Source organism: Eucalyptus grandis, chromosome 9 (assembly GCF_016545825.1).
Source record: "Eucalyptus grandis isolate ANBG69807.140 chromosome 9, ASM1654582v1, whole genome shotgun sequence".
In the NCBI taxonomy this organism is placed as follows: domain Eukaryota; kingdom Viridiplantae; phylum Streptophyta; class Magnoliopsida; order Myrtales; family Myrtaceae; genus Eucalyptus; species Eucalyptus grandis.
In genome coordinates, this window is record NC_052620.1 from 4,304,260 (window position 1) to 4,372,565 (window position 68,306).

Below are 68,306 nucleotides of genomic sequence, written 5' to 3' on the forward strand. Positions count from 1 at the left end.
TGATTGCCTACGAACTATGTTCGTATGGCTCACAATGGCAAAAGATCCCTTTCATGTCGGACTCTTGCCCACTTCGTTGAAAAAAATGAGCTCCGGTTAATCAAATTTAGAGTTGAAGACATTTGTTAGGAAAGCTATATAAATTTAATGACTTGATTAGACAATTTAGAGGTCCAAGGGCTTTGCATGACCCTTATAGGCAAGGCACACCATTTCTATTATTTTTTTTTGGATGATCGAGGTGCTACTTGACAAAACATCGAATTACATTACCTCAATTCCACCCTTTTCACTTTTCAAAATTTCTAATGAATTTACTTCACACGCATCAGAACGGGCTGAAAAAGTACCATTAGAATGTGTAAAATACCATCGGTCGCTCTAGTTTTGCCTTAAAAACAAACATCCATCTACTTAAGAACCTTAAAAAAGTAAAGGGAAGATATTAATTTTTTAGTAAAAGCACCAATGGTGACATTTTTTTTTTTTTTTGCCCTATACGGGCCAGCTCCATCCTCAAGCCTCATAGGGCTCCATCCAAAACTAATGTGTAACCAATAAAGCCAAGCTTGACCGACCTGATATGAACCTATCTCAAATCCAAATCCGTTTCATAAAAATATCATCGATCTTGTTGGACAAGTGAAATATGTAATGTAAGCTAACTATCTTTACATATTCCTAATAAATTCAAGAGATCACGGATAATTGTGCAAAAGAAAATGTATTCCGTCGGAAAATAAAAGAAAAATAAATCAATTCCAATATGGGAAAAATAAGTGATCCAGTGCATTTCTGCCACGACTCGGCTACTCGAGTGGTGGTTTTGCTTTGAGGGCCAACTGTACCTCCGATTGGCCCAGCACCGTCCTCGCCTTCGTTATCCTCCCTCCATCATAGTCTCCGATCTGAAAAAATTGGTTCATTTTTGTCTTATTAAGCATTTTTTAATCAATAATTTTTAAAATACTGACAAACTAGTGATGCGTATTATGAAAAAAAAAAAGTCCCTCTCTTAGATATTACTGTATTTTCACATCCAATTACTTAATAACAGGCTAGTCCATTTAAAATTCAACGGCGAAAGTAAAAATGTCCAAAGTTAAAATATTGTTCTAACTTTAAAAAAATTTAGCAGATTATATATAAATCCACGTGTCAATAATCTGTATGTTGTGAAACTTCTATTGACATCAATGAATTGTACACCTTTGACTACAAATATAACCTCGCACATTGATGTGATTGACTGATCGTACATACGTCGTAGGTTAATTTAATAAAACATAAAATTAAAGACAGTTCTATCCAAAATATCATTTTAAGAACTTTGACTACAAATATAACTATCGTCTAGCTTTATCCATGACCGGGACTCTATAAGTAAGCTCTGTGTTCGATCATTTTGCTTAGATGATGCTTTTAGAGCAAGAAATAATCATTCTACGCGATGTTGTTGACTTTAATAGGGGAAATATATTCAATACTCTAATTTCACGCTAAAAGAAGATAATGCAGTAACAATCGTCTTTGTGTGAGAAGTTCTCACAAGTATTAATTTCACCGGAGCTGATTTGTCCATTGAAGTTGGCAAGAGTCCAACGTGGAAGGCTTAGGCTTAACGATTGTATTGAAATTTTTTGTTAAAAGATTTTTTTCATGTCGGATTCTTGCCCACTTCGTTGAACCCAGGAGCTCCAAATAACCAAATTTAGATTCAGAAAGATATAACTAGAAAGGGCATATAAATTAATGACTTGATTAGACAAATTGAAGGTCCAAGGGCTTTGCATGGCCCTTATAGGCAAGGCACACTATTTCTATTTTTTTTTTTTTTTGGGTCATCGAAGTGCAATACTTGACAATACATCAAATTACAAAATCTCAATTCCACTATTTTCACTTTTCAAATTGGGTAAATTTCTAATGGGTTCCAATAAAAAAAAAAAATCTAATGGATTTACTTTATACACACCAAAACGGGCTGAAAAATTGCCATCATAACATGTAAAATACGGTCAGCCTCTCTAGTTTTGCCCCCAAAAATAAAACCCTCCATCTACTTTTGAACCTTAAAAAAAGGCTGAGAGAAGATTTTTGATTTTCGAGTAAAAGTACCAACTGGTGACATTCTCCTTTTGTTTTTTTTCCCATGCGGTGCCGACTCCCCCTCAAACATCGGAGGTAGGGACCGAACTCCCTACATTTTATTTTTATTTTTGGGATCACCGAGGGACACCATTTGACAAATTTACTTTTACGCATTAAAACAGGCTAAAAAAGTGCTATTAAAACGTGTAAAATACTATCGGTCCCTCTAGAATGCGGGTGTGGACTATCAGTCCCTCTCCTCAGAATTTACGGGGAGAGTAGTATGGGATAATTGGTGGGGAAGAAACCCTTTAAGGGTTAGGGTCCCACCTCGGATCCCCGTGATTCCTGGTAAGCACGGTTCTGAAGAGCCCTGACCAGCGTGAGTGTATTGATGGGGAAGGGTGCTTTCACTTATAAAGCACATCTGTATTGCGAAGTGGTCAACACGAGTCTTCCGTAGAACGTCAAAGTCAAAGTCATCTGGAATGACATTAGTAGGATACAAAATTATTGTGGTGGGGTCACTTGGGTGTGGAAAATTCTTATTGCCATAAAAATTTCCATGGATTTCTTCGAACATATTATGTACACTACGTCTTATCACATGTACAACACCCTTTTATTATGGCACTCGCGACTATCTTTTATAATTGGCGAATATCACAATCGTACATTCTTTAATTGCATTTCTGTTGGTATTTGTAAATGAGATAAAAATATTATGCTTCGTCGATGCCTCACGACAAAATATTTACTTGATGACGATGCTCCATTTTGCAAGTCAAATCTCATTTGCCAGTAAAGAGACTTAGTGAGCTATCAACAATTAGGAATTTCTTATGAAAGCCAATAAGCTTTTTATAGGATTATTAGGAATCTTCATTACTGTTACAATATTTAAATATTAAATTATGTATTTGTCTAACAATTTAAGCTTTTATAATAATTGACAGTAATTTCATGAAACCAAACATAGTACTAGAGTATGAACTTCCGAGTTCAAATCTTTTCAAGCATTTACTTAATACTAGACAAAAAAAAAAATTGGATTAAGTGTGATGGGGAGTGTTAGAATATTTCAATATTCTCTCACCCACTTCATTGAACGGATGAGCTCCAATTAACCAAATTTAGAGTCGGAAAGATATAACTAGAAAAGCCAAATTAATTAATGACCTAATTAGTTTAATTAAAGGTTTGAGGGCTTTACGCGGTCCTTAAAGGCAAGGCACACTATTTCAATTTTTTTTTTTTTTTTGGGATCATTGAGATGCGTTATCTAATAATACATCGAATATGATCTTGATTCTACTGTTTTCACTTTTTCAAATTGTGTAAATTTCTGATGGGTTTACTTTACACGCATCAAAACGGGCTATAAAGTGCCACTAAAATGTGTTAAATACTGTCGGTCCCTCTAGTTTTGTCCGGAAAACAAAACCCTCCGTCTACTCTTGAGCCTAAAAAAAGTAGAGAGAAGATATCTATTTTTGAGTAAAAGCACCAATGGTGACATTCTCCTTTTATTTTTTCATTTTTTTGCCATGCGGACCGGCATCACCCTCAAACCTCAGAGGTAGGCACGGAACTCCTTACCTCCGTCCAAATTGAATGGCTAATCAATAAGGTCAAGCTTAATCAGCATGATATGAACTTATCTAATATTGAAATCCGTTTCATAAAAGCACCATTGATTCCATTGGACAAGTGAAATATATAAAGTAAGCTAACCATGTCCACATATTCCAAATTAATTTGCAAGATCAAGTACAATTGCGCAAAAGATTATGGATTTCATCTGAAAATAAAAGATAAATAAATCAGTTCTAATATGGGGAAGAGAAGGGATGCAGTGCATTTCGACTGTGATTTGTCGCCTCAATTGGTGGCTTTGCTTTGAGGGCCAGCTGTCCCTCGATTGGCCCACCCCCGCCCTCCCCCTCCTTATCGACTCTCCATCATTGTCTCCTATCTGAAAAAAATCGGTTCGTTTTCGTTTTATTAAGCATTTATAATCAATCATTATTTAATTACTAATAAACTGGAGCAAGGCATTGCGTTAGTGAGGAGGGCAGTGGGGCGAGGCGAAGCGAAGAGAGGAATGTAAAAGAAACAGCGGAAACATAGGAGGCGAACAATATGATGCCACCCCCATTCTGCTATTTTGCATGACAGTGGGTTCATTGGTGGTGGAGGCGAAGCCCTTCTTTATTGTGAGATGATCAACACACGTCTGGTGCTTCCACTCATAAAGCCCTTCTTTACTGTGAAGTGATCAACATGGGTCTTTTCTGGAAGGTCCAAGTCAAAGTCTTCTTAAAATGACATTATTGGGACACTGTGAAGTGATCAACACGGGTCTTCTTTAGAAGGTCCAAGTCAAAGTCTTCTTAAAATGACATTATTGGGACACTGTGAACTGATCAACACGGGTCTTCTTTAGAAGGTCCAAGTCAAAGTCTTCTTAAAATGACATTTTTGGGACACTGTGAAGTGAAGTGATCAACACGTGTCTTCTTTAGAAGGTCCAAGTCAAAGTCTTCTTAAAAGGACATTATTGGGACACTGTGAAGTGATCAACACGGGTCTTCTTTAGAAGGTCCAAGTCAAAGTCTTCTTAAAATGACATTTTTGGGACACTGTGAAGTGAAGTGATCAACACGGGTCTTCTTTAGAAGGTCCAAGTCAAAGTCTTCTTAAAATGACATTATTGGGACACATAATTTCCATGGTAGAGTCACTTGGATGTAGAAAATCTTTAAACCCGTTTGTTTTGTGGAAATTATTTCCTTGCAAATGATTTATTTATGTTGTTTACAATAATAAATGAAAGAAAAATAGTTACATTGTTTGCAAATTTTTTTGACATGAATTGTTGTTAATATTATGGACTGATTATTTCAAACTATATAGAGGATCATTTTTGGGAAAATTGTTAGTCTTTTAAGTGTAGCAATCTATTGCTTCACCTTTACTATTTCTTCCATCGAGTGCCACACAAATTTTAATGGAATAATCTTCTTGAAACGTCTTGCCGTGCTAACAACTCTATTTGACAATTGGCGAATTTATTGTCCTAAAAATTCTTTAATTGCATTTTCCATTAGTATTTGTAAATGAGCTAAAAAGAATACTCTTCGTCAATGCCTCGCACGAAGTACTTACGTGGTACTCCATTTTGCAGGTCAAATTTCATTTGTCAGTAAAGAGACTTAGTGAGCTATCAACAATTAGGAATTTCTTATGACAAAGCTAGTAAGCTTTTTATAGGATTACAAGGAATCTTCATTATGATAAAAATAATAACTTTTAAACTTATCAAAATCTTTTCACTTGTTTGCATGATTAGTTAGCTACATGAACTGATATGCTCGTTATGCTAAGTGCTTGGATCACTATAAATTATTTTTAACTTGACAAGATCTTAAGAGGTGTTGGGGCGTTAAATTGAACATTTATGTTTTGATCGTGTAAACACAAAATTCAGCATATTTTCCGTGCCTGTGATGGAAAAGGAAGCGAAACAATGGATCGACTCAAGGATAATTAAGCTAATGGGGGGTATTCCGCAGTTGGGGAATGTTTGTAAATTGGGCTATCTCGTTATCAAAGTACATCTTTTATTTGTTTTGTTTCATTTTTTCTAATGATAAAATGGGAAGAAGCTTGGATGTGAAAGCTCTCTTTGATAAAGATTTTGCAAGGGAAGTTGTTTGATGCCGATTTTGTAGTCAATCATGATTTAGGGATTTTACAATATTCTGTGGCCCTTTTTGAGTTGGTATTAGGCGTGATCGTGATTTGCACGTGAACTATGCTCGTCTAGCTTTATCCATGACGGGGACTCCATAATTAAGCTTTTAGACCAAGAAATCATCCTTCTACGTGATGCTGTTAACTTTAATAGGGGAAATACACTAAGTTCTCACAAGTACTAATTTCACCAGAGCTGATATGTCCATTGAAGCGGGGAAGAGTGATGTGGAAAACTTGGGCACAATGATCGTAGTGAAAAATTTCGTTGGTCATGGTCTACTTGTAGTCTTTGATCAATTAATGGTTCAACAGCAAAAGATCTTTTTTGTGTCTGGCCCTTGCCCACTCCGTTGAACACATGACCTCCGGTAAATTAAATTTGGAGCCGAAAAAATTTAATTAGGAAAGCTATATAAATTTAATGACACGATTAGACAAGTTAAAGGTCTAAGGACTTTGTGTAACATCCTTGATTCTGATCATGTAAGGATTGGCCATAAGGTCTTAAAAGGATCAATCATGTGCCATTGGCCATGGATCGATCGGCTCGATCCGTAAAGAATCACGGATCGGTCATGGACCAACCGACCGACCGACCGGTCACAAACAGGTCGAGGTGTCGGCCGTGAATTTCTACCAACCATACCAATGGGATTAGATTATCAGCTCATAAGATAATTTTTGGATCATGAGAACTGGCTACATGGGATGATTTTGTATCGGTGGATGGTCACAACCGGTCATAATGCCTGGCCGCGGGTGATTCTACCTAGCTATGCACCGATACACGGTGATCTAACTTGGTCAAATGCAATTTTCTTTTGATAAAAAATACATCATTCCCTATTTAATTTTTAGTGATTAGAAAGGAATATTGAATTGGTGATGTCCGATCGTGGATCGGTAATGCACCAACCACGAACCATACCAATGGATCGGGTTCCGACTAAAATGAGCTCAGGGATAGATCTGGCTATTCCGCCACTAATTTTAAGGTCCATTAGTACCTTGGCTTAGTGCTAGGCTATGGGTAGCCTTACGATTGGCCTTGAACCGACCGAAGGACCAAAGACAGAAAATAAAGGAAATCGGTCGCAACAAGTTCAACGAGAGGCCAGGGACTTGACCCGAGGGCTAGTCCTGGACCTAGACTGACGTAGCCGTGCCGAACAAGGGGCTAGCCAAGGTGCCGACCAATGCCAACCCCCTATGTTGACCGACCCTCCAAGGGGACGGTTTGGGTGAATATGGGGCGTGATGGCCGAACCTCAAGTGTACGTTATTCGGTTTTTTGATGTTTATTTAATGATCCTTTCTCGGCCCTAGAACCAACTTAGTCAACGGAATTCTCTAGATCACATTCTTGATGAAGAAAATAACAAAATAGAAGAAAACTCTAGAACACCTTCATTAATGAAGGGGGTGATGTGTCTTTTGACTTTTCAAAAGTAATGATGGAGTTGTAGACATTCTAGATGGGCAAGAAAATGGTGGCGTACACATGGACCAATCGGAGAACAAAACCCGTACCCCTCAATTAATGCCTTATAAATCTAGATGTCGAGTTGGCAACCTAGATGCCATAATCATTAATCTTCATTAAATGCTCATTAAATGCGGGATGTAGGTAGACCAATAAGAATAGAATTGGTGGAATATTCTAGAAGATCAAAACTTAGAAAGCAAGTTCTTGAATTTAGGCATATGCTAAATATCCAAACCCCATGATTAACTAAGTCTAGGCATTTAATGAGAATGGTGAGTCATCGGCTTTAGTGTCCGTGAAAGATATGATCATCATTACCATAAGATTTTCCTTAGATAAAAAGTAGGCCAAGTTATGATGGCATTGTATAAATGGTCCAATAAGAATGAAATATGTAAGCCTCCAATCATTACGTTAGGCCATTAGGTGTGCCACCTTTTAAAATAGGCATGACACCTTGCAAGTTAGGCTTGCCACCTAAGTATTCTAGGTGGGCCACTTGGAGAATTTGGAATGGATCGCTTGGCTCGATAATGATGACACCGAGTAGTATAAGTAGGAGGAGCCCTTCCTCATTTTCCTCACCTTGTCATCCATTTCCTCCTCCCCTTCTCTTTTCTCTTGGCCTCGTATCTTCAACCCATGAAGATATCTAGGTTGGTTCTTAAGTTTGCCGAGGTAAGTAAGGTTCCTTTTTCTCCCCTTGGAAGGTAGATTTTGTTGTTGAGGCTAGGTAAGTGTGGCGCCCCCCGACGGCCCCCAATCCATTAGGGTTGCCACACCTCTTTCCTTATTCTAGGTGTCCTTTATTTTGATAACAATGGATTTTGGCAAATCCGCAAGTTTCGAGGTCTATTACATTTTTCATTGGTCCATGTGCAATATCATCATCGGAAGCGAATCCATCTACTCCCTTCCTTAGACTTTGAAATGATGCACACTAGATATACATATCAACCAGGCACTTTTTATTTACATATATTTGATAGATGTCGCATGTTGGTACATCAAAAGCCAACGTTTTCTATATTGGCTATATAAAAAAAAAAACCGACTTTACATTAGTCATTTACAACGTCATCTGTCTTCAAGTGCCGGCATCCCAAAATTTTGCTGCTATCCTCTCATCCCCCTCTACTCTACTCCACTCGATCCTCCATCATCGTCCTCTAGCGGTGGCGGCAGCAGCCCCATGGTGTGTCCATCCCTCTTGACATATAGGACCACAAATTCCTGGTACACGGGACCCGAGGGAAGGCCAACATCGATCGTTAGAATCACCTGCACTCAAATGAAAGTCAGTCCTAGCATATCCGGATTGGGATGCTCCGATTATTCCCACCGCAGATCGACGGGAATGCCGTAGAAGGTACCGGGGATGGGGGCAGTAGCGGCATCTTTCTTACTCTGAAATATGTTAGCCCCTCGAGAGGTGAGTACGACTACTCAACAGTTAAAATTCTACTAAACTATATTTCGGAGCCTATTGCTACTCGATTCTACGCAATCCGAATCAGCACATATAGTAATGGTAATAAACATGCATCAATTTGGAAGGTTTCAATAATGGAACATCATATCAAAACAATGGGAATTCAGAAATTCATTTTATCTCGATCCACTAACACCATCTTCCGGAGGACCAGTGTTTGCATCCCTCTAGGCATATCGCACCCTACCTAGCATCACGAAGGCCTTTGGTTCCATATTTCAATCACCGGGCATCCGGAGCATGTTATGTTATATCTCCAGGCATCTCGCACCCCACCTGGTATCATGAGGAACCTTCGGAGCTCACCATGTTAATGATGTCCCCAGCCCTCCAGAATGTGTTTCGTCACACTTCTAGGCATCCCGACACCTGGGGAACCTCCAGGGCTCACCAATCCCTAGACTTCCAGAGGCATCGCCACTATGATCCTCCAAGCAACCTGACGCCTAGGGCATCATCGTCCCGAGGGTCCGACGACATCAATAACACATCAACCATGGTGTAGCAGCCTCAAGATTTAAGATCAATGTATTCTAACATCAATAATACATTAGCTGCTTTGATTTCTAAATCTCAAACTCGAAATTTAAGCTAAAAGCCTTTCATGTGGGTGACGCACAAGAAACACATTGCTTTCCAAAATTCTCGAATCATGAGGCAAACTTTAATGTAAACAAATCCTTGAAATATGTCCAGCTCACATCATTGAAAATAATTTATAAAATCAAGAGTTTTGTACCAAATCCATCAAGATTTAATTTTCATGGTTTAACCGCAGAGAAGTTGGGGTCTAGACCCAATTATTTTCATTGGGGACCCGTAGGTAGTTGGTTCGGTCAGTGCTTCCCCTTCGCCTTTGGCTTGTTTGGTAGCCGGCTGTCCATGCCGTGCTTCTCTTTTGACTTTGGGTTGTAGTATGTGCACTGCCGCGCTTAGCGGCTTTTACATCTCGTCACCCTTCCACTCCTTTTATTTCTTACATTTGGAGTGTAAGTTTTTGGTGACGTGATCTTTTGTACATTTGGCCCTTCCTCAATATATTTATTACATTTTACCAAAAAAAAAAAAAAAACTTAGTATATATATTCCCGTAAACAGCTCGTAAATATACATGTACATAAAACTTCAAGTAATTTCAGCAATATCAAGTCAGCAAATTTGCGGTTCATAATCCCAAAAATCTGGTCCAAAGGTTTTGAAATCGTTTATAAAATCACACCTTATAAATTTACCGCCACCCATGGCAATGCATGTGCGAGTCCCATAGACGTTCCTTGAAATAGTGAAATCGACACATTGGCAAACCAGCAAATTCCAGTACAATTCTCCGAAATTTAAAATATAGTTTACGAGAAAACTTTCAGGCTTTGCAACCATGAAAAGTCGACACATACCTAGGTGTCAAAATTGCCCTTAACTAAAACAATATTTCACACTCTCAACTACATAACCCAAAGTCCATTCACGATTCTGAATTCACCATTTGGCGAAATAATCCCGAGTAGTGCTAATCTACGGACGCATTTCATCAGGCAGCGACTGGATTACATGATATAGGTTAGTAGATATCAACTTGCCATTGATTTTGCGACGTCGACGACGAGAGAAACCTTGAGCTACGGGCTGCGGTACGGTCAAGATGAACCGGACGGTGACGAGAAGGCTGGTGGCGTCGGGGTTGGCTGTGGTCGGCTGTGGGTGACCCGACAACGATGAGGAAGGCTCGGGGCGCGGCGAGGAGGCCGATGATGTGGCAGTCGGCGGCAGCAAGGCACGCGCTCGAGGGGCAAAGCCGGCGGTGGTGGAGAGAAGGTTATTATTTCTCTCTCTCTCTCTACTTGCCCTTCTTCGTGAAGTCCGCCTCGGCTTCACGAAGGACTGGCTGCGAGAAGGAACCAGCTGGAAGAACGTGGCTTTCACCGGCTTCATTGGCTGCCACCTCTCCTACACGTCGATGCGTGGGGGGGCTTCGTTTGGTTGACCACTCAAGTCAACCAAACGAAGTCACGTCGGCAGCGACGGAAGGGCAACGCCGGGCGTGCGTGTCCTTATTTCTGCATGGGAGAAGGTCGCTTCGTGAGGGCTGCATGGGTTAATAATACCCCTTCCTTGGTCGATCGGCATGAAAGAGAAACAGAGGACGCGGGTACATGGCCATTCAATGAAGCTGCGGCAGTCGGCAATCCTTGGCTGAGGTGAGTTAAGAATCGACGCGAAGTGTTTAGGGGAGTCTCCGACATTTGTTGTCATCAATTTTCATGTACGCATGGGGTCGAAAATGTATTGTACGAAGGATTCGTTTAGTAGGGTACCATTTGCTAGTGGATGTTGGTCCCATTGGTGGCATTGCGTAAGGAAAGTTTCGATGAGACTTTAGGTTTCAAAGTGAGCGGATCATTATAAAATGCGATGTTTCGGTCTGGCAATGATCATAACGAAACAGCGGCCGCAAGTGGCGCCAACGACACAATCCGACAACAATTTCATCGATCCCTCATAGATTGTCACGTATTTGAAGTCCAGCGAAAATCCGGATATCACAATTCTTACTTCCTTAAAGAATTTCATCCTCAAAATTGTACATCACTTACGTCTCATTGAAAAGGTGGGGGTACCTTTGCCTCATTTCCTTTTCACTTTCCCATGTAGCTTCTTCCGTGTCGTGGTGTCGCCACAAAACTTTTACTAGTGGAATTTTCTTTGTTCGAAGGGTTTGCTCCTTCTGATCCAGTATCCGGATCGGCTTTTCTAGGTACCTCACTTTCTCATCCACTTTGATAGCTTCAAGATCGAGTATATGACCAAGATTAGGCTGATACTTCCTTACCATTGACACATGAAAAACATAATGTAAATTTGCTAGCTTGGGAGGCAATGCCAGCCTATAAGCTACATCCCCTATCCTCTCAAGGATCTTAAAGGGTCCAACAAATCTGGGGCTCAACTTTCCCTTCATCTCGAATCGTGATATTGCTTTCATCGAGGATACTTTTAGAAATACGTGATCTCCCACGTTAAACTCCAAGGGTCTTCTACGCTTATCCGCGTAGCTTTTCTTTCAACTCTAGGATGTTTTGAGCCTTTTCTTGAGAATCTCTATCGTGTCCATCGTAGTTTGTATCAATTTAGGTCCTGTCAGTTTTCTTTCTCCTACTTTATTCCGGCAGATAGGAGTCCTACATCTCCTCCCATATAGTGCTTCATAGGGAGCCATACCTATACTTTGTTGAAAGCTATTGTTATACACAAACTCCACTAGGTGTAATATTTCATCCCAGTTTCCTTTAAATTCAATCATGCAGGCTCTCAACATATCCTCCAATATCTGAATCACCCTTTCTGTTTGTTCGTTCATTTGTGGATGAAAGGCAGTACTGAACTGGAGCTTGATCCCTAAGGCGGTTTGAAGACTTTGCCAAAAATTTGAAGTAAACCTTGAATCTCGATCGGACATAATGGTTACAGGAACACCATGTAAGCGCACTACTTGGCTAACATATATTTCAGCATATTTATCTATCGGATAATCTACGCGAACTGCTAGGAAATGGGCAAATTAGTCAGGCAATCTACTATCACCCAAATAGAGTCGTGACCACTCGATGTCCTTGGTAATCCCTGCACGAAATCTATCGTCACATGCTCCCATTTCCACTCTGGTATGTCCAACGGTCTCAACAGTCCTGCGGGCTTGGGGTGTTCCGCTTTCACTTGTTGGCAAGTCAAACACTGAGAGACGTGCTTAGCTATATCCGCTTTCATGCCATTCCACCAATACTGTTGGCGTAAATTCCAATACATCTTTGTACTCCTAGGGTGAATACTATAGTTACTTCTATGTGCTTCCGACAAGATTTCCCTTCTTATTTCCTCATTGTCGGGAACACACAGTCATCCCTGATATCTTACGATTCCATCTTTAAAGACTTGGAACCCTGGTCTTTTTCCTAAAGACACTTCGTTTCGAAATTTCAAAATTTCCGGGTTGGATTCTTGCAAAGTTCAAATTTTCTGGATAATTTCTGGTTCAATTCTTAATGCGGTAAGCATACCGGTGAGATGGTCTATCTCCAATTTAAATTCTGAATTCACTATTGTCTCCATCAAATTCCATTTTGTTACTCTTACACAGGCCATGTCTATAGCCAACTTATGATTGAGAGCATCTGCCACCTTATTTGCCCCTCCTGGATGTTACCGTATTTCACAATCATAATCCTTTAATAGCTCCATCCATCTTCTCTATCTCATATTCAGTTCCTTTTGTGAAAATAAATATTTTAAACTCTTATGATCTGTATAGATTTCAAATTTCTCTCCATGCAGATAATGCCTCCATATTTTCAATGCAAAGATTATGGATGCCAATTCTAAATCATTAGTTGGGTAGTTCAATTAATAGGGTTTCAACTGTCTCGATGCTTAGGCTATGACCTTGCCATGTTGCATCAAAATGCATCCCGGTTCTTTGTGAGACGCATCACTATACACCATGAATCCACTAGATCCAAATGGAATAGTTAGGATTGGAGCCGTAGTCAGTCTCCTTTTGAGTTCCTGGAATCTCCTTTCACACTCTCCATTCCATGCGAATTTTACGTTCTTCTAAGTCAATTTCATCAATGGACCTGCAAGTCGTGAGAATCCTTCAATAAATCTTCTATAATAATCCGCTAGTCCTAAGAAACTCCGTATCTTAGTCAGCGTTGTTGGTCTCAGTCAATTTACTTCCATCTTGACTTTTGCTAGGTCTACCGAAATTCCTTTTCCTGACACCACGTGTCCTAGGAATATTATTCGGTCCAGCCAAAATTCACACTTACTGGATTTGGCATATAATTTATGGTTCTTAAGGGTTTACAACACTAAGATGTTGCGCATGTTCTTCGAGTCCTTTGGAGTATATTAGAATATCATCAATGGAGACAATCACAAATTGATCCAAGTAGGGCTTGAATATCCTATTCATTAGATCCATGAATGCAACTAGCGCATTAGTCAATCCAAATGGCATTACTAGGAACTCGTAGTGTCCATAGCAAGTCATAAAAGTAGTCTTAGGAATGTCTTACTTCTTAATCCTTAACTGATGATATCATGACCTCATGTCAATTTTATAAAAGACCGAACTTCCTTGCAGTTGGTCAAATAGGTCATCAATTCTAGGTAATTGGTACTTATTCTTAATGGTCACCTGATTCAGTTGTTTGTAGTCGATGCATAGGCGCATCAATTTGTCTTTCTTTTTTTCACAAATAGTACCGGTCCACCCTAAGGAGATGCACTTGGCCTAATAAATCCTTTATTGAGCAACTCTTGTAGTTGCACTTCAATTCTTTCAGCTCCATTAAGGCCATCCAATACGGGGCTTACGATATCGGTTTTGTTCCAGGCATTAGTTCGATCTTGAACTCGAATTCTCATTCCGTCGGTAACCCGGCAGTTCCTCAGGAAATACATCCTGGAATTCCCGAACCACTCGAATTTCATCAAGTTTATTCTCCTCCTTCGTATAATCTTTTACTACTGCTAGGTATCCTTGACATCCTTCGTCAAGAAGTGCATGGGCTTCCACTACTGAAATGAGAGCTATGGAGGGGCTTATCTGACCTCCGAAAAATTCAAAACTAGACCGGTTAGGTGAATTAAATTGAATCACCCTTCTATAACAATCCATCTTAGCCCCTTGCTCATGAAGCCAATCCATTCCTATGATGACGTCAAAGTCATACATAACCATTACACCTAGGTCTATTTCCATGTCTTGTCCTCCTATGGTAATTATTGATAAGCATCATTGCCCGTGCCATGAATTTCTAGCACATAACATAATCGGAAACTAAATAAGTTGTAATTGAATTTAAGGTGAGAAACCAAAATAGTTTTTCATCATTCCCAAATTTGGATGTGAGAGTCACTTGTCTCTACATTGCATTGAATATCAATAACTTCCATAAGAGTGTATAAAAAATATGATCGCGTTCTTCAAAATAGCAATAACTTTCAAGAGAGTTGACCATCATCATCTCCTTAGATATTGGATCGAAGTTTGTTCCATTATACGTAAATATCCACATGTTGAACTATCATAAAATAAATGCGGTGTCATTGCAATTTTTTGGATTTCTAGGGGTGATCTTGTAATATATACATAATTGGAGATTGTTAAACCTGTTCTTTATTTAATGAAGCAAACTCTCTGAAAGTCTGATCGGAATTACATGTTACAAAAAGAGGCTCTTTAAGTCATATCAATTCATCAAATTATTGGTGGGAGGATTAATGGTGTCCCTTGCAGGTAATACATGTTGTAAAATCGGATTCTCAACCACCAAACAACGATCTGCCCCTTGACATCCAGAGATTGAGGTGCCGTGCAATGTATAACGCACTTCGTTTCTCTCCCCCAATTGAGATCCTGGCAAAGGTGGGTATTGATGTATAACGCACTTCGTTTCGCTTTTTTGTTCTTTTGGAAGTTTTGATCTTCATGGATACCGATAAGTCTAATGTGCCGTAGAAAGTGATTAATAATTCGGGACGAAACTATATTAGAAAGCAGCATATGAGATCAACGAATAGTTATTTTGATCAGGTCAATAACGAGGCTGGATAAGCAGCCCCTAGATAAATATGAGCTGTAGATCCTGTTTTATTCTTAATGTTAGATTAATGCATTTAAGAGGTCTCCTACGGGGCTTCCTGTTAAAATAGGTACTGAGCATGCATGACGGTGAAACCACAGAAGCTGATAGAGCGGCTAAGGAGTCGTGAGGGACGATACATTGCTCTTCATCTTAGATATGAGAAAGACATGCTGTCTTTTACGGGTTGCACTTATGGCCTGACTGAAGCAGAATCAAAAGAGCTGACAATAATGAGGTGAGAGTTTCACAAGCTCGCAAATACATCTGTCTAGTACAGTTACATACATGTGAGATGTCAATAGGTTGAATGCCTGTGTAGCTAATGGCTTTCCATGTCATCCATTCAAATGAGTGAGTTGTTCCCAGCTTTGCATTTTAATATCTTTATGTTGTTCAATTTGTTTGTACAGGGAGAACACTAATCATTGGAAGGTAAAGAAGATTAATTCCACAGAACAGAGACTAGGAGGGAATTGCCCTTTGACCCCCAAGGAGGTGGGGATTTTCCTCCGAGCTCTTGGTTATCCTCCATCAACATTAATCTATATTGCTGCTGGAGAAATTTATGGTGGTAATGCTCGCTTGTCCACGCTCTCATCGCGCTTCCCTAATCTTGTTTTTAAGGTTTGTAATGATTATGCTACCTTTTCATATTCACAAATTAGTCACTAGTGAACTTCTATCTGATCAAAAAAAAAAAAAAAATAGTGAACTTATAACAATCTGTTTATCACATACAAAAGCGAGCTGGTTCTGTTTCTATGGCAGGAAACTCTTGCCACGAAGGAAGAATTGGAAGGGTTCACTAACCATGCATCTCAGAGTGCTGCTATTGACTACATTATCTCAGTGGAGAGTGATGTGTTTGTTTCTTCTTATTCTGGTAACATGGCCAGAGCTGTTGAAGGACATCGGAGGTTCTTAGGCCACCGCAGGACAATCACCGCAGATAGGTATAGGGTGCGTTTGGGAAGACTTTTGGGGAAAGTCTTTAGGAAAATGCAAAGACCTTTGAGTTAAAGGTATTTTCCAAAATGCAAACTGTGTTTGGTAAATTGTAATTTGAAAGCTCTTTGTGAAGTACCTTTGAGCAAAATGGTGTTTGGGGGACAAAGGGCTTTTATGATAAAAGAAAATTACCAAAAGAAAAATAAAAAAATTTGACTGTGTGGGTCATAAATACAGACATTATGTACTTAAAATTTTAGTTAAATTCACATCAAAATAGTTTATAACTTATAACCTAAAATAAAATCCAAGTTTAGACTCTTTTTTAATGAAATTCCAGTAAAAATCAAAGTCTTCTTTTGGTCATTTTCCCAAGTGCCGCACGATGCCCAGCTCCTTCTTCTGCGCAGCTCCTTCTTCAACCTAGACCCTCGCCGGTGATCCCCAACCTCACCGCCCCCATGCCGCCGGCGCCGCCGCCGGCCTCCGAGCTCCTGTGGCAAGCGGCCGCCGCCGCCTGCGTCAAGCTCCTCCTGGTCCCCTCCTACCGAAGCACCGACTTCGAGGTCCACCGCCACTTGGCTCGCCCTGACCCACTCCCTCCCCGTCGCCCGCTGGTACTCCGACGAGACCAGCCCCTGGACCCTCGACTACCCTCCCTTCTTCGCCTTCCTCGAGCTCCTCCTCTCCTTCCCCGCCCGCGCCGTCGACCCCGTCATCGTCCACCTCCACCACAGCCTCGGCTACGGCGCCGCCTCGACCTCCGACAGTCGCGCGACCCCGATCGGCCGTCGCCGAGGCTACGCAACCTCGCCTGAGGTCGCGCGACCTCGGCGAGGGTCGCGCGACCTCGGCGAGGGTCGCGCGACCCCGATCGGCCGTCGCCGACTCAGATCTGAGCCGTGAGGACCCAGATCTGGGCCGCTGCGACTCGCCGAGGCGGTCCCTCGCCATGGTCGTTGAGTCACCGCGACTCGCGGAGGTCGCCCAACTCTCCGACGACGATCGCCTAGGTTGTCGCGATCACGCCGGCGTCCCTCTAGCCGTCACCGGCCCCTCGCAGCAGTCAGGAAGAACAGGTGGTGAAGATGAACAGTATTCTCGAAAGGGCAAAAGACGGCAAAACAAAAAGTTCGTAAGGATAATTTCGGAAAAAAAAAAGTATGAACAGTACCCGCGTGGGCATGCCGAAAAAGCCGAAAGCCCAAGGCAGGGGACTCGCCTTGGGCTTTCAGCCTTCACAAGGCTGGCATTTGGAGAATGGAGGTGCAAAATTTTTTGCCAAACGCCCTCTACTTGGCCCAAGGGGCTTTGGACTCCCAAGGGGCTTTGGGAAGTGGTTCCCAAACGCACCCATAGTCCTGTCAAGAAGACAGCTAACTGGAAAGTTGTTATCTTACTTTTCTGTAAGATGATTTAGTTGCAATGGAACCAGCATAAACAGGTTCACAATGTATAATGTACAGAAACCATAAAAAAATGGCCTATAGTGAGAGGTGTAAATTTTTCAGGCATCTCTGTGATTTGATTTATTGCAAAGAGTCCACTATTATTATTTTTTTTTCAAATATTTTATCTTGGAATCCTTGGTTTAAACTCCAAATTGCGGAGCTGCTATGATTTTAAATATGCACATCATATGCAGGAAATGACTTGAAGTTTTTGATAGACTGGAATCAGGAGACCTGAGAGAAGATTCATTGCTATTAGAACTTGTGCGGCAGATGCACCATAACAGGTAGCTTAATATTATGCAATCACAACGTGCCTTATAAGTTCCTGTGCTGTGGAGGGATATTCCACCAACCCCTCCTGCGGTGGTCGAGTGGCGGTCGGGCAATGGTCGATGGCAGTGGTCGACCGGCGGGGGTGGCCAGTGGACTATGGGTGGCGGCGATAACGGTCGCCGGCAATCAGGGGCTGTGGTGACAGCGGTTGGGCCGCGACAACGATGACGGTCTCCGGCAGTTAGGCGACGACAAGGAAGAAGAACAAAAGAAAAAGAAAAAAAAATGGACCTATTTTTACAAATTATTCTCGGGAACAAGAAGCTACTTTTTTTTTTTTTTTTTTCTTTTTTTTTTTGTTTTAAGTATATTCTCCGGCTACTTTTTTATTTCGGGGAATAGAAAAATAAGTTGGCGTTACTAAACGAATTTTTGTTATTTTTTTGTTCCGGAAAACAAAAGAACAAAAATTAGGAGAAACAGAAACATTGCCATGCAAGCTCTTAGCTGCTAGCGAAACAAGTAGTTGCATGGTCTATGATATTGCCCGCCTAAGTGGCATTAGTCTCCAAATTCTCAAATATAGGCTCCATTCGTTTTTGCTGGAAACAACTTGTAGAAAAATGTTTTTCAAATTTTTCGGTATTCATTTCATGGAAAATGAACTGGTTCGGAAAGAAATTTTCATCCATGGAAAAAAATCTTTTGAAATAGAGGAAAAAATTTTCGGCTTTTCAAGTAGGGGATATATTTTCCTCATTTACATTCTCTTATCCTTATCTCATACCAGTCCCCTTCTTCTTCTTTGAAAAAAATCAAAATTAATTGTTTTCGCTTCTTCTTCTTCTTTTTTTCTGTTTTTTCTTTCCATGCCTGTGGCCGAACACGGGCGAGTGTGAGCCTCTTACAAGGCCCAAGGCCAGCAAATTTGAGCTAGCCACTCGCCAAATCAGTGAGGCTTGAGGCCGGCAAGCCTTTTCGAGGCCAGTGAGCTCAAATTCGATTTTAGCCAGTCTTTGTGGTCAGCAATTGACTGAAGAAAAGGGAGGAGAAAACGAAAAAAAAAAAAAAAAAGTAAAAAATAAAATAAAATAAAAATAATTTAAATTTTCAATTAAAAAAGGAAAACGTAAAAAATGAATGCACGGAAGAAAATCAAATCGAATTTTTCATACAAATGATGGAAAATATATTATAATTTATTTTCAAGTTTCAAACGAATGCAAAAAAAATATTGCCATTTTACTAAAAATAGCTTCGTAGAGAATATTTACGGAAAAGTCACATTTTTAGCCAAATAAATAGACCTTTAGGGTATTATGTTCTTTTTTTCTTTTCTTTTTCTTTTTTCTTATCGTGGATGAGCTAAGCGAATAGGACAAAGAATTCAACATCATGAAAGTTCAACATCATGAACTTCGTACCGTGCACTTAACAGGCGCTCTAAAAGGTCGGAATGCATAAATAGAATATGAAAAGAAGAAGAAGAAAATAACAAGACATGAAAAGGTATCGAATTCCTTCTCATCCTGTATACCTCATATTCGTCTTTGCTGCTTGAGACTAGATTAGACCTTTTGCTTGGTCTCTCAACCAACTAATTGAACTTGAGCCACTCGAACTCCTCTCCTTCTCTCCTCGATTCGGTGAGCTTTTGTATAAATACCAAACCACCACACCCCCCGAGAAGCGCCCAGACCCATTTCCTTCCGTCTGCGCAAGGGACGGTTCTTGAGGTTAGAGAGATAAGAGAAAACAAGCAATTCGGGTGGTGGGATATCGCCGAGGCTGAGATGGGGAGCACCAATGGTCAGGTCATTCGCTGCAAAGGTACCTTTTTTACGGTGATCGTCTTCGATTCTTGGCATGGGTTTGCGTCGGTTATTTAATCTTTCTCGAGTTGATGATGATGATATTCTCTCAATCCTTTTTACTGGACGAGAAAGCTCACGTGAACCACCACGTGGACAAACTATATATTGGGCCACCTCATAAATATTTTGAAATTTCTGTGTGAGATCCATGGACAATTAATATCAACCGACTCTTATGGGAAAATCAAACTAAATGCTCCAATTGAATATTCGGAGGAGTAATAATAGAGTTGGAGGGATAAAAAGGTTAAGACTTCTCACATTTTTAACTAATTTCTTTTGCCAGACATGTTTATCTTAAGAGAGATGACATCAGGGAGCAATAATTGAAGAGAGTAACGGTTTGTTCCAACATTTTAAGTTGATGGATCTTGTAACGTTCAAATTTTTAAGAACTCATTATTTATTTTTTATTTGTGACTAATTTCCACACTGGGCTGTTATTATGCTTGAGAGAAGGCTCGCATATTAAATAAATTTATGGTTGCTAGTTTGTATGATGGGTGAGCAATTAATAACAAAGCAAAGCAATTTGTCCTTTAGTGTCAAGAAAAAAGAAAAAACATAAATGAGACTGATTAATTGGAATTTTTTTATAAAAAGAATATGAATTGATCTGCACAAAGGCTTTATGGTCTTTGTTTATTTCAAGATTTCAATTCTGACAACGGTCCGGTAATTAGGCTTTCATGAACCTCCATATGAATTAATCTAGAAAAAGACTTCCTAGTCTTTGTTTACTCCAAAATTTCAAGTTCGGATAGCTGCCCCGATGATCTAGGAAAAGACTTTTTGGTCTTGTTTATTCTAAGATTTCAAGTTCCGACAATTGTCTCGTTGATCTAGAAAAAAACATTATGGTCTTCATTTATTCCAAGTTTTGACTGTTGATCTAGAAAAATTTATGGTCTCACCACAACAAACTATTTCTTGAGACACTTTTGTTGAAAACTTTGTTTGAGATTCAAGGACAATTAAGAGACAAATATCTTTTGTTACTATTATAACTAGCAAAAGTGTACACACACAAGGCGTGTCTGCGAAAAGTTAACATTTAAAAGATTTCATAAAATGATCTTGGCATGAAACATTTAAATCATTAGTTAATAGAACCAACTTTTCAACATAATTGAAGCAATTACACACATATGTACCGAAAAAGGAAAATATGACTATATTTTTGTTAGGTTGTTTACGAGACTATAAAGATTCAATATTTAAAATTGAAATACTTTAGAGATGAGATAAAGTTGTTAATCAATATATTTATCCATTGATGGATTTTTTACAAAATAACTCATGAAAAATAAGAAGTCTTATTTATTTTACAATAATTATTTTTTGCTTCAAAAGACGTAATTGACTTGCCTCCGGTGTAAACGATGCCACGTGATTGCAGCAGATTGTCCATTCATTACAATGGCGATGTTGGGGGCGTCTTGTCTCTCACGCTTCTAGCTTATTAATATGATGACCTGTCATAAAGGCTTAAACATTTTAAAGCACGTTTTGAATCTCGATGTTGATAAATTTCTTTGTCGTTCCAATATCCCTAGACATAAAAATCATCCTTTTTTTTTTAATGTATGAATGGCGATGTTGGAAAAATTTATCCTTTGTTCCAATTATCCCTAATCATTAGAATCCCTGCATTTTTTTTTTCTTTAGCTTAGAAAGCATCAATTCATATATCAAGACTCTAGAAAGGCAAAGGCAGATAAACATAAACCCATTCTACAGGAGTAATGGCTTTAAATCCCAACATAGAGCTCAGCCGAACCGTTCCTCACGAGCCACAGCAAGAAACATCCGAGGATCGCCAAATCGAGATTGAGACCGATGGGGGTGAAAACCAACGCAAAGGTAAGCCGAGGCCGCTCGAGTCCCAGTGGATGATCTCCATCAATGACATCCTCGCCGGAGCTAAGCTAGACAACGGGGCATGCTCATGGGCAAAGCGCTCCATCTATCGGATCCCGCACTATCTCAAGGATGGCCAGACGAAGGCCTGCGTCCCCCAGATTGTCTCCCTCGGTCCGTACTATCACGGTGACGAGCGCCTTCGTGAGAAGGACAAGGACAAGTGGCGCGGCCTCGTGTGCATGCTCGAGCGCAAAAATCAGAAGATAGAGGAGTATCTAGACGCGGTGAAGCAAGTCGAGGAGAGAGCCCGCGCTTGCTATGAGGGGGTGATAACCATGAGCAGTGAGGAGTTCGTAATGATGATGGTTCTCGATGGGTGCTTTGTGATCGAGTTGTTTTGGGGATGGTCCAACGGGTTTGATAAACTTGGCTACACTCAAGATGACCCCGTTTTCTCCGAGTTGCGGAGTTTGATGCACTTGATCCAGCGGGACATGATCTTGCTCGAGAATCAGATTCCGCTCTTCATACTTGATCTGCTGTTTAACCTCCAGTGCGGCCAACCCAACCACGATGAGCTCTTGGCCAAGTTGGCGCTTAAGTTCTTACACCCTCTAAGGCCGACAGAGTGCCCCTTTCATTGCGTTGGGTCGAAAAGGCTGGAGTCTAACCCATTAGCCAATGAGGATGAGCTCCAGGAGTGGGCAGTCCATTGCCTTGTATCGTTCCAGCCGAGCCTCTCGCGCTCGAGCACGAAGCGGGCAGTCCATTGCCTCGAATTGTTCAGGCGGAGCCTCCTGTGCCTAGGCCCGAGGTGGGCAGCGACCTTGGAGTTGTCACAAATTGGGCAACCGGTCATCAACTGCGTGACCGAGCTTCGGAAAAAAGGGATCAAGTTCAAAAAGGGGGAAGTGGGGGCTTTTTGGAACATCCAATTCAAGGACGGGACCCTCGAGTTTCCCTGGCTTAAGATCGAGGAAACGACATTGTCGCTTTTCCTCAACTTGATAGCCTTTGAGCAGTGTCACTTTGATTGCGACAACGACGTCACCTCGTACCTTTTCTTCATGGACAAATTGATTAACTCCGCCAAGGACGTGGAGCACCTCCACGATTGCGGGATCATGGACCACTGGCTCGGGAGCGACGCCGAGGCTGCTAACCTTTTCAACCAGCTTTGCAAGGAGGTGGTATTAGTTGAAGATGTCAGTTATCTCTCTAAACTGTCTAAGGATGTGAACACTTACTCCGGCAACAAGTGGAATTGCTGGATAGCCAGTCTCAAGCTGAAGTACTTCAGTAATCCCTGGTCTATCATTTCCTTAATTGCTGCTTTCATTTTGCTTATGCTTACTTTAGCACAGACCTTCTATGGAGTCTATGGCTACTACATGCCACGTTCTTAATTTCTCGTAGAGTACCTTCGATGGAGTCTATGGCTACCACAGGCCACGTTCTTGATTTCTTGTAGAGAGGAGATTATCTGATGAGTATTTTACGAGTAATAAAAGTTCTAGTGAAAATATGGGAACTAGGATTGTGGCTGATAGATTATAATTGAATGCTTGCTCCAACAAGAGGATGATGTATAACACTCTGGAATCCTGTTGATGCATATGTAGCAGTTGACTCATTTTCTCTTGTCTCCATTGGTACCCAATTTATGTTAGCCAATAATGACATATCATGTTAATATAAGCCGTTACCGTAAGACAACACCATTGCACAAGTGCTAAGAGTACATTTTAGTAGGGGTGTCAAAAACCGAACTGAACCGAACCAAAAAATTCGGTTTTTTTCGGTTCAATTCTTATTTGGTTTGATTCTCATTAAAAAACCGAAACCTTTTAACCGGTTCGGTTAATGAACCAAACCGATAAAATCTAAAAAATTTCCTTTTTTATTTTTTTATTTTTTTAAATCATTTTTTATCCTTTCCTTTTTCTTTTTTCTTTTTCTTTTTCTTCTTGGGCCGGCGACTGGCCAATGAAGAAGAAGAAGAAAAAGAAAGAAAATATAAAAAAAAAATAAAAAAAAATAAAAAAAGAAAGAAAAGGAAAAAAATAAAATTTAAAAATAATTAAAAAATCGATTTTAAAAGTAAAAAATTTATAGAAAGTGGTGTATGTAGGGAGAAATACAAACACAAAAGTAAAAATCAAAAAACCGAACCGAACCGGTTCGGTTCGGATCAATTTCAATTCGGTTTAATAAATTCCTTATTGGTTTGATTCGGTTTTTTTTAAAAATCAAATCGAACCGAACCATTGACTCTCCTACATTTTAGCAATGAGACATTGCCAGTTTACATTTCACGGGCGTTCTATATAAAGGAAACATTTTGTTCATTTTATCACATGGCACTGTTTATAGCTGTTTCCTAGAAAAGGCAATAAACTAAAGCGTCATCTCTGAATTCAGGAGGGAAAAAAAAAGGAAACTGAAACAATCACTAGTATATCCTTTGTGGCAAAATAAACTTTTCATAATTCATGCCTGCAACCCTGAATGAGAGAAAGGGCAGAGCACCTATCCGGGTAATCCACTATAATCTAAAAAAATATGGCAATTCTTAAATCTCGTAAGGCTTCATAAGCAAAATACTCTAGCCGTAACTGCCATCGAACCAATCCTTCTGAGGGAGCATCAATTCCAGGATAGCATGAAGATGGTCGTGAAGCCAAGGGTGATTTGAGAACAGATGATGGACTGTCATAATCATAAGAATCGCCAGGATAGGAGAGAAGCGCTTTGAAAAATCGAAGAGGCACAGCCTGCAATGATTTGCATCTAACTTTCATCGATACAGCTGGGCATGGTCAGTTATGAGAGGAAAAGAGAATGTTAAGACTGACATAGGCTGCATTTGGGACCAGCATTGGCAAGTAGTTTTGGGTGTTCAAAGCCCATTTGGTTAAATATTGAGTGTTTAGGAAAATTTTTGAAACCTACCTTGAAGAAATGCTGGCCTTTCAAAGGCTAACCTAACCACTGGGGGTAGTGGCCACCATTCCAACTTGGAAGAGGGAGGTGAGGAGATCAAATCCCCATATTCTTAGGGGGATTGGGGTGGGGACGATTTCATTTCAGGAGTGAGTTTTGACTCCTACGCCCTGCAAGGAGGCAGCGCAAAAGTCTGAGAGTGAGTGTTAGAGTAGGATTAGAGTAGGACCGACCAAAAAAAAAAAAAGGCTGACTTACCTTAAGCTTTTAGCATTTTCGGAAGGCCTAATGCACTGTTCATCTTCTTCTTCGTTAGATTCTTAGATGTTGACCGACAAGGTTGCGATGGGTCGACGAGGGGCTGGAGAGAGGTTGGCGAGGTCGTAGCTACCCCGGCGACCATCACTGGCTAGTCTCGCAACCTAGATCTGAGTGGCACGACCTCGCTGCGACCTTCGACGACCCACGACCTCGCCGTGACCTGGATTTGGGTCATGAAGGTCGCTTGGGTCATGACGAGGTGGGTTGCTACGACCTCCGACAACCCACGACCTCACCGCGACCGCCATGAAGGGCCGCCTGAGGTCGCGCGACCAAGCAGCACTCATCGAGGGTCGCTGGGGTCGCCCGACCCGAGGCGACCCTCGCTGATGGTGTTTGGCGGCCACCTAAGGTCTTGCAACTTGAGACGTCGGCCGTGGCTATGCCAACAGCCGCCTACCTTTTGTCGGCCGACTATTTTTTTTCCTTTTATTTTTAAATCACAAAAGTGCTTTTTAAATGTAAATTTCTCCAATCAATATTTTGTTCAAAAATATTTCACAATACATTTTTAGATTACAATTTACCAAATACAATTTGTATTTTGCAAAACTCCTTTAATTTAAAGTCTTTTGCATTTTCCCAATGGCTTCCCAAAAAAATCTAACCAAATACACCCATAGTGATTCAGGAACTTGCACGAATTCTAGCATGAGAAGGCAAGTCAAATTGTATGCACAGAGAGCGGAGCATCCTCTTTTTTGCTTTTTTTCTTTTTTTGGGTTGGCTAAGATCACTTATCCTGTCAGATGATATAAAACAAATTTTTGAACAAACAAGGTGAACAAAAACAGATCAAGCCACAGGATGATACAATATTAGGTGAAACTTTGATACACAAGCATAATTTTTCGTGGTAATTTTAAGTGCCCTTTCTTTTTCTCAGGCTTCTTTTTCATGTCATAAGTTCCAATGTCCCGTGATATGGATGTGAATTTTAATGAAGTTGGCTCGTTGAGATACAAAGAATGTCCAAACAAGGATTCATATCTAGTTGAGTCTATAAACCCAGTATATGAATGGTCTCTATGACACTTTGTTGTTCTGAATCTGAACCCTTGAATATCAATTTTTTACTCCAGCTTTTACTGTAGCCAATTTGGCCTTCATTTTGGTTCTTTTTGCTGTCTTTTACATCTATATCCCACTTGATGACCTTAGGCTCTAAACTAAAGGGCCAACAAAAGTATAAAGTCTTAAGTGACAATAGCTTTCTGAAAAAAGAAATTTCAGAAAGAAATTGAGAAAACATTACGCAAGTTCTCCATCACACCAACAAACATTTTGTGAAATTAGGTAATAATGAAATGTCACTAGACAACCTAAACACCAATGCTCAGATAAGTGGATAATGGGATGAATATCAAAGATACGCAATCACATATCCTCAGTATTTAAGAGAAATTTCAGTAAACATCCTAGCAAATAATGTAATTGCAGCCAAGGACAAAATAGCCACTATGCATAAACAAAAACCATTGGTGAAGAATCTATAATTGTGCCTAGAATTACTAAGGTCCTGGATTTGATTCTCTAAGATACCTTACCTTTTCCAAAATCTCCAAATGCACCTTTAAGTTTATAAACCAAGTTCACTTCAAAGATGGGAATAACTTCCTAAATTTAAGTATCGACGATCAAATAATCTGGTCTTCCAGTCTTCCTTCTCTTTACAGTAGTATCAGAGCACGTTCTTGGGTTTGAGGTTGCTTGACTAGCAGATATGCAATGCCCAACAGATATTAGCACTTCTTGAACAAACTAAGGTTAACACAAGGACACAGTATCTAAAAGATTTGCTTTGCAGGTGTCAGCGGAAGTGGCCACTGTACATACCTTATAGCTTTCTGTTTCTCAAACAACAACATCAACATGCATCGATACCCTCCACAAATTCTACAATCCATGTCATTACCAAAATACTGCTAATAACCAATACAGACCCGCTCTTTCAAATTCTCAATATATTTCATTATTGCCAGTCCAGTTTAAGAAAGACTCAAATTAGTCTCATGTCATTGAAGCATCCATTGCAAACGCAATGTGACATATCTTAGAGCTGCTTGCTGGGTATTACAAACCCACCAAGACCACCAAAAGAACAGGCACGTGACTTCTATATATTCAACTAATAGCATCAAACAGGACAGACTTGACACAATGTCCATAGTTAAGTGCAAGAAGAGCAAGAATTATTCTGCATTAATTATTCATTATTCATTACCATAATATAGCACGAGTCCTGATAGCAGAACAATAAGAAAAAATAAAATTGATGAAGGTTTCATAGCACAGCATGTCAATTTGACTAGAACACACAACATCAGACACATTTACATGATGAACAGAAAACACACTCCTTGAAAGATGAGATTAGGCTTGTATGGTTATTCCTCATGTACATACCGGGAAAACATTGGGGAAGGGATGCCATAACCATTGAAGAGACCGTTAATTGATACCTAGAAAAGAGAAAACTCCAATCTGCTTCTGCATCATGTTTTCCCTGCGACATGTCTCCCTCAAATGACTGTAAAGCATGAACCAGTATTGACAAGCATTTCTCCTGATAATGTTTTTCTGAAGAAAGCTCCTCCAGTGCGTTGCACAATACTTGCTGAACTTCATCATCATAAATCTGCTTTTATGCACGATAAATATATTAGGTTCAGTTCATGGCTAGATTTACAGTTAAGAGCCTTTGGTCAGGAATACTTATTGACACAATATATTGGATGGTACGTGACATGTAGATCCAAGAGACATGCTTTTGAGAAGCGAAAGATTGCTATAAGGTTCAAAATGCCGCCAAAATTTCAACGATCCATTTCTTTCAAAACTTTCCTGCAATTAAACCAATGAGCGGCTGCATCAAACAACAGGCAAAGCACCAGCAGCCTTTAAGGCAGAACGCAGAACATGACTGATAGCTAATTCCAAAGCGCTCGTATACTTAAAGCATTATATTGCTACCAGAAAAAAACTCCATCTCTTACTTTCTCTGCATTATACACACAAACAAATTATAGACTTAACGGAGCTTAACATCTAAAGGAAGTCGACCGAAACAAAATACTGTAAATTTCCAAGGTAACGAAGGAAGTGGTCTTTCCATCAGCTTCAGTTTCCACATACCATTCATGAATTCTTGCTCTGTTTGGTAAACATGGAAGGAACATTACAATTTTCCCTCCTCTCCTCCTCACAAAAGTTTTGAGATTTTTACCCCACTATCCTCACCCACCCCTCATCTCCTGTCCCTCTCTTCCTTTCCAAACAAAGCATAATGGTGGAGCTGTGAAGTTGATACATTAAGTTGAATTAAAAGGTAAGTTTTGCCAGTGATCAATGGGAATCAGGGAGCAGTTCAAGCCTACTCTTGAACTTTTAGGAGTGCATGATGATCATTAAGAAAGTCCTCCGTGATGCTGCTACATCGTGACAAAAACACAACCCCCAGCCCCAGCCCCACCCCCAGCCCCACCCCCACCCCCCGCGCGGGGTGGGCGTGGCCTTCCTTGGTAGGCCTGCCCCATGGAGTAGCCATTAGCAGTTACCCCAAAAGGGTATAATTCCTCTGCTTTTAGGCGAGCTACTTCATTCCGCTCAATCCTTCCAATTTTCAATTTTATCTGTTAGAAAACTGCACTTCCTATACCTTATTAGCCGGTACAGGAGCCCTATACTATGGAACTAACCCAATATCCTGTGCACCATTCTCTTGTCTTATGCCTGTTCTTTTTGCTTATCTTGCAAAACGAGACCTTAAAAAGACAGAAACCACTGCGGAGTTGGCAGACATCCCAAGCGAACAAGACAGACATCCCAAGCGAACAAGACGAAAGAACCAGCAAACACAATCAAACAATTGATCAACCTCATCTAGCAAGACAAGTTCCTCAATCAAACTGCCAACTTAATTCCAGAGAGGACCTCCATTTCGATTTTCTTGCTCATTTCCACACAAGTTCCTTGAACAAAAAGACTTTAAATCAGAGGCTATTTTACAGAGAAAAAGGCACAAGACGTCCGGGAATACCCCGAGTGCAGAGGAAGTATCCCTTGAGCCAAGATAGATTGCAATTGTATAGACATCTCTTGGGATGCCCTAAAGCGCTCGTTGTATCATTCCGATCAATACCGTGAAAGCCGAATCATTTCTTCAAATAGTGGAATCGGCGAAGATGGGATTCAAAGCATAGAGAAGGCTATCTAATTCAAAACAGTTCCTCTACCAAATTCTAATAATTCTATCTGGTTTCGTTCTTAATCCAATCCCATCATAGCACATGCTTTCACATATAGTAAAGTGGTGTAAGCTTGACTAAGACAAACAGATCTTCAAAGAGAACCTTTTCTCTCTTATCGAAAAGTAGTGGCAATGTCATTATGATGTGAGGCTCCAAAAGCAAGCCAATAACTTTTCACTTTGAGCTACTTCAAACTCTAGTAGCCACCTCCTCCCGTTCTGTACTGAGCTTCAGCCGCCTTCTCTTCTTTCATCTTCTCGATAATTTTGCAGATTTTGGGATTATGGAAACGATCCCGAACATACTTTCTCTCTTCTGCTTGTATCTCTTTGATAGCACTTGGGTAAGGATTAGGAGGAGGTCTTTTGCCTTGAAACTTCGCAATCTGCTTCAGTCAAGCATATGCCTGCTTGTTTGCCTTCTTCTCTAGGCGGTCCATCTAAAAATCCAGCAGTGATGCCAACATTTAAGGATCAATAACAAGCGAAATGCAAGATAGATAATTGAATAAATGAAGGAAGGAAGATCAAAGAATCTTGTGTGAGGGCAGACTGTAACCCAAGAAGGCAATAACTTACATCTGCTACACCCATAGCCTCTTCCTCACTAACTCCACTTTCCTTCAACTCAAGGACTCGTTGACTGAAAAAATGGGCTGAAGGGGGGTCAAAACCAAATATTCAATTTCAACAGAAGGTCTCAAAGAAGTTAATGCTTTTACAGAATTAAATGTGAATAAACCACATGCGTCAACAGCAATAAGAAACAAACATATAAAGCATTTGTTAGAAAGTGATGCATAAGTATCTTTCTATTTTATTTACCGTTTTGGTTATACAATTTCTTTCAGTTCCAATGCCACAGCGCTTTATTTAGTGACATGCAATTTTAAAATCCTTATATCATGGTCCTCAGTTAGAATTAAGATAGATATTAGTTTACTTTTCTTTGAATATGAATGATAGACAATTTAGCCAAAAAAATCATGCTAGTTACAGAGTAAATTACATGGAAAGACTCGTGAAGGCTCCTCAAGCTCAGAGGTGCAACATGAAGTTGTCATGTCTTGTTAGCTCAATGACAGGCAATATGTTCTCATAGCTGAAAATATGTGAGCTATCATTTAAATTGTGCAACATATTCTTGTAGCTGAAAAAATGTGAGCTAGCAGTTAAGTTGTGTGACATATTCTTGTAGCTGAAAAAATGTGAGCTATCAGTTAAGTCATAATAGTGCAAGTGGAACCCCAAAACGTAAAGCATTAACAAGATAAAAAAAGGTAGTCGGAATCACATTACAGCCACAAGAGGTCTCACAGCAGTTGCAGACACATCAACCGAACTGTTCTTTAAGTATGCTGTACTGAATGTACAATTTATCCACAAAAGCATGCTAATTGCAGAGTAAATCACATGCTAACACACGAGAATAAGGCTCCTCAAGCTCAGGAGCACAACATGGAGCCTTCATGTCTGGTTAGCTCAATGACAGTCAAGATGTTCTTGTAGCTGGAAATTTGCAAGCTATCGGTTAAGTTGTTATCAAGGTGCAAGTAGAACCCAATGTATTAAAGCAACAACAAGATGAACAAAGTAGCCTGAGTCCAATTACAGACATCATAAGGTCTCACAGCCTTAGCAGACATATCAACCGATCCTTATCCTATTGATTGAACTTGGCTACATGGATGCTTTAAAGCCGATGCAATTTGTTATGTCAAAAAGACATTAGAAAAGTAAGCAATTTTATGTTATCACTAAAACAACTAATTCCATTCCTCAAAATCTTGCAGCAACTTTAGTTGTGTCTATAAAAGTGAAAATGGTCTCTTGAGACTATCTATATAAAAACATGTATACACAAGAATAGCACCCGGAAGCAAGAAGAATGATCGCAGAATGCAAGGTCTGTCATCACAAACGACACACGTTTACAATTCCAGGCTCAATACAAAATCTTATTACTCACCAAGCTAATGAAAGCAGGCATGAAGTACTCAGTCAATTGGCTCTTTCTTATACACGAAGAGTGCTATTTTCATCACATCCACAATATTACAAATACAGGAAAAGAAAAGGAAATATATTACGTTGTGACAAATTTAGAAAGCAAAACAGAAGCTATGGCGAAATACATTACTAAGGAAAGAAATTTACTTGATCGCATCCTCATGCTTTGAGTCCAGATATTTCTGGAAAAACTTTTAACATAGACATCCTCAGGGAGAGCGATCTGCTTGATTTCATCGGCACGAGGGAAAAGTGCAGGTGGTGCCCTGCATGATGCCATAACCACCAAATAAGTGATGCCATTGGATTCTAAAGCGCTCGACGGGTATTTAAGAATGTCACAATTCAAAAGATTCATACATTGTCTCATGACTACTGCACAAAAAATCATTCGATAGCCAATGTTTTTGCAGTTGCCCAACAATGAGAAAGAGCACTGAACAGCACAAGGGGGCTCCTCATGGTACCATCACATTCCTAAAACAGTTTTCTGAACTTCTCGACAGAAATTCATGCGAAATCACTCTACACCGATTGACAAAGCAGCAAAACAGGGATCTCCACGACGAAATTGCTCTTCGACTACACCGCCAAACAAGAACCTCCCACCACACCCGCCAGCGCAGCTAATCTAAATCCCAAGAAACAAAACGCAAAATCATCAATGGAACAGCAAAGTGCACCGAATTCCAAAACTCTCTCACCACCCCTAATCCAATGAATGAACACAAACGAACCTGAAGCAACCCGATTGGCAAAGATTGAGGCTTTCACAGAACAAGCAAGTACCCTCTACTTCCAGCATCAAGGAGGCCATTACAGCATTATGAAAAGTACATGGTAAAGGGGCAAACAACAGATAAAAATTGACTGACTACTGCATGGTCTTGAGCCAAACAGGCTCCGCCTTGGCCAATCCCTTCGTGAACGACATCCTCTCGCCCTTCCGTGCTACCCTTCTGCCGCTGAATTCGGCTTCAACCTGACGGAAACGAACCGGCGATGCGGTGAAGCACTAAACCAGAGAACGATTGCTCGCGAACATCGAATGAAGAGCGAAAATCAACCAGACCTCACCGGCGGTGCCTAATCTGCGACGCCGGAGAGAGAGATAGAGAGAGAGACGCCGCCGCGTCCGGAACTGAGCATTATATTTTCTTTTCGAAATCTGAAAATTAAAACCATCTTAAAAATTGCAAATATTTAAATAAGATTATATATCAATAGATACGTTACGGTGTAAATAAATTGTTTTTTGGGGGGCCAAATATAAATTATTTTGTTCACATGTCCTTGAACTTTTCCAAATTCTCAAGTGAGCTCTGTTGAGAATTTTTTTGGCATAATTTTTTGTAATGTAAATGCTGACACGAATCGACACATAGATGCTATATGTCAGCTATTAAACGGACACATTCATGGTAATATGATTTTTTTTTTTGGCGTCGACTTGATTAAATTATTAGAATTTAGAGAGAAAAGAACTCAAAAACCCTACCATGATTTAACATATTTAGTCATAATTACAAAATTATTGGTTGGACATTTAATTTTGTGAGGTCATAACGAAAAATTTGATATTTGACTCAATAGATCTATTTAGTTTAGAATTTTGAAAAGTTAAAATGCACGATATAACTTAACAAATGGCCAACGTTATAAATATCAAATTGATATTTCTATGAAGGGTGCCAATTTTATATTTGGTATACTTTTTAGTATCTTTAGGGCGCGCATGTAACAACCATTTTATTTCGAAATAGTTTAATGGAAAAATAGATTTTTCATTTCTATTTCTAAAGAGTTTCTAAAAAAAATAACCGTTTGATAACGACACAAAATTTTTACTCTAAAAATATAAATTCGTTTAATAACGACACAAAATTTCTTCCTTTCGGATGGCGATGGCGTCGGCCGATGACCTTTAATATAAAAAAATAAAAATAAAAATGATTTAGTAACAAAAAAATAAATAGTAAAATAAAATAAATCATAAAAATAAAAATATCATTTTATTTTTTAAAAATATCCTTAAAATAAATTTATTTTATTTATTCTATTTTGTTTTATTTTACTAATAAATTTATTTTAAAATGAATAAAAATAAAAAATAAAAATAAATTTATTTGGCAAAACACTCAAGGCAAATAAAACTAAATTTATTAAATTTATCATAAATAAATTATTTTTAATAAATTTAATAAACTTATTTTTAATAAACTAAAAATAAAATGATAAATAAAAATAATTTATTTATTTTAAATAAATTTATTTTTATTTTTAAATGAATAAAATGAATATATTTATTTTTATTTTTAATAAAATGAGGAGAGGCGGAGGAGGAGGAGGAAGAGGAGGAGGAGGAGGCAGAGACATAGAGGAGATGAGGGAGGACTCACTGAAATTAGGGTTTAGTGGGAGAAATTGTTTCGATTTCCCTTTCGAAATCGAAAAATAAATTTTCTAATTTTAATTTCTCTTCCAAATCAATTTCGTAATAGAAATCTATTTCGAAATAAAAAACTGGAAATCAAACGGGTTTTATTCCGAAACAGTGCAGAATAGAAAAATTATTTAAAACAAAAATTTTAGTTATCATGCACCCCTTTATAAATTATTGAAATTTTCAATTGTCATTCCACAAGCTCGCAAAAAGAATCCCATAAATATATAAATTGAAAAAAGAAATTAGAAAAGATTAATAATGGATTATTTTAGAAAATAAGATATAAATTAATTTACAAAATGAAGCATTTTTAATTTTCAATTAATAATCTGTAAAAAAATCATTATTATTATTTTTATTAGAGAAAATTTTAAATACTCTCATTTTCTTAAATAAGAGTTTGAAGTAAACATTAATTCAAATAAGGATTTGAAATAGTCATATCAATTTTCAAAAATGGTTTAAAGTAGTTATATTGTTTTGAATAAGGGCCTAGGTCCCATTGGCCAATAATATATTATAGCTAATCAAGAATATCTTCGTATAAGCACAAATTAAATTTAAATTAAATTAGATTAACAATTAAAAAAATAAAAATTAAGAAATAAAGGAAGACATCAACAAGAGGGAGCACCCACTTGCCTGTGGTTGCCACCTCGTTGATGACAACAAAGGTCGGCGAGGGTGGCAACGAAGGCCGACGGGTCATCAGCGCTTAGATAAGAGTAGGCAACTCGCCCTTACTAGAAGCCAAAGAAGGAGGCAACCCTCTCCTAAATATGGGCAAGGGTCACAGCGCCTCGTGTAGGCTTGGTGCCTCGACCTGATCGACCTTTGCTGCCTCCCCACTAGCAATGGGGTGGTCTTGTGTTTTTTTTTTTTTTAAGTTTTTTTTGTTTTTATAAAAAAATATAAAAAGAAAGAAAAAGGAAAATTTTAAAATTTAAAAGAAGAAATTGCGAGTTCAAGCCATTTTTGAAGATTGATAACATTTTAAGTTCTTATTTGAAATAAGATATATTTTAGGTCTTTATTTAAAAAAATAGGGTACCTTAACCTCTCGCTTGGAATTTTTCCTTGTTATCGTGCTGTTTAACCAGATTATTACGGGAAAAAGAACAGAGAGAGAGAGAGAGTTAAAAAAGAGGGCCGTAGGAAGAGCCGCGCAGAGTTAGTTACGGAGCAGACGAACCGCATCGAAGAGCGCACGGAATCCCACCGCCGATGCCGATCGGGAACGCCGAAGGAGATCGAGGTCCCGCCGGCGGAGCGAGAGATCCGGTGAGCCGGCAGCTCTGAGAGAGAATGGCGAGGAGCAGAGGGGGGAGGAGGTTCCGGTTCCGGTTCCGGTTCCACCGGAGGAACCTCTGCGCCGCCGCCGCGTACGCCGCCGTCCTCCTCATCGCCGTCTCCTCCTTCTTCACGTTGATCTCCCTGTCGAGGAAGGACGGCTTCGAGGACCGCCGGGAGCGCGTCTCGTCGGAGGAGGAGCATCCATCCGAGCCGGTGCGTGCGTCCGCTCTGTTTCGAATCGCTCGCCTTAGGTAGCGGCGGTCGTCTCCGTGATTTGGCGTGGGGTTCCGCTTCCGTTCGTTTCGATTTTGGAAGGTCTTGGTTGATTCTTACGCGTGCGGATGGTTGATGATGGTGTAGGTGCGATTGCGTTGGGGTCGGCTGAGCTGTTTTCCTGGATAGATGTTTGCGTAGTTGTTTTCGTTGTAGCTTCTGATGGTGGTCATGGGATCTAGCATTCGACTAATGATTAGAAATTAGCTCCTTTCGAGGTATCTGTGGACGAATTAGCTGTTGCTTGAGGCTTAAGGTTGCTCTTGAATCTATTTGGGAGATCCCGTTATGCATGTTCGATTGTTCGTTGAGTAAGAATTAGATCTGAGCATGCTTTTGCGATGGATGTTGGTGATATACGGCGAGGCGAGCGAACGTCTATTTTCCTGGCTTAGCTTTTTAGGCGCATATAATTGGTGGAATGTTGTGCGTTTCGTGATTACATAGAGCACATTCGTATGGATGGTCTCTCAGTGACGAGGATAATTTTCTATTTGCAGATTCCAGACCGAGAACTTTGGGATGCTCCTTTCAGTTTCAGTTTACACACCTGTGTCAAGCCCACTGCTAAATACAAAGGTCAGATGAACTCTGAATCCGTGTTTCTTTTCTGTCTTTCATTATTTTTACTGCTACAAGTTTTCCTGCATCTGCCAATGACTGATTCTTTTTTTCGGTACTTCTCTTTCTTCGTTTTTAATTGATCTTCACTTGTGTGCTTTTTGTGCTGGTCTGAAATGGATGGCACTCTAATATTGAAAATTATTCATGGTAAAAATATGGATAGATTTAGATGCCTACCGAAAAATGAAAAGAGAATGTTATTGTCAAACTCCCTCTAAGAAAAAAAACCCCACTTGCGTGAGTAAATCCTAGTCGTGCGACACCCTGTTGACCTCATGAATCAGATAAAACTTGAGCTGAACCTGTCCGATAGCTAAAATATGGGATTGCTTATACTAGGTGGTGTGAGGAATCAAGACACACATGTGTCCGTGATCACTGCAGCCTCATGGGGTTTAATATTACTCTTGTTTTAAATGTTTGCAAGAGATCTTGCTTTTTCTAGGACTTCTTTTTCAAATGAGATGCTTGGACATCTCATATGTGACCAAATTCCACTTTGTGCACAACTAAAGTAAATTTAAAATCTAAACTAGCATAATATCAGTTTAAATATCAGTCATTTTGTATCAAGTCATCATCAGTACTCTGAAAATTAAAGAGCTAAGTTTCCATGATAGCCATATAGACACAAATGTTTTCATTAAATACCATCTTAAGAAGATTTTATGATGCTAATGATGGTATTTGCCTTTTGTAAACACCAGTCTGGTATCTGACTCTCTCTCTCTCTCTCTCTCTCTCTCTCTTTCTCTCTAAATCTGTTTCTGCCTCTCAGCTATGTTAGGTGCACGAGAATCAGATCGATATATAACTGTGAGGAGCAATGGAGGATTAAATCAGATGCGGACTGGTGTAAGTTGATCACTTTGTTGTAAATTGGCTCTCTGGTCTTGACCAGAATTCAAGCTTTTGAAATATCGTTGAGAAATTTCGAAATTGAAATATTGTAGTTGCATTTTTTTAGAACTCTAAATTATAAGCTCTTTCTTTCAGTATATATTAATTTTTCTTACATTGGAAGTACAGTAAACTGGAGCACACATAATGGCATCCTTACAGTTCCTAAGTAGAACCAATTCCGTTTTGTGATTTGTTTTCCTCTTTTGTTTTTGTTCAGTGATGAGTTAACTAGCTATGCTTTGTAGTGGTATTAATCAATTTCCTGTGGTCTTATCCATAATTATGTTCTCCGACCAGATTGCAGATATGGTAGCTGTGGCACACATAATGAATGCCACTTTAGTTATTCCTGAACTGGATAGACGATCATTCTGGAAAGACACAAGGTATTCATTGGCATTGCAACATTCTTTTGTAGGTGTGTGATTGTTGTCTTACGCAATTATGGATTCTGACATTGCTGTCATATTCACAGTACCTTTTCAGATATATTCGATGAGACTCATTTTATAGAAGCCTTGAAAGGTGATATTAGAGTTGCCAGGGAGCTCCCAAAGGAGTTGGAATCAATTCCTCGTGCTCGGAAGCACTTCAGTTCCTGGGCTAGCATGGGTTACTACGAAGAGATGAGAAGGTTATGGAATGAGTTTCAGGTCTGCATAAGTCATGCTAGTTTTTTAAGTGAAGTCTATTCAATTTTGGGTAAATTCTCTATTTGAAAAATTGACTTGGATACCATGTCAGTAGCTGTTGGACCCGAGTGATTAGAATATCGTGGATGTCCTTTGAATTCAATTAGATTGAGATTGCTTGTACTTGATAATTTCAACAGCATAGATGCATTATCTAATAAATAACTAACCATTTAAATAAACTGTGAGCACTTAGAACTACATTTTTCTTGCATCTAAGAGCTAAAGAGTCTAACCTAAATGCTAGTTCTGATATTATTGGAAATGCTTAATTAAGATGATGTTTGCAGTAATTGTTGATTAGCATCATTGCCTGTGCCATGAAATTTCTAGCACAGAACATAATCAGAAGATAAATAAGTTGTAATTCAATTTAAGGTGAGAAAACAAAATAGTTTTTCATCATTCCAAAATTTGGAAGTGAGACTCACTTGTCTATACATTGCATTGAATAGCAATACTTCCATAAAAGTGTATAAAAAATATGATGGCGTTCTTCAAAGTAGCAATAACCTTAAAGAGAGTTGACCATCATCATCTCCTTAGATATTGGATCAAGTTTGTACTGATATACATAAATATCCACATGTTGAATAATCATAAAATACATGCAGTGTCATTGCAATTTTTTGGATTTCTAGGGGTGGTCTTGTAATGTATACATAGCTGGAGATTGTTAAACCTGTTTTATTTAATGAAGCGAACTCTCTGAAAGTCTGATTGGAATTCCGTGTTACACAAAGAGGCTCTTTAAGTCATGTCAATTTATCAGATTATTGCTGTGGGGGTTAATTGATTCCCTTGCAGGTGATCCATGTTGCAAAATCGGATTCTCGACTAGCAAACAATGATCTGCCTCTTGACATCCAAAGATTGAGGTGTCGTGCAATGTATAACGCACTTCGTTTCTCTCCCCCAATTGAGATCCTGGCAAAGGTGGGGTACTGATGTATAACGCACTTTGTTTTTCCTTTTTGTTCTTTTTATGTGGACTAGAACTTTTGAACTTCATGGATGTTGATAAGTCTAACGTGCCAGAGAAAGTGATTAATAATTTTGGACGAAACTACATTAGAAAGCAGCATATGAGATCAACAAATAGTTATTTTGATCAGGTCAATAATGAGGCCGGATAAGCAGCCCCTAGATAAATATGAGCTGCAGATCCCATTTTATTCTTATGTTAGATTAATGCATTTAAGAGGTCTCCTACGGGGCTTCCTGTTAAAATAGGTACTGAGCATGCATGACGGTGAAACCACAGAAGCTGATAGAGCGGCTAAGGAGTCGTGAGGGACGATACATTGCTCTTCATCTTAGATATGAGAAAGACATGCTGTCTTTTACGGGTTGCACTTACGGCCTGACTGAAGCTGAATCAAAAGAGCTGACAATAATGAGGTGAGAGTTTCACAAGCTTGCAAATACATCTGTCTAGTACAGTTACATACACGTGAGATGTCAATAGGTTGAATGCCTGTGTAGCTAATGGCTTTCCATGTCATCCATTCAAATGAGTGAGTCGTTCCCAGCTTTGCATTTTAATATCTTTATGTTCAATTTGTTTATACAGGGAGAACACTAGTCATTGGAAGGTAAAAAAGATTAATTCCACAGAACAGAGACTAGGAGGGAATTGCCCTTTGACCCCCAAGGAGGTGGGGATTTTCCTCCGAGCTCTTGGTTATCCTCCATCAACATTAATCTATATTGCTGCTGGAGAAATTTATGGTGGTAATGCTCGCTTGTCCACGCTCTCATCGCGCTTCCCTAATCTTGTTTTTAAGGTTTGTAATGATTATGCTACCTTTTCATTTTCACAAATTAGTCACTAGTGAACTTCTATCTGACCCAAAAAAAAAAAATTTAGTGAACTTATAACAATCTGTTTATCACATACAAAAGCGAACTGGTTCTGTTTCTATGGCAGGAAACTCTTGCCACAAAGGAAGAATTGGAAGGGTTCACTAACCATGCATCTCAGAGTGCTGCTATTGACTACATTATCTCAGTGGAGAGTGATGTGTTTGTTTCTTCTTATTCTGGTAACATGGCCAGAGCTGTTGAAGGACATCGGAGGTTCTTAGGCCACCGCAGGACAATCACCCCAGACAGGTATAGTCCTGTCAAGAAGACAGCTAACTGGAAAGTTGTTATCTTACTTTTCTGTAAGATGATTTAGTTGCAATGGAACCAGTATAAACAGGTTCACAATGTATAATGTACAGAAACCATAAAAAATGGCCTATAGTGAGAAGTGTAAATTTTTCAGGCATCTCCGTGATTTGATTTATTGCAAAGAGTCCACTATTATTTTTTTTTTTTTCAAATATTTTATCTTGGAATCCTTGGTTTAAACTCCAAATTGCGGAGCTGCTATGATTTTAAATATCCACATCATATGCAGGAAAGGACTTGTTGAAGTTTTTGATAGACTGGAATCAGGAGACCTGAGAGAAGATTCCTTGCTATTAGAACTTGTGCGGCAGATGCACCATAACAGGTAGCTTAATATTATGCAATCACAACGTGCCTTATAAGTTCCTGTGCTGTGGAAGGATATTCCGTGTCTGATAATATTCAATTACATTCTTTTACTTGACATATAATCACTGTGAAACCATCCTAATGTGAATTAGTGAAATTTTTAAGAAACTTAAAATGACCAATCTCTAAAAGTAACAGATCTGCTAGTAAATCAGTACTCCCCGATTCATTTTTCACTGATTATATGGTTAACTCTCTCTATGGGTGTGTGTGTGTGTCCCTTCTTGAAATGTGCTTAACCATCTTATCATAAAAACAGACAAGGAGCTCCCAGGAAAAGAAAAGGTCCATTGCCAGGACTTAAAGGCAAAGCACGTTCCCGGACTGAGGAATCCTTTTACGAAAATCCGTATCCTGAGTGCATATGTGGTCCAAAGAGTCATTCTAAAACGATGTAATTGTCTCAGCACGCAAGCAAATGAATGGCACCACGCTGGCCAATACCAAGAGAAAGCCTAAAATGCCTTTGACGGGCTTACCTGCTTTGCTCTTGTACACTTAAGGTGGGAAAAACGGCACCGTCCAGCGTTTCCAACTTTGCTCATTGCTTGATTGTTCTTTTCATAGAAAAAGAAAAGATTATTCATTTATTTTTTTCCTCTTTTACATATGTCTATCGGTTCCGATGTCACAATCTTTTGCCAATTCTGACTGTAGGCTTATCCAGTTGTAGAACGGTGACAACCGAAGGTTTACTTGATTTAGCTAGAGGAGGATTTTGGGATTTTTACCCAGATCTGGCTCTGAGTTTGTCTTCTTGTCTATGATCATGCACATGCTTCTTTAGGTAACGCTCCGAACGAAATAGAAGCTTGCACATTGCGGAAACCGGGCCTCCTTTTGGTGTCGAATATATTCTTTCCTCGATAAATATAGTACTGCCAAGATTCTCAGTGACCCTCAATGTCCCATTCCTTCTCATCTGTGCAAGTGCTTTGTGCAAAATCTATGACATTACCAAACTGGAGCCTCATGGCTTGATGAGGTCGCAACTCTCATTAAATCCCCACGCCAAGCGAGTCACATCTTTGCCGTTGGTTGATGTGACATCTCCTTCCTATTCAGATTTGCAGTTTCATTCTTAGATCAATTATCTTACCGCCTTTTATTTATTATTTACTATTTTTCGCTTCTATAGCTTATTTTATTTCCATTTTTTAATTAATCCCCATTTATATTCGTTCCTTTTTTTTTAAACCCCACTCGTTTGCTTAGGTATAACCTTTCTTTATTCCATTAACTTTCCCTTTATGACTCAGTTTCCCACAAAAAGAAATGGTCCCAATCCTTGTCCTGTTGAAAGGGAGATGCTTAGCTGCTAGTGAAACAGGTAGCTGCATGGTCTATAATATTGCTCACCTAAGTGGCATTAGTCTCCAAAATTCTTGGGCTTCGTTCGTTTCGCAGAAAACAACTTGTAGGAAAATGTTTTTTAAATTTTTTGACGTTTGTTTCATGAAAAATGATTTGATCGGGAAAAAAAAATTTCATCCACAAGAAAAAAGTCTTTTGAAATAAAGGAAAATGTTTTCGGCTTTTCAAGTGGGGGATACATTTTCCTCACTTACACTCTCTTATACTTATCTCATAGTAGTTCCTTCTTCTTTTAAAAGAAAAAAAAAAAAACGAAATTTAATTTTTTCCTTTTTCTTTTTTTTTTTATTTTTTCTTCTTCTTCTTCTTCTTCTTTTCCTTCCATTTTTCTTTCCATGTTAGTGGCCAGACATGGGCAAGTGCGAGCCTCTTACAAGGCCCAAGGCTAGCAAGCTTGAGCTAGCCACTTGCCAAATCAGCGAGACTTGAGGCTGGCAAGCCTCTTTTAGGCCAGTGAGCTTGAACTTGCCTTTAGCCGGTTGCCATGGTCGGTAGCGATTGATCGAAGAAAAAGGAGGAGGAAACGAAAAAAAATAAAACAAAGTGAAAATAAAATAAAATTAAAATTCAATTAAAAAAAGCAAAAAAAGCAAAAAAAAAAAAAAAGTGAAAGAAAGGAATGCACGGAAGAAAATCAAATTGCATTTTCATACCGAATAGTGAAAAATATTTTCTAGTTCATTTTCAAATTTCAGATGAATACCAACAAAATATTGTCATTTTTCTTAAAAAATAGCTTCGTAGAGAATATTTTCTAAAAAGTTACATTTTAGTGAAACAAACGGATTTTTTGAGGATATTTTTTTTTTTCTTTTAAATCATGGATGAGCTAAGTGAATAGGACAAAGAGTTCAACATCATGAAAGTTCAACATCGTGAACCTCGTACCGCGCACTTAACAGGCGCTCTAAAAGGTCAGAATGCATAAATAGAATATGAAGAGAAGAAGAATAAAATAACAAGACATGAAAAGGGATCAAATTCCTTCTCGTACCATATACCTCATATTCGTCTTTGCTGCTTGAGACTAGATTAGACCTTTTGCTTGGTCTCTCAACCAACTAATCGAACTCTTCATATATGTATGGAGTATTGAACGAGAGGAGACATAATATGAAATGAACAAAAGAAATAAAAAAGAAGAGAAAAGATTATCTAATATGGATATTTTATGTATAGATACTTGTCATACTCTTTCTAGGATTTTTTTTTCCAACTATAAAATTAAGGAATATAATTCTATAATTCAAAATATGTAGATGGATAAAGATATATTGCGATCTATACTATTAATGAATGTGTATATCGATAGAAAAGAATAGTTAATCGAAAGTTATAAGAAATTCGCGTCGATTAATATTGTTAACATGACACATTTTCGATGTCAGGTGTTCTTCACAAACTCAATTGGTTGATCTTTCAAAGCGCAAACGAGGATCAATCGTGATCCTTTCTCGCTCCTCTTTGCACTTGCGGTTGGAGTTTGATCTATCAATTGGACCAACCCCAAACACTAACATTTAAAAAAAAAAAGCAATGTTTGCTCTCATCTCTCTTTCAATTCGATTCAGATGTTAATGGTACGGATCGGCATTTCAAAGTGAAATTTCAAAAGGTTAGAGATGTCGAAGTTCAATTTGTGATCCAATTGCCGAATTAAAGAACAATCGATATATCCAATTTGAATGAGTAGGTCGAGTTGGGCTGATGCCCGCCGTGGCATCCCAAATCTACTATCATTTCCCTAGGATATTCCCACTAATTAGGGATGATTGGTTTTCGATCCCACTTTGAAACCATGAACTAGATTGGAGAAATTAGTTCTCAAATGACTAGATTGAAAGTTTTTGGAACCAAACCGAACTGAGGTGTTCAGACAGTTCACTAGAATCGATTGAGTTTAAAGAAAAAACTAAAGATGTAAGGAGAACAATTAATTCGGACAGTCTTATCACACTGGTCTGGTCAATTTTCAGTTAAGTCGATCCGTCTTAATCACTCTTATAACTAATCATATTACCTAAGTAATGTCTTTATCACATCAAAAATATTTTGTATATTTAATCACGTCCACCCGACCAAGCATCAAGAGAGAGAGCGCGTGCCTCTTGTCACGGAGCGCCACGCGGAGTGACATCCAATGACCGGTCCGATCCTCGTAGTCAACATCAAAATAGGTAAAAACTAGAGAAACAGTGGGAAAAACCAGAAACCACGACACCGCCGTGGATTGCCACCTTCCATGGAAAGCGCGAATGATGAAAAATCAGAAACTGTAGGTAGTTCCGTTCTAGAGAGTCCCTGGTTTCTCTCCATCTCCTGCTTTCCCGAAGTTTCCCCCGAAAAAGGTAAAACAGAAAAGCAAACAAAACAATGAGCCGCTTGAACTCCTCGATTCGGCGAGCTTAACGGGTATAAATACCACCCCCGAGCCCAACCCACTTCCTCACATCTGCGCAAGAACGGTTCTTGAGGTCAAAGAGATCAGAGAAATCAGGCAGTTTCAGAATTCGGGTAGTGGGATATTGCTGAGGGTTGAGATGGCGGGCACCGCTGGTCAGGTCATTCGCTGCAAAGGTACGTTTTTTATGGCGATCGTCCTCGGTTCCTGACGTGGGTTTGCGTCGGTTTTGTCTTTCTTTCTCGAGCCGGTGATGATGGTGATGATCTCTCAGTCCTTTTTGACTATGCGTTACTGGGTGTTCGTTGCGGACACATATTTGTCTATTTTGATCGTGTTCACCTGACAGAAGGGCAAGCTTTCTTTTTGTTCTTTTTCCTTATATGAATTTTGATGACATCGGGCTGTTTAGATTTGGCTTGAGTGATGTCAAATGTAATTTGGGTTGCGAAATCTTTTCCATAGCCAAAGATCTGTACTTTTTAAGCGTGCGATTCGAGTTGCCTCTCATGGTGTGATCATGTCGAACATGCGATGCAGCTGCGGTGTCGTGGGAAGCTGGAAAGCCGCTTGTGATGGAAGAAGTGGAGGTGGCTCCTCCGCAGGCGATGGAGGTCCGGATCAAGATCCTCTTCACCTCCCTTTGCCACACCGATGTTTATTTCTGGGAAGCCAAGGTGAGTACATTTGCATTTTTTTTAACATGGTTTTTCGATATATGTTGGCTAAATCGGCCGATCATTATCAATCGTGACGGTTAATGGGGACTAATGAAATCGTATTGCAGGGACAAACCCCAGTGTTTCCCCGCATTTTTGGTCATGAAGCATCAGGGTATGGACCTTTATGTGAAAAAGTTCATCGTCTTTTATTGGCTGAACTTGCATTTGGGTCGATTGCTGATATTGGTAAATATTTATCGACTGTATTGGGAAATCATGTTCCTTTTCTTCTTCCATTTGGCAATCTAGGATTGTGGAAAGTGTCGGTGAAGGCGTGACAGAACTTCAACCTGGTGATCATGTCCTTCCTGTGTTCACTGGAGAATGCAAGGAGTGCCCGCATTGTAAATCCGAGGAGAGCAATATGTGTGACCTGCTCAGGATAAACACGGATCGGGGAGTTATGCTTAATGATAACAAGTCGAGGTTCTCGATCAACGGGAAGCCCATTTACCATTTTGTTGGCACTTCGACCTTCAGTGAGTACACCGTGGTTCACGTTGGCTGTGTTGCCAAGATCAACCCTGCAGCCCCGCTTGACAAAGTCTGTGTGCTCAGCTGCGGTATCTCCACAGGTCGGTCATATGTTTTGCAAAATTTATGTGATTCATGCTGCTAGATTTGTCATTGGCTTTTTATCAGCATTAACTGATGTCCTGTTTCCCTTATTGGAAGGTCTTGGTGCCACCCTGAATGTTGCGAAGCCAAAGAAGGGGCAATCGGTAGCCATTTTTGGACTTGGAGCTGTCGGCCTTGCTGTGAGTTTTCATTTATTCTCCTGTCTTTCATACAAAAATGGGATAAACTTTTTTAAGTGCAATTGGAAATGAAGATTTAAAATGTTGGATATTCTGATTTATCAGGCAGCTGAAGGGGCTAGAATGTCGGGAGCTTCAAGGATTATTGGAGTTGATCTGAACCCAAACAGATTCGATGAAGGTAATTGATTCAAACCTCGTTGCATCTTTGATATGTCTCATAAGTCTCTGAGCATCGCCTTTACAGTCAGCTAAAATTGGCATCTTGCTTTGGCTTTTAAGAAAGAGAGCATGTTTTCTTTTGCGTATGTGATGCACTCTGAAGGCCCTCTCTTTTCCTGTGAGCAGCCAAGAAATTTGGAGTCACCGAGTTTGTGAATCCCAAGGACCACAGCAAACCTGTTCAAGAGGTTTGATAGCATCCTTACTCAGCTATACCCTTCCTGCGATCCGATTGATATAATACCTTATCCTTTTGAACTGAAATTTGTTAACTTCGACTCAGGTGATTGCTGAAATGACCAATGGTGGTGTTGATCGAAGTGTTGAGTGCACTGGAAATATCAATGCCATGATCTCTGCATTCGAATGTGTTCATGATGTAAGTACTTGCAGACAAAGCTGCTAGATCAATGAAATGCTCTGTCGATCCGTTTCTCTCATCATTAACGGGTTGGGAATTGATCTGCAGGGATGGGGGGTTGCTGTTCTCGTCGGCGTCCCTAACAAAGATGATGCATTCAAGACCCATCCGATGAATCTCTTGAATGAGAGGACTCTCAAGGGCACTTTCTTTGGCAACTTCAAGCCAAGGACTGACCTTCCCTCTGTTGTAGAGAAGTACATGAATAAGGTATAACCCCAACTCATGATGCTTCTTCACGGCACATGCACATACCCTGTCATCCATGCATAAATTACCATCTTACCCGGTTCCAAAGCTTTGCATACAATTTACGCATTTGTTCTCTTTTTCTCTTACTCGTCTGCATCATGTACGGAGTTTTTGACTGAAGTGATGTTCGTATTCGAACAGGAACTTGAGCTGGAGAAGTTCATTACACACGAGGTTCCTTTCTCGGAGATCAACAAGGCCTTCGACTACATGCTTCAAGGCGCCGGCCTTCGCTGCCTAATCCGCATGGGCGAGTAGAATCACTGAGGGTACGGAGCATGGTCGCTTCGCTTCGGGGAGAGAGGCCAACTTTTCTTGCATTTGAGGTTTCTTGCTGCATCGTTTTTATCTGCCCGTGTCTTGAGGCAGAAGAGTGATTTCATAAATGAGTCTTTGCTGCTGTAAATGGTTTATTAGTAACTAATGAGTGGATTATTTTGTGTTCTATCGTCAGAAAGATATGGAGATTCATATGGTTCTTTGTTACGGCATATTGTCTGCATGTTGGGACGATGAGTGCTCATCTTTGGAGCAGGAATTTTCGTTCCTGCTTATCTCTAGAATCATGAAATGAACTAATATGTGAAAACTTCGACAAGAGGGAAAACAATGAGCTCGGTTCGGAGCCGGATCGGTTCGAAACGATCTGAGCCCGTCCATGCCTGTACAGGCGATGGTTTCTAACAGGGCGACGCGATAACATGATTCGAACAAAACGAGAATTTACTTTGAATTCGTGTTCCTCCCAATATAATATTCTAGTGTGGAATCTGCTTCTACGCCACTGGAGAAATTGATTTTCTTCCTGTCAACTTGGCAACAAGTCGATGATATGTGCTTGTCTGATCTCTCTGCTGGGCATGACTGTCTGGACTCCCATTTGAGTCTCCTCAATTAACTTAAGAAAAATCTATATTAAAAATCTTAAAATTTGTCCTTGACGGTTTGCAATTTAGTTTTAAAATTTTCAAAAGGTATAATAAAATGTCAAAAGTGTAATTAACTTCAAAAAATTTTAAAAATATAACTTGTACAATTAATTCTTAAAATTTTGTATTATTCATAAGTTGGACGGAATCAATTGAAGGATTCAATTGAATTAATTTGAAAATTCAATTGCACATTTACAAATTCAATTTCGTAAGCATGAACAACATTGGATTATGGTTGAAGTTTGATCATCACATTAGATGGAACAACTGTCCCAAACACAAAGGCATAAAACTCTTCGAGAAACCATGCCTCTTCTCAGCAGGAAATTTGCCGATGATAATGGTACGGCCGCATTCCATAGTGGAAATTTGACCTTTAGATTAAGACAAAACTCTCCAAGAAGCTGAAAAGTCTTTTCTTCTCTCTTCTCTTTTCATTGTCTTGTTCAACCTTCAACCATAGCGAGGGTCCTCCATTTGTTTTGATTTTCTTCAAGTATTTGTTTTGTACTTTTCCTCTTTGTCTTTCTCAATTTAGTTCTAAATTTAAAAGTTTGAACTCTTCAAATTTAGTTTTAGACTTAGAAGTTCTTCTCTCCCAATTTAGATTCGGGAGTTTCATAATTTTTTTGAGGATTCGATATCCACGTGCTCTATCCGTATATAGGTTCTTTGCCTCTAGTTTCATTGATAATTGCAGGAGTTTGGGCGTTTCGCTAAATTATGAAGATTTGCTCTTCCAAAGTTTAAATTTGTATTTGTTCAATCTATTTTGGTTGTCTCCGTATGGCAATGGTGTAGAAGAAGCCGAACCTAGGCGTGCACCTTCATGTGGCAACACTGTAATTAGCATGTGCTAATTAATGACGATGATATGAGATTTAGTGATTGACCGCCAATTATTTTATATGACAAATCTATCCTTTTGGAATGAGTGTATGTTTAACCCTGTTGGTGTTTTGTTGATCCTCCTTATTTTCTGGATTTGGCTTTGTTTTGTAATATTTTAGCCTTTGCTTTGCTTCAACTTGCTTTATCATGAAAGTTTACCATGAAAATTTATGTACTTTTTGTGTATCCTTTTGAGTCATGAACAATTTTTTCGACAAGAAAAAAAGTGGAAATTTGATCCATGATCTGATTGCCAAATCGAATAACAAACCAATATTCTTTGAATGAGCAAGTCAACCGAGCACCCCAAATCCATCACCCTTATTTGAGATATAGCAATCCATCATATTTATCGAAATGTCATTATTTTTGTCGTAATATTAACACGGAAACAATAGGGTCTTGCAAATTAAGTCAATACGAAAATATCATAAAAGTAAACAAGGAATAATAAGGACATTAGAGATTAATGTGGTTCGGTTCGAATATTGGAATCTACATTCACAAAATGAGCCAATAACAAATAATACACTAATAATCGGAGAATTTAAGTTATAATCATTCATACTCTCGAGTGTTTTTGACACATAAATTTAAACTCAAACCAAAGGTTGCATTTGACAATCATGATAAGATTTAGGTTAGGATAAATTTATCTTATCTTGCGTTAAATACCTAAAATCGGATATAAGAGTGATGTAGGTTGAATAAAACTATCTCATGGGAAAGGTAGGACAAATATGAATAAGATTTTCTAATATCCATAGGAAAATTATTTTCCCAACTAAAAACTTCTTAAATTAACAAATTTATAATTATATTAAATATAAATAATATTTGAATTCTAATATGTAAAATTCAAAATAACAAAAAAAATAGTTTTTAAATTTAACCTTATTTTTATTTATATATTCGAATTTAATTGTATCTTATAATATAAATTTAATATATGCATATAAATTTATATTTATTACATATTTTTAGGTGTTTTAGAATTTTAAGTATACCGATACAATTTTCTATTTAATGAAATTTTATTTGAGAACAATGGAAGGGGAAGAAAGAAATAAAAATGAAATTAATTAAAAAAAGAGAGAAAATTAAATAAAAATAAAGTAGACAAGAGTGTAGTGAGAGATTTTTACTATCTTCATATGTAAAATTGTTAATCCATTTATATTGATATGCCATTTATACCAAATAAGATGCATAATATGTTATGAATATTAAGTAGTGGATATGATATAGTAAAAATTTTGAATTTTAAATTCAATCATATTTAGTTATATCTTAATTAGAAATTTAAACAACCAAATGTAGCTAAGTTGTTTACAAATAAACAATTCGATTGGATCTGACATTCGTAGTATAAATTGCCGAGCATTCAAGTCCAAACAAAACGCTCCTGCACGATTCCCTAGAACGTCTGTACGTTCTATATTTTGTTCGTGCAGCACCCGTGTGGCTCGTGTCTCAGCGAAAGGAGAAAATAAATAATAAAATAAGAGAAACCCTGACCAATTGTCCTTTTGTTGAAATTACCTTTTTAACCCCTAAAGTAAACATATGCGTGACGCCCCCTTCTTTTGTCTTGTGGTGCAAAACTTTTCAGACCAAACTGGGAATCATATACGCATGCGCTCCCGGATGATTACGGAAAACCAGCGTTCAAGAATAAGAACACAAGTTTGATTCGAATAGTGGGGTATCAGATTTTGAATAAATCGAAATCTTTTGACAAATCGGATTTCATAAATGGTTCAAACTCGAGATATTAATTTAATACTTTTTATATTAAAAAAAGTCAATTATATCACTAATCCATATTATGGGTGATGACAACTTGTCAAATTTGGTGTCCACCTCCTAAATTACTATGAATTTACACTTTCCCATCATAAGTTATCTCGACCCTATAAAACAAATTTTTTGTCTATATAATATTTTGATATTTAATTACATGTACACGATGTAGACCTATTAAAATGGATTATAACCACAATCCTTAACTCATATTTGATAATATGAGTTCTCATATGATTTAGTTATATTTAGCAATTTGATAATAAATTGATTTAGAATGGCAAAATCCAAAATAATATCAACGTTAAACGGTTTCCAATTCATTTCAACTTGGCTCACTTCACTCTCTCTCCCCCTCAATCAATCTCGTGATCACTTACTTTGCGTGCTCACTCAAGTTTGTATATGAATTTTCCTAAAGTTCGTTAAATACATAAATGTTTTAATAATATATCCCGAGCATTTGTTAGGTATGGATCACTGGACTTATATTATGTGAAAATAAGTCAAAGCAAGTTAAATGAGTCAATTTGAATTGCACCATTTTTCAACCTGACTCGACCTGCCCGAAAGCATCACACGAGAGTAGGGGTGAGCATATTAGACTACCCGAACTAGGAATTGTCCCGGATCGATAAGTTCCTGAGGGCATCGGTTTAGTTCCCATTTCCATAAAAATGAAACTGATGATTCTTGGTCCGGTTCCCGCTTCCAAAGGAAACTAGACTAATGGATCGGACCAATTATTTACTTTTTTAATTTTTTTTAATTTCTAAAAAAGAACAATAAATCCTAAATTTGTAATAACTCTAGTATTTATATATATAACATATATTGCTAAGTGGTCACTTTCATGTCGAATTTTTGGTCCGAGGATTGTCCAGTTGGATTCTCAATCCCAAAAAATGCAAACCGACCCTCCAGTTTTCGATTTCTAGGCAAAATCGAACTGGATCGGGAACTGACCAACCTACACGAAAGAGAGCCTCATGCGTGGAGGGCCACGTCCTGCATCCAATGAACGTCGGAGCCGTCCCCGAGCCAAACCGGCAACCGCGGAAAGCGCCGTGGGATTCCTTCCCTAGCCTCGCTGTTCCCCTACCCCTCCAAGAGCAGAGTTGGTGGGAAGACCAGAATTCCGTCCAAAGTTTTCGCCAGTCCCTGGTTTCTCTCCGAGCAAGAACAAGCAATTTGAACTCCTCCTCCTCTCCTCGACTCGGCGAGCTGCGCTTGTATAAAAGCCACCGCCGTGCCCGACCCACTTCCTCACATCCGCACTAGAACCGGTTCTTGAGGGCGAAGAGATCAGTGGAAACAGAGTAGTTTCGGAATTCGGGTGGTAGGATATCGCTGAGGTCGAGATGGCGAGCACCGCTGGTCAGGTCATTCGCTGCAAGGGTATGTCTTTTTTCTTTTTCTTTTATAGAGATGGTCTTCGATTCTTGACTTGGGTTTGCGTCGGTTTTTGGCTTTCTCGAGTCTTCTTACGTGACGAGTTCTTGGACTTGCGTTCCTGGGTTTTTAGATCGTTTCGTTTTCTTAGAGGACGTATGCTGTGGCGGCTCGTTTAGCTGGGTGGTGCTGATCTTACTGTGGGGGATGTGAACTATATAAGTTCTTATGCTTAATTTGCTTTAGTTCGTAACTATTATTTTGATCATGACCGCGTGGGTATCTAATGCCATCTCCTAGAAAGCAGGGCAAGTTTCCTTTTTGTTCTATTTCGCGTTCATATTTTGATGACGTTTGGCTGTTTAAATTTTGCCTGAGTATTGTCAAATAGAATTTGGGCTTTGAATCCTTTTCCGTAGCTAAAGATCTGTATTTATGAGCGTGGATTCGACTTGCCTCATGGTGTGATTATGTCGAACATGTGATGCAGCGGCGGTGGCATGGGAAGCTGGAAAGCCACTTGTAATGGAAGAAGTGGAGGTGGCTCCTCCGCAGACGATGGAGGTTCGTATCAAGATCCTCTTCACCTCCCTTTGCCACACTGACGTTTTCTTCTGGGAAGCCAAGGTGACGACATTTGCATTTTCTATATGGTTTTGGATATATGTTGGCTAAATCGACCGATCATTATGTATCGTGATGATTAATGGGACTTACAAAATTGAATTGCAGGGACAAACCCCGTTGTTTCCTCGCATCTTTGGTCATGAAGCATCAGGGTATGGACCTTTACGTGAAAGCGTTCATCTCCTTTTATTGGCTGAACTTACATTTAGGTCAATTGCCAATATTGGTAATATTTATCGACTGTCTTGTAAAATCATGTTCCCTTCTTCCATTTTGCAATTTAGGATTGTCGAAAGTGTCGGTGAAGGTGTCACAGAACTTGAACCCGGTGATCATGTCCTTCCTGTATTCACCGGAGAATGCAAGGAATGCCGGCATTGTAAATCAGTGGAGAGCAATATGTGTGACCTGCTCAGGATAAACACGGATCGAGGGGTTATGCTTAATGATAATGCGTCGAGGTTCTCCATCAATGGGAAGCCCATTTACCATTTTGTTGGCACTTCGACTTTCAGTGAGTACACCGTGGTTCATGTCGGTTGTGTCGCCAAGATCAACCCTGCAGCCCCAATGGACAAAGTCTGTGTTCTCAGCTGCGGTATCTCTACAGGTCAGTCATATGCTTCATAAAATATGTTGTTGTACTCTAGATTTCTCATTGGCTTATGTCAGCATTAACTGATGTCCTGTTTTCCTTATTGGAAGGTCTCGGTGCCACCTTGAATGTCGCGAAGCCGAAGAAGGGGCAATCGGTAGCCATTTTTGGACTCGGAGCTGTGGGCCTTGCTGTGAGTTTCATTTCTTTTCCTGTCTTTCACAACAAAATCGGATGAATTTGTTCAAGTGCAGTTGCAAATGAAGACTTAAATTGTTCATCAGGCAGCTGAAGGGGCTCGAATGGCAGGGGCTTCAAGGATTATTGGAGTGGATCTGAATCCAAACAGATTCGCTGAAGGTAATTGATTTAAATCTCATTGCATGTTTGAGACGTAAACGAGCTCATATGCATCTAAGCATCCCCATTACAGTCAGCTAAAAATTAGCATCTTGATTTGGTCTTTAGAAAAAAAGAGCATGTTGTAGTCTGCCCATGTGATTGCACTCTGAAGGCCCTCTTTTTTTTTTCTTTTGTGAGCAGCCAAGAAATTTGGAGTCACTGAGTTTGTGAATCCCAAGGACCACAACAAACCTGTTCAAGAGGTTTGATACCATCCTCACTTGATGACATTTTCCTGTGATCTGATACTGTATAATACCTTGTCCTTTCAAACTGAAATCTGTGAACTTTGACTCAGGTGATTGCTGAAATGACTGACGGGGGTGTTGATCGAAGCCTTGAGTGCACTGGAAATATCAACGCCATGATCTCTGCATTTGAATGTGTTCATGATGTAAGTACTTTTAAAGACTTCACTCCTAGAAAGCTGCTAGATCAATGAAATGCTCTGTCAATCTGTTTCTCTCGTCATTAACGGGTTGAAAATCGAATCTGCAGGGATGGGGGGTTGCTGTTCTTGTCGGCGTCCCTAGCAAAGATGATGCATTCAAGACCCATCCGATGAATCTCTTGAACGAGAGAACTCTCAAGGGCACTTTCTTTGGCAACTACAAGCCAAGGACTGACCTTCCCTCTGTTGTGGAGAAGTACATGAATAAGGTATAACACTGGGTCGTCATGTTTCTTCCGAGCACAATGCCTGCGCTTTCCTATATTTCAAAATGAATCCACATCTGTTAGGCCACATTTCTAGTAGCGCTTGGCCTCCACCGGTGCACATAATGTCATTTATGCATAAATTTCACCTTACCAGTTCATTTCAGTTGAGCGCTTCTTGACCTACAAAGCTTCACATATATTCTATGCAATCATTCTCTTTTTCTCTTACTTGTGCCGAATCTATCTACTTGTAAGGAAGTTTTGACCGAAGTGGTGTTCATATATGAGCAGGAACTTGATGTGGAGAAGTTCATTACTCATGAGGTTCCTTTCTCGGAGATCAATAAGGCATTCGACTACATGCTTCAAGGCGCTAGCCTTCGCTGTATTATCCGCATGGGTGCCTAGAATCGCTGAAAAACTGCAGACCATTTTGCTTCAGGAGGAAGACAAACTTTGCCGAGCTTTTGAAGTTATTGCTGCGCCGTTGTTATATGCCCGTGTCTTGAGGCGTAAGAGTGATGAATAAATGACCCCTTTGCTGCTGTAAATGGTTTGTTAGCAATTAATGGATGTTCATGCTCGAATTCTCGTGATAATGTCAACTTTATTTGTAAGATGATGAGATGAAATCTTGCATTATCAGCTGCTTTGCTTCATAATAGAACGAGAGCGAAAAAGAAACCACAAATCCAATACGTGCAAACTTCAACTGTATTAGATAGTGAGCTTGGTTTTTGAGCCGGAACGGACAACCAGCCGTCCCAGTCATGGCCCGATCTTGTGTTAAGAGGTGATAAGTTTCTGACAGGATTACGTGATAACATGACTCAAACGAAACCGGGATTTACTTACAGGAACTCATATGAGATCAACTTCACACACGTGGACTCGTGTTCTCGCAAGTGTCACCATGTTATCCTAGCGCAGAATCTTCTCCACACTACTAGGGGACCTCACAATGACAGCAAGTGTACTTCATTATCTTCCTTTCGACTTGGCAACAAGTTGACCAAATGTGCCTGTCTGATCTCTAGCTGGACCTGAGTTGGACCTATGTGAGGCTCATTGTCTCTGATCTTGGACACCAACAGTAGGTCAGAGCCGCTGCTCTATTTTTCTAGATTCTGTCTCCACTCGACTTGAGCCTCTCTTCATTGAACTTTACGAAGTACGACAATTCAGAAACGACACAATTTGCACCGAGCGGTGTGAGAGCCGTTCTTTCAATTGTGACCCGTGAACAGATTCTTGGCATCTATCCAAGAGCCAAACCAGCATGGTCTGGTCGCTGCCCCCAGCTCGCCACGACAAGTCCTTGCAATGAACACAGAACATGGCACCAAGATGCACATTCATAGCTATGCATTTTCTTGTCTCAAGATTATGTTCAATATCCGAATTCCACTTCCATTTTGAACAAAAGGGCGGTGCTCAAGCTCGGCACAAGTTTGATTGTTCATGTAACCGAGTGCAAATGATTCTATATTCAAGCAGCTTGCCCCGGGTTTCAGCTCGCATCTCACCTGATTCACAAGATTAGTGAGGCTTTCGTCCGTCATTGAGTATGCCTAATTCAAAGTAGGTTTGCTGAGACGGGTTTCTTCACATGAGACTGGCACTTGATTAGACTAATAAAATACATACCTACATCAGATGGAGGGACCGCACGATCATGGCGGAACCGAAGAAGCACAGGGACCAAAACTGAAAATTCGAGAAAGTACACTTCCCAAAGTGTAATTCCTAAGTTTGTCACTCGAGTATAAAATGCATTTCAAACCCAAGCATGTCAAACCCAAGTCAAAGCCAACGTGCACCTCTCTCTCTCTAGAAGATGGGTCTGCAAATTTCCGCCTCCTCCTGCCTCCTCATCCTCGCCGTCGCCGCCGCCGCCTCCGCCGCCGCCGCCGTCGCCCCTCCAGCGAAGCCCGACACCGCGCTGATCCAGAAGGTGTGCAGGGCCACCAAGTACTACGGCCTCTGCCTCTCCACCCTCAAGTCCGACCCCTCCAGCTCCCGCGCCGACCCCAGGGGCCTCGCCTCCATCTCCCTCGCCGCCGCCCTCGCCAACGCCACCTCCGCCTCCTCCTTCCTCTCCTCCCTCGCTCTCGGCGCCTCCTGCGGCGGCTCCTGCGGCGACCCAGCGCTGTCCCGGCTCCTCCTGGACTGTGCCGACAAGTACGGCCTCGCCGGCGACGCGCTCCGGGCGTCGGCGCTTGACGTGGCGGCGGAGGCCTACGACTACGCCTACGTGCACGCGATGGCGGCGGAGGACTACCCGAGCGCGTGCCGCGACGCGTTCCGGAGGTCGCCGGCGGGGACGGCCTACCCGCCGGAGCTCGCGCGGCGGGAGGACGGGCTCAAGCGCATCTGCGACGTCGTGCTGGGGATCATTGAATTTCTCGGCTCGTGACGAAAAATAATTTATTTTTTTATTCCATTTTGCTAATCTAGTTAATGTCAATTTCAGATTTATTTTTATCAAAATATTTCACGTCGCTCCATTAATTATTAAAATTTTCACATAATTAAGGGGCGAAATTCCTATGCAAATCCCGTGATTGTTGGCTTATTAGTATGCAAAGTTCATCACCTCGTTGGTTCCAAAATTGTTGACTTTAGCTATTACGAATCTTTGGATTATGTTTGACGGTTGCTCATAATTTCTTTGTATGACCAACATATTATTTTATAAGTGACAATTTATAAAGAGAATGACAAGATCAAAATGTGTTTGTTGGAGGGAGAAATGCAATCGTAGAAAAAAAGCTACTGTAGAACATAATTTATTGAAAAGAGTGAAGAGGTTAGACTAGAGAGAGCCTTCAGTCATCGGGGAGTGATAACTCCATATTGACATTATTCATATTTATATTTAGTTAAATTTGTGTGTAAGTGATGTGCATAATTTATAGTTGCCGATAAGAAAAATGATAATATATATAATATGCAAGTAACATTCAGTAGGAGGGGTGCCTAGGTTGAGCAATTTTTAGGTAGGTAGATTTCATACTTGGAATCTGAAATGTCAATGCCGTGATCTCATGATGTAAGTGCTTGCAGACAAAGTTGCTAGATCAATGAAATGCTCTGTCGATCTGTTTCTCTCATCATTAACGGGTTGGGAATTGATCTGCAGGGATGGGGGGTTGCTGTTCTTGTCGGCGTCCCTAACAAAGATGATGCATTCAAGACCCATCCCGTGAATCTCTTGAATGAGAGGACTCTCAAGGGCACTTTCTTTGGCAACTTCAAGCCAAGGACTGACCTTCCCTCTGTTGTAGAGAAGTACATGAATAAGGTATAACCCCAACTCATGATGCTTCTTCACGGCACATGCACATACCCTGTCATCCATGCATAAATTGCCATCTTACCCGGTTCCAAAGCTTTGCATACAATTTACGCATTTGGTCTCTTTTTCTCTTACTCGTCTGCATCATGTACGGAGTTTTTGACTGAAGTGATGCTCGTATACGAACAGGAACTTGAGCTGGAGAAATTCATTACGCACGAGGTTCCTTTCTCGGAGATCGACAAGGCCTTCGACTACATGCTTCAAAGGCGCCGGCCTACGCTGCATTATCCGCCATGGGCGAGTAGAATCACTGAGGGTATAGAGCATGGTCAGGCAAACTTTTCTTGCATTTGAGGTTATTGCTGCGTCGTTGTTATATGCCTGTGTTGTGAAGCAGGAGAGTGATTTAATAAATGACTTTTTGCTGCTGTATATGCTTTTATTAGTAACTGGTGAATAAATTATTCCGTGTTCTCGCTCTGATTAATTTCATCAGAAACATATGGAGATCCATACGGTTGTTTGTCACAGTATATCGTCTGCATGATGGGACGATGTATGTTCATTTTTGGAGCAGGAATTTCCATCCTACTTATCTATAAAATTATGAAATGAACTGATATGTGCAAACTTCAACAGAGTGGAAAGTAATGAGCTCGATTCTGAGCCGAACCGGTTTGAAACGTCGAACGGGACGCCTGTTGAGGTGATGGTTTCTAACAGCGCTACGCGATGACATGATTCGAACAAAACAAGAATTTACTAATGGGATCAGCATCACACTTCGAATTCGTGTTCCTCCCAGATCTCCCTAGAACATTCGAATGGGTAGAATTTCTTCTCCACTGTTGGGGGGCTCGAATTTCTTCCTTTCAACTTGGCAACAAGTCGACGAAATGTGCTTGTCTGATCTCTCTGCCGAAGCTTGAGTTCGGACCCATGGGAATCGTCTCTGATCTTGGATACCAGTAGTGGGTCAGAGCGCAGAGCAGCTGCTCTGTTTTTCTGGACTGTCTCCCTTCAATTTGAGTCCCTTCATTAATTTTAAGAATAAGTACAAAAGAACTAACATTCATTATGAAAGCACAATGGAGTTCCGAAAGTGTAATTACTAGAGCAATCGAGTACTTCAAGTAGTTCTATCCAACTTGACAAACAGAAAATGTTAACAATTTATAGGATTTGATTGTACTTTTTAAAATTATTCCTCAATTGTATTTTTACGACGAGATTTGGAACTTTTAATATATTTATTTTTAAAAGAACAAGTGGGTCGACCCAACACCCCAAGTTCACTACCCTCATTTATGGAAGATGTATACATAAAAGAACCATTTATCAAAGTAATCATACTACTTGTCCATACTAGAGGTAACAACAACTCGTCAAATTTGGTGTCCGCCTCCTAAATTACTATGTATGAACTTACACTTTTTCACCATAAATTATCGCAACCTTGTAAGTAATTTTTTATCATAATATAATATTTTGATATTTAAGATGCGTTTGTTTTAGTGAAAGTGTTCCCCGAGAATTAGTTTTTTGGACTTTCTCTTGCTTAGTTCATCGAAAATGACTAGTCAGCTAAAAACATTTTCCGATCAACAAAAACATCCATGTGTAAACTTAGGAAAGTGAATTCCTAAATTTAAAGAGATAAAAAAACTTTTCATACAATTGCTACTCTCGAATTTTTTATTATTTTATTTTATTTTCTTCTCTTTTGTTCTTTTCTTACTTTTATTTTTTTCATCTTCCTTTGCTAGTTGTTGGGCCTCAGCAACGATTGGCAACTATCCACAAATGTGGGCTGGCGAGCTTGAGCCTCACCATTTCTAATGACCTCAAGCCTTGCACGAGATTGGGGAGGCTCAAGCTCATTAGATCCCAATGAACTTGAGCTATTGCGAGGCCGACAAGCTCAAGCCTTGCCAATTCCGGTGAACTTGAGCCTTTGCTCAAGGTCGGCGAGGCTTAACCTTGCTGGCCCACTCTTAAGGCCGGTTACCAATGCCCAGTAGCCAATGGAAATATAAGTTAAAAGAAAAAAAGAAGAAAGGAAAAAAAATTCAAAAATTCAAAATTTTATGGCCCTAGATAAAGTCGTAGATTGAAATCATTTTGAAATGAAATCCAAACACCAAAAACATTTTTGATCACATATCACCAAACAAAGAAAAACTAATAATTTTCTTAAAAAATGATTTCCCAAAAAACATTTTTCTTTATCATGAAATTTTTCTCCAAACAAACTTACCCTAGTTACTTTTGTAAGGCGTAAATCTGTTAAAATAGGCCGTAAACCCATAATTAATGGACTTAGTTGCTATATGAGTTATTTATATTCAGTAAATTGATCATATATTGGTTCAAAATAATTAAGCCTAAGGTGTCAAACAAGTATTCAATCCACCTCTCTTTTCGTTATCTCTCACCCTAATTGCGATCACTCACTTCGCGCTCTCACCTGAGTTTGTGTATGAATTTGCCTAAATCGAATTAAATACAACATGAGCCGGATATTTATCAATATGCGTTGGGTCCGGCATAAGTCAAGATTTATATACCATGGAAATGGGTTAAAAAAATATTAAACAAGCCGATTTAGATTTGATCATAAATTTTTAACCTGACCCTGCCGACCTCACCCTGCCGACCTTGAAAAGTTGCAGGGTAATAATGGTGCTCGCCTGGCGCGTGGAGGGCCAGGTCCTGCATCCAATGAACGTTAAAGTCGTGCCAGATCATACCAGCAACCGCAGAAGCGACGTGGATTCCCACTCTCGCTTTTCCTACCGACCCTCCAAGAGCTAGAGTTCGGGAATCAGCACGGGCAATTTGAACTTCTTCTCTCATCGATTCGGCGAGTCTCGCTCGTATAAAAGCCACCGCCGAGCCCGACCCACTTCCTCACATCTGCAGAAGAACCCATTCTTGAAGAAGACAGAGATCAGAGAAGACAAGCAGTTTCAGAATTCGTGTGGTAGGATATCGCTGAGGTCGAGATGGCGAGCACCGCTGGTCAGGTCATTCGCTGCAAAGGTATGTTTGTTTCATGGCGATCGTCTTCCATTCTTGACTTGGGTTTGCGTTCGTTTCTTTGGTAGCTTGCTTTGCTGATGGGTGATCTTGCTGTGGGGGAATGTGAACTATAAATGCTCCTTTGCTTAATTTGCTTTAGTACATATCTAATATTTTGATCATGACCACGTGGCTATCTAATGCTGTCTCCTAGAAAACAGGGGCATGTTTCCTTTTTGTTCTATTTCGCGTTCATATTTCGATGACTGTCTGACTGTTTAAATTTTGCTTGAGTATTGTCAAATAAAATTTGGTTTTAAACTCTTTTCCATAGTTAAAGATCTGTACTTTTTAAGTGTGGATTCGACTTGCCTCTCATGGTGTGATTGTTCTGTACATGAGATGCAGCTGCGGTGGCGTGGGAAGCTGGAAAGCCACTTGTGATAGAAGAGGTGGAGGTGGCTCCTCCGCAGGCGATGGAGGTTCGTATCAAGATCCTCTTCACCTCCTTTGCCACACCGATGTTTTCTTCTGGGAAGCCAAGGTGACTACATTTGCATTTTCTATATGGTTTTGGATATATGTTGGCTAAATCGACTGATCATTATGTATCGTGATGATTAATGGGACTTATAAATTTGACATTGCAGGGACAAACCCCGTTGTTTCCTCGCATCTTTGGTCATGAAGCATCAGGGTATGGACCTTTACGTGAAAGCGTTCATCTCCTTTTATTGGCTGAACTTACATTTAGGTCAATTGCCAATATTGGGAATATTTATCGACCGTCTTGTGAAATCATGTTCCCTTCTTCCATTTTGCAATTTAGGATTGTGGAAAGTGTTGGTGAAGGTGTCACAGAACTTGAACCCGGTGATCATGTCCTTCCTGTATTCACCGGAGAATGCAAGGAGTGCCAGCATTGTAAATCTGAGGAGAGCAATATGTGTGGCCTGCTCAGGATAAACACGGATCGAGGGGTTATGCTTAATGATAATGAATCGAGGTTCTCCATCAATGGGAAGCCCATTTACCATTTTGTTGGCACTTCGACTTTCAGTGAGTACACTGTGGTTCATGTCGGTTGTGTTGCCAAGATCAACCCTGCAGCCCCAATGGACAAAGTCTGTGTTCTCAGCTGTGGTATCTCTACAGGTCAGTCATATGCTTCATAAAATATGTTGTTGTACTCTAGATTTTTCATTGGCTTATGTCAGCATTAACTGATGTCCTGTTTTCCTTATTGGAAGGTCTCGGTGCCACCTTGAATGTCGCGAAGCCAAAGAAGGGGCAATCGGTAGCCATTTTTGGACTCGGAACTGTGGGCCTTGCTGTGAGTTTCATTTCTTTTCCTGTCTTTCACACAAAAATCGGATGAATTTGTTCAAGTGCAGTTGCAAATGAAGACTTAAATTGTTCATTAGGCAGCCGAAGGGGCTCGAATGGCTGGGGCTTCGAGGATTATTGGAGTGGATCGGAATCCAAACAGATTCGCCGAAGGTAATTGATTTAAATCTCATTGCATGTTTGATACATAAACAAGCTCATATGCATCTAAGCATCCCCATTGGAGTCAGCTAAAAATTAGCATCTTGATTTGATCTTTAGAAAAAAGAGCATGTTGTAGTCTGCCTATGTAATTGCACTCTGAAGGCCCTCTCTTTTTTATGTGAGCAGCCAAGAAATTTGGAGTCAATGAATTTGTGAATCCCAAGGACCACAACAAACCTGTTCAAGAGGTTTGATACCATCCTCACTTGATGACACTTTCCTGCGATCTGATACTGTATAATACCTTGTCCTTTCAAACTGAAATACGTTAACTTCAACTCAGGTGATCGCTGAAATGACTGATGGGGGTGTTGATCGAAGCCTTGAGTGCACTGGAAATATCGACGCCATGATCTCTGCATTTGAATGTGTTCATGATGTAAGTACTTACAGACTTTACTCCTAGAAAGTTGCTGGATTAATGAAATGCTCTGTTGATCTGTTTCTCTCATCATTAACGGGTTGGAAATCGAATCTGCAGGGATGGGGGGTTGCTGTTCTTGTTGGCGTCCCTAGCAAAGATGATGTATTCAAGACCCATCCAATGAATCTCTTGAACGAGAGAACTCTCAAGGGCACTTTCTTTGGCAACTACAAGCCAAGGACTGACCTTCCCTCTGTTGTAGAGAAGTACATGAATAAGGTATGACAGTGGGTCGTCATATTTCTTCCAAATGCCTGTGCTTTCCTATATTTCAAAATGAATCCCCATCTCTTAGGCCACATTTCTAATAGCGCTTGGCCTCCACCAGTGCATATAATGTCATTTATGCGTAAATTTCACCTTACCAGTTATTTTCAGTTGACCGTTTCTTGACCTACAAAGCTTCACATATATTCTATGCAATCGGTCTCTTTTTCTCTTACTTGTGCCGAATTTACCTACTTGTAAGTGTTCATATATGAGCAGGAACTTGATGTGGAGAAGTTCATTACGCATGAGGTTCCTTTCTCGGAGATCAATAAGGCATTCGACTACATGCTTCAAGGCACTAGCCTTCGCTGTATAATCCGCATGGGTGCCTAGAATTGCTGACGCTGCAGACCATCTTGCTTCAGGAGGAAGACAAACTTTGCCGAGCTTTTGAAGTTATTGCTGTGCCGTTGTTATATGCCTGTGTCTTGAGGCGTAAGAGTGATGAATAAATGACCCTCTTGCTGCTGTAAATGGTTTGTTAGCAATTAATGAATGTTCATGTTCGAAATCTTGTGATAATGTCAACTTTATTTGTAAGATGATGAGATGAAATATTGCATTATCAGCTGCTTTGCCTCATAATAGAACGAGAGCGAAAAGAAACCACAAATCCAATACGTGCAAACTTCAACTGTATTAGATAATGAACTTGGTTTTGAGCCGGACCGGACAACCAGCCGTCCCAGTCATGGCCCGATCTTGTGTAGAGGTGATAAGTTTCTGACAGGATGACGTGATAACATGACTCAAACGAAACCGGGATTTACTTTTAGGAACTCACACGAGATCAACTTCACACACTCGAACTTGTGTTCTGGCAATTGTCCCCATGTTATCCTAGTGCAGAATCTCCTCCACACTACTAGAGCACCTCACAATGACAGCAAGTGGACTCTTTATCTTCCTGTCAACTTGGCAACAAGTTTGATGGAAATGTCCTTGTCTGATCTCTAGCTTAACTTTAGTTGGACCTATGTGAGGCTCTTTGTCTCTGATCTTGAACACCAGCAGCAGGTCAGAGCAGCTGCTCTGTATTTCTAGATTCTGTCTCCATTCGTTTCGAGTTTCTTCCCATTAAATTTTACGAAACGAGAAAATTCAGAAACGACACAAATTGCACCGAGAGGTGTGAGAGCCGTTCTTTCAATTGTGACCCGTGAACAGATTCCTGGCATCAACCCAAGAGCCAAACCAGCATGGTCTGCTCGCTGCCCCCAGCTTGCCACGACCAGTCCTTCCATTGAACACTGAACATGGCACCAAAATGCACATTCATAGCTATGCATTTTCTTGTCACTCAAGATTATGTTCGATATCTGAATGCCACTTCATTTTGAAGAAAAGGGTGGTGCTAAACCTCGGCACAAGTTGGATTGTCCATGCAACCGAGTGCAAATGATTGTATATTCAAGTAACTCACCTCAGATTTCAGTTCACATGTCACTTAATTCATAAGATTAGTGAGAATTTTCGTCGATTATCGAATACACCTAATCAAAGTAGGTTCGCTGATTACTAAAAACAGCAATGCTCGAGATACTAGAAGACAGCATACGCGACGAGTTACTTTACCCGAGACCGGCACATGATTAAACTAATGGCTAAGATCATGGAAGAACCGAAGAAGCACAGGGACCAAAATTGGAAATTCGAAAAAGTACACTTCCCAAAGTGTAATTTCCAAGTTTGTCACTCGACTATAGAATGCATGTCAAACCCAAGTCAAAGCCTACGTGCACTCTCCCTCCCCCTCTCTCTCTCTCTCTCTCTCTCTCTAGAAGATGGGTCTGCAAATCTCCGCCTCCTCCTCCTTCCTCCTCATCCTCGCCGTCGCCGCCGCCGCCGTCGCCCCTCCGGCGAAGCCCCACGCCGCGCTGATCCCGAAGGTGTGCAGGGCCACCAAGTACTACGGCCTCTGCCTCTCCACCCTCAAGTCCGACCCCTCCAGCTCCCGCGCCGACCCCAAGGGCCTCGCCTCCATTGCCCTCGCCGCCGCCCTCGCCAACGCCACCTCCGCCTCCTCCTTCCTCTCCTCCCTCGCCCTCGGCTCCTCCTCCGGCGGCGCCGCCGGCGACCCCGCCCTGTCCCGGCTCCTCCTGGACTGTGCCGACAAGTACGGCCTCGCCGGCGACGCGCTCCGGGCGTCGGCGCTTGACGTGGCGGCGGAGGCCTACGACTACGCCTACGTGCACGCGATGGCGGCGGAGGACTACCCGAGTGCGTGCCGCGACGCGTTCCGGAGGTCGCCGGCGGGAACGGCCTACCCGCCGGAGCTCGCGGGGCGGGAGGACGGGCTCAAGCGCATCTGCGACGTCGTCTTGGGGATCATTGATTTTCTCGGCTCGTGACGAAAATTAAAAAAAAAAAAAAAAAAAGGTGTACGTTGAATTAAAAAAAAAAATTGTTGTTTTTCCATTTTGCTAAATTTACTTAATCTCAATTTTAGATTTCACGTCGCTTCATATTTGTTAAATTTTTTACATAATTATGTGATGAAATTCTCATGCAAATCTCATGATTGTCGGCTTATTAGTATGTAAACTTCATCACGTCGTTGGTTCCAAAATTGTATAAAAAAGAGAATGGCAAGATCAAAATTTCTCTGTATGACAAACATATTATTTTATAAGTGACAATTTATAAAGAGAATGGCAAGATCAAAATATGTTTGTTGGAGGGAGAAATGCAATCGTATAAAAAAAGTTACTGTAGAACATAATTAATTGTAAAGAGCGAAGAGGTTAGACTAGTTTGTTCAAAAAAAAAAAAAAAAAGAGGTTAGACTAGAGAGAGCCTTCAATCATTGGCGAGTGACAACTCCATATTGACATTATTCATATTTATATTTAGTTAAATTTGTGTGTAAGTGATGTGAATAATTTATACTCGTGGATAAGAAAAATGATAAATATATATATGTACATATATAATGCAAGTAACAATTTAGTAGGAGGGGTGCCTAGGTTGAGCAATTTTTAGGTAGGTAGATTTTCATACTTGAAATCTATAACCTACTTAGTTTAGATAAGTTCCTAAGGGATAAATGTTGTAAAATTCCTAAAACTTGTCACAAAAATACAATTGAGTCTTAAAATTTGCAAAAAATGCAATCAAATCTTAAAACTTGTCAATTTGTTTTAATCGAATCCTAAAGTTAACCGACTTTTATGATGCTTTTTAAATAATTTTTCTTTTTTTAGATGGCTTTTTAATTATTTTTAATTCGTCTTTAAAAAAATAGATTTAAAAACTAAAAAGAAAAGAAATTTATTTTTAAAATTTATTTTTTTTAAAAGAAGAAGATAAAGCAGCTCCACTTGGGCGAGTCGTTGCCGGCCCTCTCTCGAGGCCAATGGGCGTTGCCTAGGGTGGGCGACAACTCGCCCAAGCCGAGTGACGGCCCCCGACCCCCGCGAGGGCCGATGTGCCCAGATCTGGGCACCCTCGCCCAAGCTTGGCAAGGATCACCGGTCCTCGCCTGGGGCCAGCGAGGCCTCACCTAGCCGGGCGAGGGCGGCCACCCTCGCCTAGGGCCGCCCCTCCGGCAACGGTTGTCGGCCCCTCCTGAGGTTGCCATTTTTTTTTTTTTTTTTTGAATTTTTTCTTTTTAAATAAATTTTCACTTTTCTTTTTTTAATTTTTAAATCTAATTTAAATAAAAATTTTTAAAAAAAAAACCACATGAAAATTTTTTTAAATGCCATGTTAGCATTTTCTGTTAAAAAAGTCAATTATGTTAACTTTAAGACTCGATTGAAACAATTTGATAAGTTTTAAAATTTATGTAATACTTATCCCAGTTCTTAATGTTAATAACCCGACCTGCCCTATAGACCACGGAACCAACCTTGTTGATCCAATTCGATTCCAAGTTTGATCTGATTCCTCAATTCGACTTGATTCCACACCCATAATTGAAAACTAAACTGATAATAGCCAGCTCCAAAACTTTAGAAACTAGAATCGCACTGAAATCGATTGGATAGGGTTGTACGACTCGATTCCAGAGTTTAAATGAGATTAGCAGTGCTCAACCCTAGGGTGCCCCCACTCACTTTCTACCTATTAGGTGCCATATTTATTCTCACAAATAACTGAGATAAATTGTTTTGAGAATTAACATCGAGGGGTGACGAATTATTATGTTGAAAAACATTTGCATTGAAATGATTTCTCAAATTCACAATCCAAAAAACATTTGGCATGAAAATTATGCAACTGAGAGATATATGCACATCTTTTATTATTTAAAAAAGGGGTGACATTGAAAATTTCAATAATTGTAGTGAATTTTCAACTCTAATAACCACTATTTACTACAATTCACTAATCACAATTCATATTTAAATATACAAATATTATAAAATATTAACAAAGTAGAAGTCTTAGTTGTGAATATCGTCGAAAATAGAAATTCAAGTTAGTAGTTTTGGAGTACACACTCATTATTGAATTTCATGAAATATATCATGCAAAGATATAAAATAAGGAAAACATAAGGCCTTGTTCGAGGTTCCAAATTCCTAATTTCACATGGAATCTAGAACTTACCATACATATCCTATAACCTACGATTGGACCGGTTCTCAAGTTTCTAATTCTACTATGGAATCATGTTCACCTTTAGTTGAAATGAAAAGTAGTTAAGTGATTAAGGTGATCAAAACGGACGGCATAAAATTAAATAGGCAATTGAGTAATTAAGGTGATCATCACACCTTCTCCTCCCTCCATCTCTCGACTGTTTCATGCGAGCTCAATTCAGGTTGGATGGGATTACCGTAAGACCCGCATAAAGATTAGACCGGCTAAATTCTTGGATTAGGTACCCTTTTGTTGTTGAGCTTTTCGATCCAGCTTCCTCTATGGATCTTAGGTCCCTCCTTTTTGGACCAATCCGATGGGGTCGTGTCTCATTTGACAATCCAATCTGGTTCATCTTCCAGTGCAATCTTCGAAAGCACTCACGTGTCTCTACCAACGAAGTTCTAGATCTAAGATCAACGGGCTTGGAGCTCTACTTGCCTGACATTACGAAAATCTTGGTCTAGGCGGATCGACTGAGGCACGGCAAATCTTGGCCCCAGCAGAGTAGTGGAAGGCCAACGCGTCACGTTTTCCTATTCTTTCCATGGTGGCTCGTGACCTGTTTACACTAGTACCTATAATATTATCATTGGTGAGCATTGATGAATGGTTCCAACTAATTTGATGACGATAGCCGATTATACCCAATTTGAGTAATAACCAAGAATGAGAGACGTAAGATAATTTCTCAATGTTAGAAAACACGATGTAATTTATAAATATTGTAGAAAGGGTTTTCATTATAATCCATAGGTTGGGTCGGGATGAGACACTTGTCGTTACACAAGTGGCATGGTTGCCACCAAAAGGCAGGTGTCCCATATTTCAGTGGGAGGGGAGTGTGAGTAGAGCCGGCCTGCTTGATTGAGTATAGGAATGGAACACCAAATTTCACTTTTACTTTTTAGTGAAGGTATGTGTCTAATGATGGTCTGTCTTCAATATTTTAAAATCTAAAAACCCATTGATTTCGTGTAATTCAAACTTACAATTAAGCTCCGTTTATTTAGTGAAAAATAAATAACATAAAAAATATTTTCCCAAAAACGAATTATTTTGTCTCATAAAAATTGGACAGATCAAAAACATTTTCATCATCTACGAAAATATCAATAGATAATTTTTATTAATAATGAGAATAATTATTGTTGACTAATTATTTTTACTAATATAACCAATTGTTTTCACCAAAAAAAAATTCAAGACATTCATTTTGCATGAAACAAATCAAGCCATAAAGTTCATGTGAACTTTCATTTATTATATTTTTGTATTTTAATTTATTAAAAAATATGCCGACACATTGCATCATAGTCCAAGACCGCACAGAGGACAAACAAAATGATCGTTTGTCAAAAGCTCAAGTCAAACTCCTGTCTGTACTGCGGTCAACACTTCAATCCCAGCTGGACAACACAAATCTACTGTAGCCTCAATTGACCTGTTTTCACCATTCCTTTGCAGAACAAAAAAACCACCCAATTGCTGTACCAAAAAACTCCTGATTGA

General features: G+C 39.8%; 8 protein-coding genes, 1 non-coding gene and 1 pseudogene across 18 annotated transcripts; 9 read left to right on the top strand and 1 right to left on the bottom strand.

Annotated features, from left to right (window-relative positions):
• Window positions 1-15,150: 15,150 nt before the first annotated feature.
• Window positions 15,151-17,241, top strand: LOC104420160 (O-fucosyltransferase 38-like). The gene is made up of 5 exons (XM_039302290.1): window positions 15,151-15,255; window positions 15,574-15,710; window positions 15,886-16,099; window positions 16,244-16,435; window positions 16,834-17,241. The coding sequence occupies exons 1-5, from the start codon at window positions 15,208-15,210 to the stop codon at window positions 17,239-17,241; spliced, it is 999 nt and encodes a 332-aa protein (XP_039158224.1). The 5' UTR covers window positions 15,151-15,207.
• A 2,530-nt stretch (window positions 17,242-19,771) lies between these two features.
• Window positions 19,772-23,418, top strand: LOC104420161 (UPF0481 protein At3g47200). 2 transcript variants are annotated; one of them, XR_005546334.1, is made up of 2 exons: window positions 19,772-19,980; window positions 21,693-21,734. XR_005546334.1 is itself a non-coding variant. In XM_039301418.1 (2 exons), exons 1-2 carry the CDS (start codon window positions 19,944-19,946, stop codon window positions 23,291-23,293), a joined length of 1,566 nt encoding a protein of 521 aa, XP_039157352.1. In that variant the 5' UTR covers window positions 19,772-19,943; the 3' UTR covers window positions 23,294-23,418. The 2 variants fall into 2 exon arrangements, 1 of the variants encoding a protein (XP_039157352.1); XM_039301418.1 differs by lacking the exon at window positions 21,693-21,734 and adding an exon at window positions 21,765-23,418.
• Window positions 23,419-27,394: 3,976 nt separating this feature from the next.
• Window positions 27,395-32,584, bottom strand: LOC104428703. 8 transcript variants are annotated; one of them, XR_005546337.1, is made up of 7 exons: window positions 32,483-32,584; window positions 32,286-32,392; window positions 31,558-31,676; window positions 30,410-30,502; window positions 29,980-30,056; window positions 29,191-29,840; window positions 27,395-27,995 (listed from the first exon to the last, which is right to left on the bottom strand). XR_005546337.1 is itself a non-coding variant. In XM_039301422.1 (5 exons), exons 2-5 carry the CDS (start codon window positions 32,225-32,227, stop codon window positions 29,796-29,798), a joined length of 321 nt encoding a protein of 106 aa, XP_039157356.1. In that variant the 5' UTR covers window positions 32,228-32,392; window positions 32,483-32,584; the 3' UTR covers window positions 29,072-29,795. The 8 variants fall into 8 exon arrangements, 1 of the variants encoding a protein (XP_039157356.1); XR_722165.3 differs by lacking the exon at window positions 30,410-30,502 and adding an exon at window positions 31,771-32,041 and having other exon boundaries at window positions 32,148-32,392; XR_005546338.1 differs by lacking the exon at window positions 30,410-30,502 and having other exon boundaries at window positions 31,558-31,633; window positions 32,488-32,584.
• Window positions 32,585-34,968: 2,384 nt separating this feature from the next.
• On the top strand, window positions 34,969-40,935 carry LOC104418137 (O-fucosyltransferase 38). Of its 2 annotated transcripts, none has more exons than XM_010029378.3 (11): window positions 34,969-35,362; window positions 35,923-36,001; window positions 36,825-36,901; window positions 37,247-37,335; window positions 37,425-37,602; window positions 38,449-38,577; window positions 38,906-39,042; window positions 39,215-39,428; window positions 39,572-39,756; window positions 40,049-40,144; window positions 40,448-40,935. In XM_010029378.3, exons 1-11 carry the CDS (start codon window positions 35,162-35,164, stop codon window positions 40,584-40,586), a joined length of 1,524 nt encoding a protein of 507 aa, XP_010027680.2. In that variant the 5' UTR covers window positions 34,969-35,161; the 3' UTR covers window positions 40,587-40,935. The 2 variants fall into 2 exon arrangements, with proteins under 2 accessions (XP_010027680.2, XP_039157353.1); XM_039301419.1 differs by lacking the exon at window positions 34,969-35,362 and adding an exon at window positions 35,380-35,400.
• A 2,850-nt stretch (window positions 40,936-43,785) lies between these two features.
• Window positions 43,786-46,824, top strand: LOC108955342 (alcohol dehydrogenase 1). Its single transcript, XM_039301764.1, has 10 exons — window positions 43,786-44,139; window positions 44,504-44,640; window positions 44,751-44,797; window positions 44,935-45,260; window positions 45,361-45,443; window positions 45,549-45,624; window positions 45,792-45,853; window positions 45,949-46,044; window positions 46,135-46,296; window positions 46,480-46,824. Exons 1-10 carry the CDS (start codon window positions 44,103-44,105, stop codon window positions 46,594-46,596), a joined length of 1,143 nt encoding a protein of 380 aa, XP_039157698.1. The 5' UTR covers window positions 43,786-44,102; the 3' UTR covers window positions 46,597-46,824.
• A 4,065-nt stretch (window positions 46,825-50,889) lies between these two features.
• Window positions 50,890-54,288, top strand: LOC104418138 (alcohol dehydrogenase 1). Its single transcript, XM_010029380.3, has 10 exons — window positions 50,890-51,362; window positions 51,847-51,983; window positions 52,089-52,135; window positions 52,268-52,593; window positions 52,689-52,771; window positions 52,863-52,938; window positions 53,122-53,183; window positions 53,279-53,374; window positions 53,479-53,640; window positions 53,932-54,288. Exons 1-10 carry the CDS (start codon window positions 51,326-51,328, stop codon window positions 54,046-54,048), a joined length of 1,143 nt encoding a protein of 380 aa, XP_010027682.2. The 5' UTR covers window positions 50,890-51,325; the 3' UTR covers window positions 54,049-54,288.
• A 1,189-nt stretch (window positions 54,289-55,477) lies between these two features.
• LOC108955151 (cell wall / vacuolar inhibitor of fructosidase 2-like) lies at window positions 55,478-56,252 on the top strand. The gene has a single exon (XM_018862320.2). The coding sequence runs from the start codon at window positions 55,478-55,480 to the stop codon at window positions 56,054-56,056; it is 579 nt and encodes a 192-aa protein (XP_018717865.2). The 3' UTR covers window positions 56,057-56,252.
• A 439-nt stretch (window positions 56,253-56,691) lies between these two features.
• LOC108955152 lies at window positions 56,692-57,442 on the top strand (annotated as a pseudogene).
• Window positions 57,443-59,702: 2,260 nt separating this feature from the next.
• Window positions 59,703-62,792, top strand: LOC104420162. The gene is made up of 10 exons (XR_005546537.1): window positions 59,703-59,983; window positions 60,371-60,506; window positions 60,613-60,659; window positions 60,792-61,117; window positions 61,213-61,295; window positions 61,387-61,462; window positions 61,640-61,701; window positions 61,797-61,892; window positions 61,995-62,156; window positions 62,424-62,792. It is a non-coding gene; the product is annotated as an alcohol dehydrogenase 1 (transcript).
• A 1,199-nt stretch (window positions 62,793-63,991) lies between these two features.
• On the top strand, window positions 63,992-64,566 carry LOC104420163 (cell wall / vacuolar inhibitor of fructosidase 2). The gene has a single exon (XM_010032059.3). The coding sequence runs from the start codon at window positions 63,992-63,994 to the stop codon at window positions 64,556-64,558; it is 567 nt and encodes a 188-aa protein (XP_010030361.3). The 3' UTR covers window positions 64,559-64,566.
• Window positions 64,567-68,306: the final 3,740 nt, after the last annotated feature.

What these genes read in the sequence shown, in the direction of transcription:
- LOC108955342 (XM_039301764.1), top strand. Translation starts at nt 44,103, where the DNA reads ATGGCGGGCACCGCTGGTCAGGTCATTCGCTGCAAAG. An exon ending in CAGCTGCGGTATCTCCACAG is followed by an intron (nt 45,261 to 45,360) that starts GTCGGTCATATG and finishes CCTTATTGGAAG; the next exon opens with GTCTTGGTGCCACCCTGAAT. An exon ending in TAGAGAAGTACATGAATAAG is followed by an intron (nt 46,297 to 46,479) that starts GTATAACCCCAA and finishes GTATTCGAACAG; the next exon opens with GAACTTGAGCTGGAGAAGTT.
- LOC108955151 (XM_018862320.2), top strand. Translation starts at nt 55,478, where the DNA reads ATGGGTCTGCAAATTTCCGCCTCCTCCTGCCTCCTCATCCTCGCCGTC.
- LOC104420160 (XM_039302290.1), top strand. Translation starts at nt 15,208, where the DNA reads ATGTATAACGCACTTCGTTTCTCTCCCCCAATTGAGATCCTGGCAAAG. An exon ending in CAATTGAGATCCTGGCAAAG is followed by an intron (nt 15,256 to 15,573) that starts GTGGGTATTGAT and finishes GTGAAACCACAG; the next exon opens with AAGCTGATAGAGCGGCTAAG. An exon ending in TCACCGCAGATAGGTATAGG is followed by an intron (nt 16,436 to 16,833) that starts GTGCGTTTGGGA and finishes TCTTCTGCGCAG; the next exon opens with CTCCTTCTTCAACCTAGACC.
- LOC104428703 (XM_039301422.1), bottom strand. Translation starts at nt 32,227, where the DNA reads ATGGCCTCCTTGATGCTGGAAGTAGAGGGTACTTGCTTGTTCTGTGAA. An exon ending in TGCCAATCGGGTTGCTTCAG is followed by an intron (nt 31,677 to 32,147) that starts GTTCGTTTGTGT and finishes GGCATCATGCAG; the next exon opens with GGCACCACCTGCACTTTTCC. An exon ending in AAGCATGAGGATGCGATCAA is followed by an intron (nt 30,057 to 31,557) that starts GTAAATTTCTTT and finishes ACCCCCCTTCAG; the next exon opens with CCCATTTTTTCAGTCAACGA.
- LOC104418137 (XM_010029378.3), top strand. Translation starts at nt 35,162, where the DNA reads ATGGCGAGGAGCAGAGGGGGGAGGAGGTTCCGGTTCCGGTTCCGGTTC. An exon ending in CAATTGAGATCCTGGCAAAG is followed by an intron (nt 38,578 to 38,905) that starts GTGGGGTACTGA and finishes GTGAAACCACAG; the next exon opens with AAGCTGATAGAGCGGCTAAG. An exon ending in AAAGAGCTGACAATAATGAG is followed by an intron (nt 39,043 to 39,214) that starts GTGAGAGTTTCA and finishes TTGTTTATACAG; the next exon opens with GGAGAACACTAGTCATTGGA.
- LOC104420161 (XM_039301418.1), top strand. Translation starts at nt 19,944, where the DNA reads ATGGGGAGCACCAATGGTCAGGTCATTCGCTGCAAAG. An exon ending in TCAGGTCATTCGCTGCAAAG is followed by an intron (nt 19,981 to 21,764) that starts GTACCTTTTTTA and finishes CCCATTCTACAG; the next exon opens with GAGTAATGGCTTTAAATCCC.
- LOC104420163 (XM_010032059.3), top strand. Translation starts at nt 63,992, where the DNA reads ATGGGTCTGCAAATCTCCGCCTCCTCCTCCTTCCTCCTCATCCTCGCC.
- LOC104418138 (XM_010029380.3), top strand. Translation starts at nt 51,326, where the DNA reads ATGGCGAGCACCGCTGGTCAGGTCATTCGCTGCAAGG. An exon ending in TCGGAGCTGTGGGCCTTGCT is followed by an intron (nt 52,772 to 52,862) that starts GTGAGTTTCATT and finishes ATTGTTCATCAG; the next exon opens with GCAGCTGAAGGGGCTCGAAT. An exon ending in ACAACAAACCTGTTCAAGAG is followed by an intron (nt 53,184 to 53,278) that starts GTTTGATACCAT and finishes ACTTTGACTCAG; the next exon opens with GTGATTGCTGAAATGACTGA.